Source organism: Populus nigra, chromosome 8 (genome assembly GCF_951802175.1).
Source record: "Populus nigra chromosome 8, ddPopNigr1.1, whole genome shotgun sequence".
In the NCBI taxonomy this organism is placed as follows: domain Eukaryota; kingdom Viridiplantae; phylum Streptophyta; class Magnoliopsida; order Malpighiales; family Salicaceae; genus Populus; species Populus nigra.
Window position 1 is genome coordinate 10,882,307 of NC_084859.1, and position 71,552 is coordinate 10,953,858.

At 32.4% G+C, this 71,552-nt stretch overlaps 6 protein-coding genes across 7 annotated transcripts; 1 reads left to right on the forward strand and 5 right to left on the reverse strand.

Moving 5' to 3' along the window:
• The first annotated feature begins 5,337 nt into the window (after positions 1-5,337).
• LOC133700799 (phosphatidylglycerophosphate phosphatase PTPMT1-like) lies at positions 5,338-8,868 on the forward strand. Its single transcript, XM_062124458.1, has 6 exons — positions 5,338-6,088; positions 7,017-7,139; positions 7,502-7,595; positions 7,698-7,780; positions 7,864-7,953; positions 8,288-8,868. Exons 1-6 carry the CDS (start codon positions 5,861-5,863, stop codon positions 8,675-8,677), a joined length of 1,008 nt encoding a protein of 335 aa, XP_061980442.1. The 5' UTR covers positions 5,338-5,860; the 3' UTR covers positions 8,678-8,868.
• A 4,929-nt stretch (positions 8,869-13,797) lies between these two features.
• On the reverse strand, positions 13,798-21,850 carry LOC133700798 (uncharacterized). Its single transcript, XM_062124457.1, has 12 exons — positions 21,436-21,850; positions 20,001-20,085; positions 19,596-19,647; positions 19,485-19,505; positions 19,337-19,390; positions 17,551-17,601; positions 17,284-17,346; positions 15,477-15,542; positions 15,287-15,325; positions 14,850-14,972; positions 14,631-14,723; positions 13,798-14,358 (listed from the first exon to the last, which is right to left on the reverse strand). The coding sequence occupies exons 1-12, from the start codon at positions 21,530-21,532 to the stop codon at positions 14,044-14,046; spliced, it is 1,059 nt and encodes a 352-aa protein (XP_061980441.1). The 5' UTR covers positions 21,533-21,850; the 3' UTR covers positions 13,798-14,043.
• A 5,024-nt stretch (positions 21,851-26,874) lies between these two features.
• On the reverse strand, positions 26,875-29,070 carry LOC133701187 (RING-H2 finger protein ATL22-like). The gene is made up of 2 exons (XM_062125017.1): positions 27,774-29,070; positions 26,875-27,341 (listed from the first exon to the last, which is right to left on the reverse strand). The coding sequence occupies exons 1-2, from the start codon at positions 28,426-28,428 to the stop codon at positions 27,187-27,189; spliced, it is 810 nt and encodes a 269-aa protein (XP_061981001.1). The 5' UTR covers positions 28,429-29,070; the 3' UTR covers positions 26,875-27,186.
• A 4,286-nt stretch (positions 29,071-33,356) lies between these two features.
• LOC133700462 (deSI-like protein At4g17486) lies at positions 33,357-40,271 on the reverse strand. The gene is made up of 5 exons (XM_062123998.1): positions 40,073-40,271; positions 39,469-39,725; positions 34,947-35,234; positions 34,512-34,592; positions 33,357-33,816 (listed from the first exon to the last, which is right to left on the reverse strand). Exons 2-5 carry the CDS (start codon positions 39,638-39,640, stop codon positions 33,662-33,664), a joined length of 696 nt encoding a protein of 231 aa, XP_061979982.1. The 5' UTR covers positions 39,641-39,725; positions 40,073-40,271; the 3' UTR covers positions 33,357-33,661.
• Positions 40,272-45,139: 4,868 nt separating this feature from the next.
• Positions 45,140-48,961, reverse strand: LOC133701132 (nudix hydrolase 8-like). Of its 2 annotated transcripts, none has more exons than XM_062124950.1 (9): positions 48,408-48,961; positions 47,762-48,003; positions 47,591-47,656; positions 47,278-47,415; positions 47,069-47,146; positions 46,903-46,953; positions 46,716-46,750; positions 46,323-46,431; positions 45,140-45,654 (listed from the first exon to the last, which is right to left on the reverse strand). In XM_062124950.1, the coding sequence occupies exons 1-9, from the start codon at positions 48,547-48,549 to the stop codon at positions 45,448-45,450; spliced, it is 1,068 nt and encodes a 355-aa protein (XP_061980934.1). In that variant the 5' UTR covers positions 48,550-48,961; the 3' UTR covers positions 45,140-45,447. The 2 variants fall into 2 exon arrangements, with proteins under 2 accessions (XP_061980934.1, XP_061980933.1); XM_062124949.1 differs by having other exon boundaries at positions 47,762-48,039; positions 48,408-48,959.
• A 4,980-nt stretch (positions 48,962-53,941) lies between these two features.
• Positions 53,942-59,281, reverse strand: LOC133701382 (ATPase 11, plasma membrane-type-like). Its single transcript, XM_062125283.1, has 18 exons — positions 59,198-59,281; positions 58,963-59,100; positions 58,714-58,848; positions 58,316-58,495; positions 57,896-58,102; positions 57,679-57,798; positions 57,338-57,457; positions 56,924-57,046; positions 56,735-56,839; positions 56,342-56,648; positions 56,027-56,265; positions 55,902-55,934; positions 55,699-55,780; positions 55,453-55,613; positions 55,065-55,274; positions 54,767-54,949; positions 54,503-54,681; positions 53,942-54,401 (listed from the first exon to the last, which is right to left on the reverse strand). Exons 1-18 carry the CDS (start codon positions 59,264-59,266, stop codon positions 54,308-54,310), a joined length of 2,685 nt encoding a protein of 894 aa, XP_061981267.1. The 5' UTR covers positions 59,267-59,281; the 3' UTR covers positions 53,942-54,307.
• Between the last annotated feature and the right edge of the window lie 12,271 nt (positions 59,282-71,552).

Genomic DNA, 71,552 nt, shown 5'->3' on the forward strand with positions numbered 1-71,552 from the left:
CTTTATCTACAATGCATTTATATAATAATAGAATTTCAACATGTTTAGAGTTTCCACGTTCACAGCACGTTCACAGCGTAGAGATAGACAGTCTAGGCTCAACAGCTTGTTTGTCAGTGTGGTTATGGGTGTTTTTTAAATAATTTTTTATGTTAAAATACATGTTAATAATATTTTTTTATTTTTTAAAAATTATTTTTAATATCAACACATCAAAACGATCCAAAACATACAAACCATATTAAATTTTAGTAAAACAAAAAAATTCAAATTTTTTAGAAACGCGGATTGAACTGCATTCCTAAACATTACCTAAACTTTAAAGTGCCAAAACAGTTTTTTCACACTTGGTTTAGAGTATAAGGTACTTTGTTACAAGACATTGATGTTATTGAGAATGTGATTGTATTTTTTTTTTTGTTTAGAAATATATTAAAATATTATTTTTTAAAAAAGAAATTATTTTTAACATCAACATATTAAAATAATCTTAAAATAATAAAAAATATTAATTTAAAATAAATAAAAACATAAATTTTTTGAATTATTTATAAAAACATTTTTAAAACATAAAATCAAACATATTCAATTAAGAGCCTTTGCCTAGCTTATACTTAAGCTCCACAAGAAGTTGCCATGGTGAAGAAACAGAGATTATTGTACTAAAGTCTCATAATATTTTCAAGCAAAGCTTGAAATAGATTGACATTTTTGTCCCTTTCTTGACATGATACCTGAGCCTCCTGCCTCATTCTCTTTTTCTCTGTTCTAGTTGCTTACCTTTGTTTTTTTTTTTTAAATCTCTACTCAAAATTTATAAATCATTGGTAGATAATGTAATCTTTGATTAATTTTTTTTTAAAAAATTATTATGATTAAGGGTGAAAATCACTAGTAAATTAATTTGAAAAATCATAAACAAAGTAAAATAATAAATCATATGCGAAAAGTATTGATGAATAGATATGAAAATACAAATGATCAGAGAATTAATCGGAATAATCTATGGATAACCAATAAAGGGAAAACTATAAATAAATAAAAAGTCCCTCCACCTCTTTTTTTAAATGAGGCTGACGCTTGGAGAGAAGAGGAAGACTTAGAAATTTTCTCAAATTTTCTTCTTCTCTTCACTAAGTTTGTTTCTCGTAAGGTTAATTAGTGATGTTAGCATAAGATTTAAACCCTAAATAGTGAGTTTAGTGAGAGATTTGGTGGAAAATTAGAGAAAAAAGGATTGCATAATTGATAGAGAAAACGATGAAACTTGGAAATGAACTCAAAGGACTTGAGAAATTAGGTTGATATTTATTGGTGAAGTGTTATTCTATGTTTTAATTGCACTCTTTTTTTTTAATTGTGTTAGGAAATGGGAAATTTCTAAATTTAAAAAAGTTAGGGTTTATGTGAATTTGAGAGTAAAAGCTAATTAATGTAATTGTGGTATTGTAAAACCCCCAACTCTTGAATTTGAATTTTAGGGACTTATGTTCATTGTATAGAAATGTAGAATTGGTTATCTTTTTGATGATTTTGGTTTATAAAAATAACAAGGAAAAGGTTTAATTGGATGATTAACATCTAGAATTCTAAAGGCCCAAATATTGATTTCTAGGTTTTATGGGAAAAAATCTAATGAAAATGCATAATTGTGTGAATTGATGATTAACTTGGGGATATAATGACTTGAATGGGTGATTAATTGAAGGAAAAATTTGATATGAACATGAAAAGTAATTAAATTAGTGTTGAACATGGGTATAATTTTAGAGGGTTTATTAAATTGTGTGATATTTGATGTTTGAATTATATTATAAATATTTGCAATTTATTTTGGATGTTTTAATATGATTCACTAAAAATATATTTAGGGGTGATTAAATATTGAATGATAAAAAGTTGGGAATTTGATTAAATTTATTATTTACATGTGTATGTGTTTGTTACGTATACATGGTTAGAATATTTGGATTATTAATTATGTGAGTAATTCTTGGCATACTTTTAGAGAAAAAAAAAAGAAATGTAAGGTGTTGTGTTGTATGTGAATTGATGATCAGAATTGAGGATGCACTAGTAAGTTGTTTAAGTCAATAGATATGTACGTATGTATGTATGTTGATGCATGAATGACCAAAGGTGATTGTATTAGTGATAAAGAAAATGAATAAATTATATGTATGTTGTATAGGTCAAGATGGGCTAAATTGGTTGTTAAACAAACAAATATGTGCAATTAGTTAAACAAGACATTATTTCATGCAGATCTCTTGATGACGTGGTCATTTTAACTTGATCAATGTCATCAAATGACTTTGTCTTGTGAAACTAGTTGGTGAATGCATCTACGACTGTAGAGAGTGACAGTGGTGTTGATGATTGTACACATACTGAATTGTGTTGAGGTTCCTAGCCATGTTTGTTTTTTTTTTTTCGGGCTGATTATTGTCGCGAACTAAACAAAGGTGACGGGTCGGTTGGAAGGATCTTCACCAAAGACATTTCTAAGTACTTAAGTAAGCTAGTGAGGCGAGTCACTAACTTTTAAAGAATCCAATTCTTCATAGTGACAACCTTACATGAAGATAGTATAGGGATTTATAAGGAATGACTTGATGCTCAATTATATATATATATATATATATATATATATATATATAAAATTATTTTGTTATTGAAAAATTGAAGTGAAAGAGACTAAAATTGAAAGTCAGGTAAAACTTGAGGGCTTTTCTTTATTGGCATTATTTTTTTCAGTGCCTTCTACTCAATTTTCCTTTAATTTTTTTGGCTAGGTTCTATTTAAGTCCTTTGGGTTTCACAATACTATAATTTGGTACAAAACTTTATCTTAATGTTTTAGTCCTTCAGTTTGCATACGAGGGAGAGTTGTTGGGAAAATGTGAAAGAGAGAGAGAGTTATTGAATGTGCACATTCCAACAACTAATAAACTGGTTCTTGGTGTCGGTGAGCTTCATTCTATTAGGAGAGTTCCACTAAGGTGTTGTTTATCTTCCATTTTGCTGAAAAAAATAAATTGAGTTTGAGGCTGAAGTTTGTTTTTCAATTAATTTTGTGTATTTGAACCGAATATGGTTTTTTTCGAGTGGATAGATAGGTTTTTGAAGAGTATAAGAATTTGTTTAGCATAAAATAGGTTGAAAATGAATCTTTAGGTTAAGAAAATCACAAATCGATTTTCAATTAATTTTTTAATTGTTTGCTCTCATTTTTATTTTTTTTATATATAAAACAAGGGCTAATGACATATTATTTGCCCTTGGATTAGTGAGAAAAAATTAAACAGGCCCGATGTGTGGGTATACCTTAGCAGTATGCATGCGTGACCTTTTCTTTTAATAAGCCAAATGTATATACATATTCATTTTTTAATATTAATTTTTTCCATCCAACTAGCAATGAGATGCAAGCCAACTAACTAATTATTTCTCTATAATTATAATTTATTATCTTTTACAATTAATAAACTCAAAATCACCATTATCAATACAACTAAAAGATATGAAATTATTCCTCAGGTACTTCTCTGTTTATATAAACAATAAATTATTTTTTAAAAAATATTTTTTTATTTTTTTATTTAAATATTTTGTGTTTAATTTTAAGAGATAAAGTTTTAAATTGTAGTGGAAATATAAAATTAAAATGAGAGGACTATAATGTAAACATAAAGAAAATAGATGGCCAGTCTTAAAGTTTTCAGAATCTTCATTTGAGTTCAAATTTCATTTCGTTTATTTTTTAGTTCCTGAGTTGAAAGAGAAGAGATAAAGTCTTTGGGAATTGTAGTGGAGAGAAAAGGATTTTTCAAATTTGGTTGTATTTTAGTAACAAAAAGGACCAATCTTGGTATTAAAGAGTTTTATTTGATAAAAGAAGTTCAATTATGGTGTTTTTTCTATATACATGCCTGAAAAAATAGATCAAGATCCATTTAAATTTATTGATTTAGTTGATTTTTTTTTTGTTTTGAGTATTTTTGGGGTGTTTTTAGGGTATATGTAGTTTGTAGAGGTTTTTATGATTTTTAAGGTGTTTTTAGGTGAAAATAGATGGAAAATAGATTTTTAGGCCAATCTTTAATTTTGCAGACACCATAGTGGTGGTTGAAATTTGAACAACAACCTAATATGTGATAGATCACTCGCCTCTCCAGGTGATATCTCAACCAATTTAAAAATAAAAAAATAAAAATAAAAACCTTAGGCATAAGTCTGATCTTCCAAGTATAGTCATACATGGGCTTTTTAATGCAGGGCAAACTCGCTTGCTTCACTTGTTTTTGTTTTTTTTTTTATTTTTAATTTAAGTTTTTTTTTAAAAATAATTAGTTTAAAATATTATAAATATGTTAATTCATTAATTTTTAAATTAATTAAGAATACATTTGAAATTTATTAAATACCATTCAATTTTTACTTTTTTTCAAGTTTTTTTTATAATACTAGAAAGTTTTTTTTTTTTACAAACCATCATTAGTTTTTCTTATTTTAAATATCTTGTTATTTCTTGTAAACTTTTACTATCATACAATTAAATAAAAATTAAATGATATTATTAAGATTAGTATGGTATATGACTTACGTCGCGAGTTAGCTTGGACTAACCAAATTAATTGAAGATGTCATCATTTTGATGTTTTTTTTTAAATTACACCTTGTATACATTAAATTCTAAATTTATAATCAAAATTTTACTTGCAAATAAAAAATACGCATATTTCTTTTCCATTTTAAAAAATTTCAGTCAATTCATCAAAAGCACAAGATAAATACCTAATATTTTGCGATAAAAAAAAATAGTAGTCTTGAAAGTGGCTACTAGTGGACCAACCTTAACATGCAAGGAATGTGGAGTAAGCTTTTCAAGGTATCTCACGGAGCTCCATCCTTAATCTTGGTTTAAGCTTAGATCCCATGTCAAAACAGATCACAAGAGAAATTAAGTGTTTGTTTAAACTTAGGATGGATATTGTTTTTAAAAATATTTTAAAATAATATATATTTTTTATTTTTAAAAATTTATTTTTTATATTAATATATTAAAATAATTTAAAAATATATAAAAATTAATTTAAAACTAAAATTTTTTAAATTCTTTAGATTAGACCTCAAGCAAATATAAAAAACTTATCTCAAAACATAAGAAAATAAAAAATATTATCCGTCAAAGGATTACCTATATAATACAGATAAATACACGACCGTCTTAAAAAGTGATGGCAATCTCCACGCCATGGGCCCAACATGACACGTACCCAATTGTTTTTTCAAAACCCATATCCACCTAACAACACGTGTCATCCATTTATCAGATTTCAGAAATCCATGCTTAACACCCGCTCGTCAATGTAACCTCCCTCCGTAACCCCAATCTCTAAAACTCCTATACTAGTACTTTCTCTCTCTGTAAGTGAAAGTTGGTTGAGAAAAAAGAGGAAGGAGTAGAATCCAGGCAATCTAGGGTTTTAGTTTCCAAAAATTCTCACAAAATCAAATTGGTCACCATCTCTCATCGATCACGATCTCACCATCTCGATTTCACCGCCCGATCAAAACCCCTTTTTCTTTTTTCTGACGATGGTGATTTCATCTAGAAATCCCAATTCAATTATTTCGAAGTCAATCGGTTCTCCTAAGATCAGTCTCCATCTCTGTAATCTCTGTAAAAGCTTAGGGTTTTTATTTTAACTGGTGTGAAGATTTCAGTTTGGTCAACTATTGTGTAAATACCCATAGATTCACTCAGGTATATAGTATATAGAGATATTCTTAATTAGGGTTTATTAGGGATTTGGACGTTATTGTGATTGATTTGGTGTCATAATTTGGGGGTATTATGATAATTGAGGAATTGAGAGCAGGCGAGGTGGAGAGAGGGGAGGAGGATAAGGAATTGCGTGCTGTGGGTGCTAATAAGAAGGAGAGTGAAGGCGTTATTGCGTGGAATGCAAAACGGGTTTTTATTGGAGCTGGAGCTCGGGCTTTGTTTTACCCAACTTTGCTTTATAATGTTGTTAGGAATAAGGTCCAGACTGAGTTTCGCTGGTGGGATAGAGTTCATGAGGTATAATTTTCGCTGTTTCATGCTTGGATCATTGTTTTTTCTTTTTTCGCTGCTTTTGGAGCTCTTTGATGTTTTTTTTTTGTATGTGTGTGTTTAATATGGCACGTGTTGATGACATGTATGAGGGTTTTTGCTTTATATGTGGAGATTGGTTTAGTTGGGGGTGTTTGACGTTTCAAATTTGATTCTGTTTTTCGGTTTTTTATAGTATAGGATTGTGGAGATTGGGTGTGTGGGTGGATTTTACATGCTTGCCATGTGTTTTAACGCTAAAAAGTTTTATTGTGTTTGTTCTTTTTATGGGGTTATTTCAGTTTTTGGTTGAGTTCTGATGTCTCTATGTGTAGATTAAGTGAAGGAAGTGTGTGTTTAGGATAGGAGATTGGGCAGTTATTAAAGAGTTGTCTCAAAGCAAGTGACAATATTGCTTGGGAGTTTAACTTCATTCCCTTATCTTTTGCCAACTTTATTTTTGTTCTCTTGTACCGTTTAGATTTCAAAACACATTTGTTTTCTCTGTGCTTGTAAACTTACCAGGACGCTGAACTTCTGATGATTGGAGTGAGGAGCCACTCCAATCTGGAACTTTTATCATTGGTTCTTTATGCTTGTAAAAATTTATACTTGGATTAAAGTTTATTAAGAATGCTTGTGTTTTTTTATTAAATGTTCTTGTTTGGTGAACCATGGTTGCAGTTTTTTCTCATGGATTATCTGTGAACGAGTTTTCAATTTTCCGTTTGTCTATTCCGGATTGTTTTTACATGATGTGTTTGCAAATGTTAATATCATTAGTAGGTGTATTACGCCATATTCTTTGAGCTCAAGATTCTTGGAGTTGTCTGAAAATTTACTTGTGCCTTTGTGTAATGAATTTCATATCAAGTAGCCTTCTCAATTTCATCTCTTCTAATATGTTTATTTGCAGTTTATATTGTTAGGTGCTGTTCCATTCCCTTCTGATGTTCCATGCCTGAAGGGACTCGGTGTTGGTGGCGTGATAACACTGAATGAACCATATGAGACGCTAGTGCCAACTTCTTTATACCATGTAAGTGCCTTTTTTCTATCCTCTCTATCCTTTGATAGGGGTGCATGTGCTAATAGTTCATATTTTTATTATCTGGTCACCGCGGTAGATAGCTGATACATGTTATGTGAAGAGCTATTAACACATGCTTCCTGCTCACTTGCTGTCTACTAAATGAGCCTTCACAGCCCGCCTGGACAGTTGTCTGCTTTCATGGTTTTCCACCTAGTATTTCAGCTGCGTTGTTTGTCCAGTGATTGCATTTTTAGTTTAATTGTCTGTTTCTATATTTTGTCAATTCTCATCGTTTGGCATTTATTTATATGAAATTCCACACATTTTTTAAAAAGTTTCTACATTTTGACTTACAAATATATTGGTAGGCTTATGGCATTGATCATCTGGTGATCCCCACAAGAGACTACTGCTTTGCTCCATCCTTAAATGATATATGCCAAGCTGTAGCCTTCATTCATGGTGAGATTCATTTGTGCTTTGTGACAACAAATATTTTTACATGCAGGTGAAGTTATTATTCTTGTGATTCTGATGTGCTTATGTTTTGTTTTACTTTTGAAGAAAATATATCATCAGGACGAACTACATATGTTCATTGCAAAGCAGGACGGGGACGCAGCACAACAATTGTTATATGCTACCTGGTCATCAACCCAATTCAAAACTCAAAAGTTTGTAGGTTTTCTTTTTCGTTGCAACTTTTCTAAAGTTGTGTTTTAAAGTGCAGGTGCACCACATGCAGATGACACCTATTGCTGCATATAATTATGTGAGGTCAATCCGACCAAGAGTGCTTCTAGCATCTGCGCAATGGCAGGTATGCTTGGGCAGGACCTTGTTTTTGCTATGATTTAGCTCAAGAAGTTAAGAATTTCATGTGTAAATTGTAGTTTTCATGCTTAGATTTTACTCAACTTCATGAAACTGAGTACACAAGAATTTGATAGTTAGAATTTCTGGTATTTTATGCGGCATTTTTGCTTTTCCTTCTGATTCCTATAACCAAGGAAATTGAAAGGAAAAAATGATGATAATTTTAACTGAATATTTTCACTGAAGTCCATAAAATGCATGTTAGAACTTCCTAGATCTTTTCTAACAAGGTTCATGTATATCCTTGATTAGTTACTAGCTCTTGTTAGTAAATGCAGGCTGTTCAGGAATATTATTATCTAAAGGTGGACACTGGCGATCACAACTTCAAATTGGCCGATTTAGTTTTGAGAACTCCAAGGCCAGCCCTTCTGCAGGGTATAGTGCCATTTGATGATGGCTCTGTAGTTGTTGTAACAGAAGCAGATCTTGATGGATATAATCCAAGTATTGAATCTGGGCCTGGGGGAAGTGAGATATGGGCTGACCTAAGTGTTGTCTGCCGTGTTCGAGTTGCTGGTCAGGCAGCTCTGGCAAGAATATCCTGCCTCTGGCTCCGCTGCCAGGCTCACCAAAAGATTGTCGGGAAGCAGTTAAACAGGAAGAACAGCTGCTCAATCAGGGCGGATCACTTGGGAGCTATCAGTGTCGACATTCATGTGTATTGAATAGCTCTGGTAAAATTGCATGTTAGTTTGACAAGTTTTTTTTTTTTTTTAATCTCTTGAAAGTAATAATGTTCAACTAGGCAGGAAAGAACTTCGGTTCCTGGCACCCCTTGTACATCGAGTTGTTCTGTCTCAAGTCAATGCAAGAAACATGAGCATTATGGTCAATATATGCATTTGGTATTATGATAGTGATTGCTTTTTGTTTTTTGTTTAAAAATATATTAAAATAATATTTTTTTAATATATTTTTTATATTAACATATTAAAACGATTTAAGATTATTAAAAATATATATATTTTTTAAACTGCGGTTAAAACAAATACACCCTTAATGATGGTGCTGTTTGCGGAAGAACGTGCTTTCATGCTTTGTGATGTGATTTGCTTCTTGTATTTTTATGTTAATCCTGAACCAGCAAATTTTGAGCTTACTAGGAAAGTATGAGTTGATGGACTATCACAGCCAGGGCTAAGAGATGATGAGCAAATGAGATATTTCTCTAATTAGTCATGTGTTTTTAGGCTGGTATGGAATGCTTTGGAAAATTCAATATCAAGTAATCCCTTTTAGAAATTTCAAGTTAAAATGTTGCCATTCTGAAGGTTATAATTTCCAAAATGCTGGTTAATGGATCAATAAATATTAATTGTTGATGAGAATGTCTGTAAGGTAATGAATGTCAAGTTACTATCCCATGTTACAGAACAGAAAAGAATGGGAAATTGGGAAATAAAGGAGACAAGATAGAAAAGATAGAGAATGGGAAAGTGGGAAATGAAGCAGACAAGATAGAAAAGAGACAAACAGGGAAATTAGAATGGGAAATTGGGAAATAAAGGAGACAGGATAGAAAAGATAGAACGAGAAATTAGGAAATGAAGGAGACAGGATACAAAAGAGACAAATAAAAATGTCTGGTAATAATGTAGAAAATAAATTGACTACTATTATAGTAGGTAAGATTAGAATGGAAATGGCATCCATGCAAAAGGTAGGGAGACAGTCAATGAGCATCAAGACCGGCCAGTCAAGCTAAGCATCAAGGTTCTGAAAATGTAGATAGAGTCATAAATGATAGCAAAAGTGCAAGCAAATCGATAGTTACCAGGGCAGTTGAAGGACAGCACTGTTGCCTGCGAATGAGATCAAAATTGCAGACTTAGCAGTTATCTTCTTGTTCTTCATCCACTTCACGAGTAGATAATGTGCTAGCCATCATCATGCGATGAAGAGGCGATGAGTTAAGTTGTGACAAATCAGAAAAGGATTCGTGAGGGCTGTGCAATGTGAACATGCGCATCAAAACATAGCATGACAGAATGATTTGATCGGAAAAAAGAGAAAATTCAGGACTGGAAATCATGGGATCAAACAAAGCCAGCCGCGTTAAGCCTGCAGCGTCCTCAAAAGATGTAGCGTGATGGTAAAAGGTTTGAGATCTGCACAATAGGTCTGGAGTTCGAATCAGGGCGTACATCTCTTGTAAGAGCCTGGAACAACCATGGTTTTACTTGCTTATTTAGACCCACAAAATGCGCTTTCCGGAAGATGAGATTTTCTCGAATCCAAAAAAAAATTAAGCCCGCAGCAGGTTTGTGGAATCTGGGTTGAAAGGCAAGATGAGGGAATAATGGGTTTACTTTTCTAAGGTTTTTAACTAAACTAAATAAAAAAATCAGATCAATTTTCTTCATTTTCACCATTAAAGGCCAATAAAACACAAACTTGAGCCTCTTATAAGAATTTTAAATTCCAGTATAATTTTCAAAACAAGAATCATGAGCTGTTTTCACTACTTTTATCTTCATGTCACCCTCATTTCCAACCACAATTCTTCCTTTATACCTGAGTATCCCATTAGCAAAACTACATTTAGAATAATTGTTATCTCCCACAAGCTTTCCAGTAATAACCTCTTGTAGTTAAGAATCATTTTTATAAGGTTCCATGATCTTTTTATACCATGTTGGCACTATCACTGTCATGGTACTACAGCTACCTTAGCCTTCCCTAACATCTGTATTGTCCAATCCATTATCCATCACCACTCTTCTTAATAAGGCATCAGTAGTCTTATTCTCTTCTCCTTTTCTGTAAAGAATCTAGTGCCGTAGTCCTACTAACTTTGTCAATCCTTTCCTTTGCATGGGAGAATAAATTTTCTGATGTAACAAATATTTTCAGAGAAACTGATCATGCTCCAAAAATGCCTTCATTTGTCTACTACCATTAAAATTGGTAGGTATTCCTTCTTATATAAGGATAGCCCTAAATGTTTAGAGCACAAAGTTTTAATTAGAAAAGCCAATGATTTAATTTCCTTCTTGAATGAGTAATGCCATTATTCTTGTAGCACAAGCATTAATCTCCAATGCAAAAGTCTTCTTAAAATCAGGTAATTTCAAAACTAGTGCCTTACACAAAGCTATTTTAAGTTTTCCAAAAGCTATTTGTGCATCTTTATTCCAGTTGAACCTATTAATTCTTCTTAAGCAACTCAGTCATTGTCTTCTTTAAGGTCTCTGAAACTTCTTCAGATGATAAAACATGCCTCAAATACTCCACTTGATATTTACAAAATGTACATTTAGATCATCTCGCAAATAGATGATATGTTATGTGATGTTCCCAGTACTGGCCTGAGGTGGTTAACATGTAAATCAAAAGTAGAACGGTAGATTAAGATATCATCAAAGAAAACCAATATGAATTTTCTTAAAAATTGCTCCAATACATTGTTCATCAATGCCTGAAATGCTGCGGGGGGGTTTGTAAGTCCAAAAGGCATCATTTTAAATTCATAGTATCCATGGCGTATTCTGAAGGTAGTTTTTTCTATGTTAGCAATATACAGCCTTACTTGGTAATAGCCTAACCTTAAGTTCAACTTTGAGAAACACTGAGATCCATGCAAATCATCTAAGAAGTCATCTATTAATGGAATTAGAAACTTGTTTTTTATTGTCAGTTCATTGAGCTGTTTATAATCCACACAAAACCTCTAACCGTTGTCCTTTTTAACTAACAAAACTAGAGAAGCAAATGGGCTACTGTCAAGTTAAATTATCCTATTAAGAAGCATTTTTTCACTAGTTTTTCAATTTCCTTCTTATGTATAAATGAACTTCTACAAGGTCGTAAATTCACTGGTTTAACATCTACAATTAGAGGAATTTTGTGATCAAATGCTCTTACTAGAGGTAATTGTTTTGGTTCTTCAAATTCTATCAGCAAGGTCTTAATCTTAGGATGCACTTTTTTTTTTCTTGTGATTCTTCTCTTGTTTAAATTGAGAAGAATTGCCCCTACAAAGCCATATAATGCCTCTTCCATACTCTTATGCACTTTTGATGTTTTGATTATCCTTAAACTAGCCTCTTCAAGTATTCCTCTAAGCTCAATCATCCTTCTTTCTTTCTTAAAAGACAATTTTACCTTGATGAAATCAAACAGAATTTGGTGAATAAATTCTCAACCAATCCACTCCCAAAACCACGTTATACCTCCATAACTTTAAAAATCTTAAATCTGTTGAAATTTATAACCTTGTATTAACCATCAAAATTTTAGACAGAACACATTACACCTCATAACACTTATATTGGCAACAGTTGCTGCTAACACAGTGGTCTCTTCTCCATAGTAGTTCTAATTTTCTTAACTGCATATTCATCTATAAAGCTATGAGCACTAACACTGTCAATAATAATTATAAGGTTTTTGTTTTGACAATTTTCTTTAATCCTTATTGTATTATGGGCATAATTCTCAGCCAAAGTATTTAGTGACAACCCATACTCATCTATTTGATCTTCCCCAGTTATCATCTCATTACTATCTCCTTCCTCTACTTCTAGAAATTCATCATTTTTTTCATCTACACCATTCATCATATTCAGGTTCTTTTTGATACGTTTATGGCACAGAACAAATTTATCCTTACTCTTTTAACATTGCCCTAACTTTCTCATCTGTTCATATAAGGAATCATGCATTCGTTTTCCTCCTTTTGTCACATCAGTTTTTATAGTATAAGGAGTATTGGAAAAAAGTTTACCTAATGGTATTTCATTATTGAATGAAGGAGATGTTCTATTCCTTCTAGACATAGCCTGATTAGACTCTTCTTGCCACCTGGCCTAATCGAATGTTTGTACTAAGATTGTTAGCTTTAAAATCTTCAGTGTTTGATTTAATGTCATCTTTAAGTCCACTAATAAAGCTAGAAATGTAATTTAATTATGAAAGTGAAGGATTCGAAGTGCTTATTAATAACTTAAGCTCCTCAAATCATTCAACATGCTCCTCTATTCTATACAAGCTTATTATACTCCTTTACTACATCATTTCGGCTGCCAAACCTTGTACAAATAGATCAAACAAACTCCTCCCACTTAGTAAGATCATGATTCCCTACCAAAAATCCTTCAAACCACACTTTTGTCTTACCTTCTAAGTAAAGTGAAGTTATATCCTTCAAATCACTAACAAATTTAACTACAATATTAAAGAGTTTCTCGTGACTTGAATATTATTTTTTTAGGTTATGTTTTTTTTTAATCCTATTCCCAGCGTAGCTTGTGAAATAACCTAGCATATACTATATGAGTCCACTGTAAACTCACTTACATGCCACAGTGATTTTACCGATGGATTTTAATTTCTTTTTAATTTAATACGCTGAGCCCACAGGTTCAGCAAATCTGAATAAAGAGTGCGCAAAAATACAGGCCAAGAAATTCACCCCAGGCCGCTATTTACTATTTGAGTGCACAATAAACTCACACACATGCCATACTGGTTGCACGTACCATTGTAGAGCCTCCAGGTTGCTGATGAGAAGGGCGTGCAAAGGAAAGAAAGGAGAACCAGAAACTAACATGCGTGGATTTGCACAGAACTATTGCGGGTTTCAATCGGCAACTGGGAGCAGGCTGGGAAAACAGGAAAGTAATCAATAAATTATTAATCGATTATGTTTCTTTATTCTTGAATGACGTATAAGAACCAATTTAGCTAGCAAATGTTATAGCTGCACTTGTGTACAGATATGTTTCCTGGACAACCTGGATTTCATGCACGCATGACTAGCCAGATGCAGGGAGACACAAAATAGTGGATCTAAGAACGCCATCGATACCAATAGTTACCGTGTAAAGTCGTAATTCATGTTTTCAACGCAACAATACAGGCCAAATCCTGGAGCTGTGTGGAATCGCAGGCATTAAGGGATTTGATCAGAATGTCTTTGGTATAGCAAGGCTAAAGCAAAAGAGGACAATAATTTTACTATACGTGTTGATGATCCCTGTCAAGGGTCAAGCACAAATAACCGTAGGCTTCGATATTCCATATTCATAAATCAATCTGAATCATTCTCCTCTTCAAGACCAACTAGTTCCCTGAAAATGTATTTTACTGAAGAAGGTGTTCCGTCATTAAAGCTGCCCGCAACTTGTTTCCTATGGTAGTTTTGTGTGATTGTGCCTGGAAGTCTATGCACCCTGGCGTTACTATACTTTTTTACTGAAGCTTCATCCACCAAGAAAGGCACAACATGCTTTTTCAAATCGCTCTTAGAAATTCCAAGATGACCTCCTGACACATTAACGAAATGAACTCTTCCAGCCTCGTCTAAGGTCCTAAGACCAATCCAGTCCTCGGTGTAAAGCTTTGTCTGCATGGAGAGGAAAAAGAAAAAAGGTTACGTACGATAGCTAAGCTCCTGCTCAAATATATATATATATTTTTCTTAACAGAGAAACTTATAGTTCATAAAGTTAAATAAATCTTAAAATGAGATCCATGCAATTTGTGCTATTCACTTGTTTGTTTCAGTTGAACAGAGATTATGCAGAAATCTCTGTATATCAAGCTCAATAACTTATGCAGAAGTCTCAGCCACGAAACATATTTAGATTTGAAAATTTGTTACAAAACAGATTATACCTCTTTTGCTGGGACAATTGGCTTGAAAGCCCCATCTGGATAATATCCGAACCAAGATGTCTCCTTGGGTATCAAAATACTGTCATTTTCGAACTGTTGAAATTCAAAAAAAAAAAAAAGAAGCAACAATTAGAATTCCACCAACTGTCAAAATCAAGAATAAAATTTCCAAAGGGATCAAGTAATGTTATATTAAGAAAAAAAGGAAATTCTTCTCACCATGATAAGCACCAAATTTTGCAAGCTAGAGAACCTTTCCTTGTAAGTTGTGTTCCTTCCCTCAGGAATTTCATTGTTAAGCTTCGGAAGAAACCTGCATTTCTCTAAGTAGCGTGGAATATCCTACCAATCAAGAAATATTTCTCATATCAAGATGTTGAACTATCACTACCCAATTAGTATAAAACAATTTAATTTAAGGAGACAACAAAACCTATCTATAATGGCCATCCTTTTATAAGATTGATTCCATGAGAACACACTTCGAAAAAAAGAAAAAAATCATAAACCAACAATAAATTGGCCCAAGCAGGCTATAGATTTCTGTGTTATTGCACAATCATACAGGCTTCCTAAAGAAATTGATTACAGAGAGATCATGCAATCAAAAGAAACTTCATTTTGGTATCTATACATCAAAAGAGCATGCTACTCACATTAGGAAATTTAAGATAGCCACTGGGAGCCAGGTGAGCCTGCAATTCCACATGTCAACTATAAATTGTCAAGCCTTCTCAGGGATATTTGAACGAGAAAGATATTTGACAGCAGTAATGAAAGAGGGAAAAAGAATTCCTTTTCTTCGCTCCTCCAAAAGTTAAAGAAACCCTAGAGATAGATGCATACCTGGACATAGTCGCTATAGATCTCGGACTTCATTAGGGCATCTGCAAGTATGCAAAAAATGCCGGACTGCAAAAGCATAGTCACTTTAAACATATTAATCAGAACCCTTGGAAAGAAACTAAAAAGGAGTTTTTTTATTATTATTATTATAGGTGCTTTCCCACATTCAGAAGAACTAATATATAATAAACCATAATAATGCCTTCATAAATGTATGCACAAGCAGTTCTTGGACCTGTGTCAATTCCACACCTTTGTAGTTGAAGTCCATATTACTGCATTTTGACTCTGTATCGTGCATAAAACCCCATGCCCTTCAGTGCCATTCATTTGTGTTTTACCCTATATGTTTAAACTTGATTCGTACCTTTGTATTTCAACCTCATGTCTTTCTCCTTCTGCTCTATAATTTTATTCTTCAACCTATATCTCTATCTTCAGTCCAACACCTTTATAAGGATGAGGATCATTTGGTTAGAACCAAATGGACACATTTTAATTCTTTGATTTGTCTTCAACTTATAACCTAAAGACCAGCCTTATGGTTCAATTTAAAATTTTCAAAAATGCATTAACCAATCTACATTTTGCTATGGAAAACTATAGAGAGTACTGTAACTTGGTCTGAGATCACAAAAATGATTTAGCTTAATGGCCTTACTGTAAGAGTACGATGATGAACTCATTCAAAAACAGGGTCACTACTTAAGATGAAACTCACATCATCATTTACAATGAGAACCACAACCTCTATAATTATTTTGATACCATCTTTAATAAAAGGCATTCCCTTCATGCTTAACTACTAATATAAGCGTCACAAAAAAGGATTTGTGTTTGGAAAGTACAGCAAGCCTCAAGCGTTAACTGATTTGATCAAAAGTTTTGGATCTCAATCAGTCCAGAAGGCAAAATAAACCCAAGACCAAACTTAAGTTTTTTGGTTTGGTTTGGTTTATATTGGTACTCACTCAGATGGCACTGCTCTAGGAAATCAATTTTTTTTTTTTTTTGTTCCCTTTAGAAATTCCCCCAAAATCAACCAAACCAACCAACCGAACAATCAGGACTCCTTTGTGCCTTAAATTTTATTTATTATGCATTAAGTACATCCCTTTGTACCTCAAATCCAACATTTGAATTTCAACTCCATGAATTTGTGCTTTGGTCCCATTAAATTCAGATGCTGTAATTTGCAAAAGATAGCTATGCCATTTGTGAATTAGTTTCAAAACAACAGCTAGAAAGTTGCGATTAATCTTCCGTTAGTATGAAACCTTTTATCTCCTATCTATGACAATGAATATCCACAAGTATTTAGGTCAGAAAGGCCCTTTCATTTTCAATAACACAAGTCCGATTACAGTGCAGTCTTCCTACCAATTACCAAATAGAAAGGAGACAACAAAACTTTTTAACATAGTAGCTTTGACATTGTCTCGTTGAGAAGCTTAACGATATTTTTAACCACATAGATCTTTTACAACTTGTAAATCAAGTTTATATACAGCTAAGGTGGTGGGTAATTGCAGCTTGAAACAAGGCCATGCGCAAAATATTTTTTCATCATAAGAGTTGATTGAAGATGTAACATGCAATTTGAAGCAAGGGTGTTTGCTGAACCTGCTTCCACTTTCTATCATTACAAATAGGTATAGATAATTTGAAGGGCTTTTCTGTATTTTCAGTGGTTTTAAAGCTGACTCTCAAAAGCATTTTTCCCATTAAACCCTGCTAAGGCATTTCTAAGAATATGAAGAGATATCTTGATGAAGTACAAATAAGGATAAACCAAGAAAGAGCTTACCCCACAAAGAGGAACAGAGGCAGTGCCAGCATGTGGTCCCCCTAAAGAAATGAAATTCTTAACCTGTTTGGAGACGGAGAAGTTATTTGTTATTTAAAAATGTATTTTTACAGAATACTATCAGAATGTTATGTAGAAGATTGATCTGTAATATTGATCAACCTAAAGCAGCACTGCTCAATGCAATAATAAAAAGGAACTGTGGAATACAGAAATACTATTTCCAAAAGGGAGAGCTAAAGAAGTTCATATAGAGGTTGTGCTTACAGGAGGTCCACCATCACAAAACTCTACCACACCTCGACCAATTAAGTTGCCCTGTTAAACCAAAGGTGAAAGGGAACAAAAAAGGAATGAGCAACTTAGACAGAAGTTGTCTAACCATCAAAATCAGGTGACAAAACCATATTTTTTTTATAACCTGTAACAAACTCTAAGTCATTAAACATAATAAATGCAGACCAGACAGGCATTCTTCTTGACTTTATTTACATATTTATTCATCCATTTTTTCCCCAGAAAATACCAGAACCATCTTTTATCCTCAAGAAAGTGTATAAGATTGGTACACCAATTAAAAAACCATTTCAACAACAAATTGCAATATCCTGAAAAGTTATGGACCTTATGGTAGATATGCTACATCAATGCAGTTCCACAAGATTTTCAAATAAGTAGGCCAGTAGCTGAAATTAATCATCCATTTTACTCATTACAAGAACAACTTTAAATGTAAACCATTCTGGACAAGTACAAAAACTTGTGATCTCTCACCATAAAGCTGAAACAAATTCTGGATGGACCGATGGCATGAAGCTAATGGTTAAAACTGATGCTGTTTATACTGAACAGGTGGCAAAAACATGTGAAGTTAGTTAATTAGAAGGTATTAGTTGGTTTTGCTGGGAGTTAGTTGATGTTATAACATAATTGGACTATTGCCTACAAAGATGAGCCGCACTTGAATAGAATATTCAGTTAAGTAAATATGACTCATTCTCTCTCTCTCTCTGGTTCTATCTTTGCCTTCTCTCTCTTGCCTGACTCTGTAACTTCTTCATTGCTTTCTTTTTTCATACCCTTTGCTCTTAAGAAAATTAGTATCACATCATAAACAGATGATGAAAGCAAGAATGACTAGCAGGATGAGATGAGAAATATGAAAGCATTGAGGAGAGTGATTCAAACTACATGTGCTAAAGTAATAAGAGGGTGGAAAGCTTCTTAGTACTTGGCTCCCTAGACCTCTGTCCTACCAAAAAAGATTGAAGTGCCATTATCATATTTTAAGTAGAGAATATCCTAGATTAACAGACTGGCAAGGAAAAATGTACGACAAATTCCATTCGTACGAACTCCTGTTGAAATGAATGATTGATGCTGCATTCAGCATTTACAAACAATGAGACCAGCTTGATTCTTCCATATAGTCAATAATCCAAAGGAAAGCCTTCTCTTAGCTGAACTCAATCTCTTTCTAGAGAAACACAGAATGACATGACCAGATCCCACAATGGGCTTTGCACAACCAACCATTTTTCTTAAGAGGTGAAAGGATGCAATAACAAACAATTGAACTAAAAATGATGAATAATTTCCAAGAGAGGATTCAGATCACATGTACTGATGTGAAATTACTTGAATGAAGGGATGGCATTGATTTCTTTCTCCCTTTTTTTTTAGGAAACCTTCATAGCAATAGTTGGATAATCAAGATGGGGAGACCTTATATATTTAATACACGTTTATGAACTCCTACAAACACATATGCACTCCACTTTCAATATCATGTTCTGACTTCTGATGAGGGGATAAAAATGCAGTTGATTTGCCTTTACAGCTTTGTAGGACTGTTCTTGATCAAATCTTATTACTGGTTTCCTACTGTATGAAACAGTAATCAGGTCATGTAGGTAAAAGGATTAATAAAAAGTAAGGATCTGATATAATAAAACAAGGCACCTTTGAACTGTGTAAAAAAACAAACATCAACGGAGAGAATGTTCCAAACAAATATGTGCAATGTGGAAATAATGCAATGGCCATAAATTACCTGGGAGAGACCAACTATGTTGTAGCCCTTGCTCAATTCTTTCATTTGCTTGATCTTCAGGTATAGAAACAAATATGTTCGTGGTCAAACAAACATAAAATGATAAAACAAAAAAAAGTAACCATAATTACCCACAGAGCTCTCCCACCTTGTCACAAACAATTTCTGTCTGCAAACACATTATATGTTTCAAATTGTTAGAGAGTGAGGAATGATATGTCAAAAATGATAGGCTTGGTAGTAATTCCACTAAATTTACCTGCTCCTCAAGAGGCATAAACCAGGAATCCCACGCTCCATCCCCAATTTCTCTGCACAAAGAAAAGCAATTGATGCAATGGAACCACATTTGGAAAATAATTTACCCATTAGTGCTCATGTTGTAACAATTATCAGGAGGGAAGGAGAAAAAAAGAGATTGAAATTCTCAAGTTTTGCGTTGAAAGACAATAAAAGTCAAGTTTTTTCACTTTAGTTTACTAGAGATTCAGTTTGGCTGATTGTAGCAAAAAAACTTTGCACAAAAATTTAACAGGTTCACATTCTCAGTGGCCACTTAATACAAACCAATGTTTAAATAGCGAGAAATGAATTAGATAAGTAGAAAAATAGATATATTAGGATGATTTAAATGACATGAAGATAGGAAAGTAGAAAAGCATACAAGCAATATCCTGGAGACCCAGAAATGCTTGTCAGTTCCTCAGTGAAATGTTTTACTCCTCGATTTTTGCATTGATCTCCAATGCCTGCCATAAAAGGAAGAATAAAAAAAAAACAATGAATCACAGAAGCGTAAAAATACAAATTCAAATAGAATGTCATTGAACTACAGTATCCACTATTATGATATATGGTTCGACAAAATTTACAAAGCTAGGCATGCATTGTCAATAAGAAAGGTTAACTAACATAAGTAATATAAAAAGCGAAAGCCCAATAGTTTGGAAATGCTGAAACTTAAATTAAACAATCACCCAAAAGAAACTAAAAAAAAAAACCCAGAATGAAACAAAAGCATTCATCTAATTTCAAATTCTGAATTAAAGACAAATAATTCACACACAACAGTATGAGTGTCTAAAATCTGCAGAACATCCAAATATTGCTAAGTAATATGTATTTCATATTCTAGACAAGCTTTGCACCATATTTACTCCATGCATGGGGATGAAAACCTATGCAATACTTTATCTGCCATAATAAGAAAGTCCTATCACAAGAACTCAGTACATTATGCACTCCAAGTAACTGTTGTTTTCTTGCCAACTCCAGTTTACATAATCAGCCAGTCTGAATACATCTGCAACATATGCCCTCTGTCCTTGATTTATGAATTCACTTCTATAATATAAGAACAGTTGCAGGAAAATCAAACACTTTCATTCTCTATAGTTTTTATTTTAGTGTTACATTGAACGGCATGATTTACCTGGTATGAAAACATACAAGTTACAATCTTTTTCCTAATACAATAATTTCTCTCGAATGTGGAATTAGATTTCATTTTATTCTCCTTCCGGTAAGCAGCATGTTCACATGTAAATCATGATTTTTAGTGTTATGCTTTATTTACTAAGTTCTCCTATAAAATAAAATAAAAGAGTCTGCGAGGGCAGATTAAGTTCTCCTATCATCTTCCTCCTAATCTGCAGCATATGTTAATACCCGCAAAAGTTCACTTTTTTTCTCTCTTCAAATTCTTAATAAAACATATTAAATCGAAATAGTGTTGGTGTCAAGGCATCTTATCTGGACAGAATTTTTTTAATGTCACTGCTCAATGCCAATTGCCAAATCCATTAATAACATTATAATATAATTATATTTCCATTCATTCATAAAAGATAAAAGGAAAAGGAAAACAGTATGATTCACTTTAGTAGTGAACTACACAGAAGCAGAACAATACTTTCTAATCTAATAATAGACACAATCAGACTCCAAAATATTCCATTATAAGTTTTTATCTGCCTAAATCAACACACCCAGAAAGAGAAAAGAGCAAGATACAAGAACGGGTCACTCAAAAACTCAATTAATAAACCAAAAAATGGCACAAAAAAAAAAGAAATTGCTTAGGAGCAGAAGACAATTACCATGAAGAACTATAAAGGGCAAGGAATGTGCAACAGGTTTGATTACAAAAATCAAAACAATGAAGAGAAAGACAATACAAGGACAGTGAAAAGGCATGATGGAAATGGTGGGATTTTTGTTTTGTTTTTTAGCTGCTCCAGGAACTTTTGAAACAAGTTGAAGTTCCGGGGAAGAAGAGTTTCAAGGGGAGGATAAGGATAGGTAGAAGAAAGCTAAAAACATGGAGGCAATAAAGATCTCATGATTCTAACAACTCCCCTTGGCAGTGGCATTTATCAATTTGGACAATCTATCTGATCATATACCAATAACTTGACTCTTGGCATCTTTGTTGTTGCTCTTGCTTCTTCAAGTCACCAACTGGAATTATAATTATTATTTTAAAGAAAATTAAGCCAGAGAAAAAAAAAATTATAGTAATTGCCTAAATGATAATATTAATTTCAATCGTGCTTCTTTTTTCTTTCTTTTTTTGTTGGCTGTCATAATCGTTTCGTCCAAAGCAATTGATAAAAGCAATAATTGCAGGTCTGTCTTCCATGCTGTGTTATGAATTGTGGAGCAATATGATATATCATATTACATAATTAATTATTTCAATTCTTTTATAAGAAATAACTAGTAATTTTTTTAAAAAAAATCTAACCCGTGATTAATTGAATAAAATAAAATATTAAATAATCTAAATATTTGTGACTTATTATCTTATAATTTTTTTAAAAATAAAATTAGAGACTTAGACAAGCATGTTTGGAAATATGGTTGCGATTGCTTTTCAAAATACTTTTTATTTGGAAATGTATCAAAATAATATTTTTTTATTTTTTAAAAATTATTTTTAACATTAGCGCATTAAAATATTTAAAAAAATCAAAAACATATTAATTTAAAGTAAAAAAATAAAAAAAATTTAAATTTTTTCAAAAATATTTTTGAAATATAAAAACAAAGGTAATCTTATTTAGGTTTGGGTTGCCTTGATTTTGCGTAATCTATATAATTTTATAACCTTATAGTCAAATCTTTATCCATTCGTCATTAATTAAATAAAAAAAAACATATATATTAAATGTGAGCATGCCTCTCACCCCAATATTATTTTAAAAATGAATTTAATGCTTGTCATCAACCACACATAACTCATATAACCTAGAATGATGACAGCTTTCTTAGTGACTTGTTATCACTATTAGGCTTTTATTATAGAGTAGTTCAAAATTATAGATAATAAATACAAATCCTGATAATTAGAATGTCCTCAAATAGGAATGTTCTAAAATTTAATGTTCTAAAATTGTTGCCCTACAACTAAACACACACAAGCAAAAAACTTTATAAGCCCTCGTTTCAAATCTAAATTAATTTAGATATTAGAATGTCCTCAAATAGGAATGGTAATGGGTTCTCGTGAATTGAATTTCTTGATATTTATATTTTATTTATTATTTATAAAGTAAAATATTTAAAATTCATAAATTATCCATCAAGTTTTAAATATTCAATGGATATCTATTATCTATTATTATTTATTAATTAATAAAAAAATAAAATAGTTAAAATATATATGTTTTATGTCAATATTTATATATGAATATATCATATTGTATTTGTATTCAAAAAATCTAAATATTCTATAAATATATTTATATAATATAAATATATATTTTGGGTTAGGTTTGGAAAAGTTTTGGGTCAATTTTGACTATATTCATATCTTACTCATTATCCACTAAGTTCAAAAAATACTCATCTATTCGGATCGGCATCTCTCAGGTTCAGATTAAATTGTCATCTCTATCCTCAAATTCATAAAGGGAGTTATTTTACAAGTTTTACAACTATATAAATCAATTTCTATTATCTCCTCGACCTCTTTAAAAGATCGTTCTCATCAAAGGTTTTCAATAACCTTATTAGTGGCACCATTCATGGAAAACACTCTTTGAACAAATACTGCCCTTCTTCTATTTTATAAGTTTAAGGTTTCTTTCTATAACTATGACTACTAATCAAGATACATCAAGGGTTGGAAGATTTATTGGCCTTTCAACTAACAATACTCCTTGATCTTCAAAGATTATATCAACAAGTGAAGCTTATAACTGAGGCTAGAAATAGCCAAAAACCCTACAAACTCCACTTGTTTCACCTCTTTCTCCTTCTAATATGTTCAAACAACTTCTTTTTTAAGGTAGAGGAAGAACAAAATGACAAGGTAAAAAAAAAAAGATTGTCATCACTCTTATAATCTTTATGGAAGTTGTTCTCGTAACTATGAGAAGCACTCTCCAAGTAGACAATAGAAAAGCGATATGGAAAAGGCTAAAAAAATATTAAACAAAAACCAAAACCGATCCATAACCACCACCATTATTCTTCAAACTCCTCTAGTAATCCTATAGAAAAAGTCATCGGTAAAAGTCAGTTCATAGTGGTTTAGACTATTGAGGTAGAATTATATTATCCTCATCAGTAAAGACCTTTTTATTAATAAGATATGTCTTGATACTTGTCTCCCTTAAAAATTTATTACTACCAAAATAAAATTTTAAAGTTATAATGGATTAACTACCTCTAGATAGCATGTGAAAAATATACATAGTAACCTACAGTTAATCATATAAGATACCAACATAATGTGCAAGATTTTGCCTACAACATTTAGAGGGCTCAAACATGGTGTCATAACTTAAATCCTGACTCTATATTTATCTTTGAGGATCTCTATATTAAGCTCATTTTCTGATTTAGCACTAGTATCCCAATAGAAATAATTTTTACAAATTTTTTTTGTTATCTCTTAAAAAGAAGACGAGAGCATAAAAGCTTACCTTACAAGGTTTAATAAAGATATGTTAAAAGTATAAAGCTTATTAGAGTTGAAAACCATAAAGGTTTTGATTAATGAGGTCCATGACCTAGCTTTATAAAATGAATTAAACCCCCTCTCGGATAAAAAACTTTGAAAAGCTATGCAAGCTATAACAAATTATATTTGGGTGTAGGAAACGAGTATGGAAAGATAATTTCATCTTCATAACCATATGTGATAGGATAAATGACTTAAGTAAAGTTAATCTCTATACAACTCTTGGGTAATAAGAAAAACTCAAAACGGTTAGTGTATTATTGTCTTCGCTTTTAAGGCTTCAAACCATACAATTGAAAGTCAACTAAATAAAAGTTTACATGATTATCCAAGAAAAAGACTATATGTTTCACCATCCCATCCACAAAACTAAAATCATAAAAAAGTATTGTTTATTTTATAAATATAAAAACCACAATACAATGAATGCTTTATCTAAAAAAAGATATAAAGGCTTATAAACAAGGGCTATCTCTAATAATTTGTAAAAAAGAGTACTTTGACCACACTAGAGAAGGGGTGGAAATAGGGATATCAAAAGGTATTTTTAAAGATAAACATAATCCTAAGTGAATTATACCATACGAGAGACTTTAACTAAGAAAACAAAGTATATGAGAAACAAGTATCGGTGATGTCTTTTTCCTGAACTTAAAGAATAAGTCAATTATGTTTACCTTAGAATTTGGATAAGATATAACTTTCCTTTATATGATACCATACTGATAACCAAAATCCTCACCAATCACCAAGTTCAATAGAGATCCAATGGAAAGTGGTAATACGATAAATATTCTTTTAAAAAATATGATGAACTATATCTTAATAAATAATTCTAAAATAAAGTTGGTTAAACACCATTGATTGAGATATAAAGAAAGGTATGTTAGTGGAAGGTTAAATATATCAATCATTATGGGTACCTATCATAAATACAAAACTCTCTAGCAAACCTTCGTAGTCATCAAAATATACTTAGTTTACAATGTCATAATTGGATGACCCTTCATTCATGAGATTAATTTTATGATTAGCATCATATATTTAGCCATGACATTCTCCATAAAAACAAATAGGCATAATAAGAAGAACTAATTGGCATCAAAGATGTTCATATCTATTTGTCTTAGAAAGCAAAATGATATGTTTATGAAGGATCAAAGGAGTTTAAACTCTAGTGCCAACCCTAGCTGACCATAAAAGTTCAAGCTTTGATGGACTTCATAGTTGAATGCTCATTCAAAGAGTATCTCAAGGGTAAAAGGATACCATAACCAAATCTATACCTTTTATCATTGTTTGGAAACTATTTATAGATGGGTCCTCCAATGTAAATGAGTATGGAGCTGGAATTGTGCTAATTAGCCTCGAAAAACATACCATTAAATATGGATTATGTTTTAAGTTTTATTTACCCAACAATATAGTGGAATATAAAACTCTCTAAGCCAACCTTAACCTAGAAAAATCTTTAACCGCCAATTCTTTACAAGTGCATAATGACTCATAATTGTCAGTAGGTCAATGTAGGGGTATTAATTAGTATTAGAAGATACTAGGGCTGCTAGTTGGTTAAAAAAAAAAAAGGAAAAACAATCTTTATTGTAAGAATTCCATGCTCTTCCAAGGGGAATGATTTTACAGATTTACAGCTTCAACAACATCATTTGTCAGCAAGATCTTCAGCCATCTTATCCATAACTTGGAAGCTTACTTATCTTTGAGGATTTCGAACCTTGTCAATGGGGATTCCATGATCCCTCGATTGTTTATCCCTATGATGAGAGAGACTTGTTTGTCAGATATGGTGGAAGTGCATAAAATTAGTGGAAATTGTTGGTGGCTTCAAAATTCAGTTCATGAAAGATCATTCAAAGCGAGTTTGGTCTTGAACAGTTTGCAGAGGAACAAGCTCAGGTAATTTTATATAACAAGAAGGATTTCTTAAGAGATCGAGTAACTATGAAAAGAAATAGAAGCAATCGAGCAACAACGTGAGCATTATATAACATACATCAATACTGAAACAACAGATATAATGAAGCAGTGCTTTAGTGATGCTTTGGTAATGAAATGGAAGCCTGCAGCTGACAGTCTGCTTTAGATTGGATGCAAAATATATAATCCTTCTAGCTCTCACTAGCCAAAATTCTCGTCTGATTTAAGACAATTTATTGTATACAGTTACAATCTTGGATTGTGAGCCGGTAAGGGAGGGATTCCAGTTCCATCAGGTTTTTCTATTTCCTGCTTTCATTCCTTCATTATGGAAAAATGGTTTCAGATCAAGGAGAAGAATATCTTTATTATTATCGTAAGTAAGCATGTTTTAAGAACCTGTTCACTGTGATCATAGAAGTGGAATTTCCATTTCAACTTCAACAGAGAAACCTGTAAAACAAAAATGATAATCTTGATGTGATATGTTATCTAGACAAAAAGGTAGACAATTGATAAGGGAAATAAGAGAGATTCTGGTGGCTATTTTGAAAGGACACTGTGATTTGGATTTCATAATATTTTATCTTTTCCAAATCATAAATCTTCAAAACGAAACAACTAATGCAAGTGAAAGAAAAAAAGTAGAATTCTTATGCATCATATTTTAAGAGAGAAAAAATATTATCCTAGTCTATTCCTTCTGGTTTCCACTACAATATTCCACTGTAGACTATTTCTAACAAGATTTCAGGACTTGATAGTACAGAATCTGCTTGCCTAGTGATGACTTGTGTTTTCATCAATCATATCATGGTAAGCCTGTTCTACTAGAAGACATAACAACAGAGCTCCACCACTGTTAATAATATCCTTCTGAAATCTCACTCTTTAGAAGTTGTCTCGAGTATGTAGGGGAGCAAATCATTCAGTTGGATACTTCCTACAGTAGATTCTCATTTTCTGTCTGTTCATCAACCTTCTTCGAGTTACAGATTTTTATGCTTATCATCATTGTTGTCACCACAAAAATACATAGCAGAATGTTCAAGATCATAGACACAGCTTCACCTGACAATACATGCACAATTGAAAAACCTGCAAAAGTAAGATCTGAATGTTAAACTGATCTCCATATCAAATTATGTATTTAAGTTGCTTCTGAATAGGGCAGCAGAGGACCTAAGTGAACAACAACAAAACCTAAGGATTTTAATTCTCAATAATGAAAATGAAATAAGTACACGCCTAATTGTGAAAAATGTGTGTGGATACTTGTTAGAAATTCGAAGTACGGGAAAGGTGGACCACTGCTATGATATTTTAGAAAATGAATGCTCTCTCTGGTACCCAGAAGGAAACTTCATGAAATACCCAGAAGACTTTTCCTAGTCTTGTTTACAATTCAAAGTCATTGTCAATTTGATCAACTTGTTCCAGGCATCAGATTAGTAACCTCTTAGCAGCACCATTCGGCAATGACTAGTAGCTAACAGTGATCCAAGGGCTATCAGAAGATTATGACTTTACCTTTATCCAGTGTTATGTTGGGACAGCCTGATTTTGGTCCTGCTTTGGACTGGAACACACATGAGCCTACTTGTTCTTCAAAATCTTTGCGCCCAGGCAAACTCCAAGTTAATCCAAGGCCAAAACTATTATCAGCAAGATAAGGACTGTATGAAAATGGAATGGGAATAGCTTTCAATGGTCTGCAAGAAACTGGAATGGGCAACGAAGATTCGACTGTGTAAACATGATGTCTGGAACCACTCAAGCATGAAACCTCATCGAAAGAAGGCGAAAGCCTGGTTGAGCAGTTGAGGTATATAAAGTTCTTCAAAAGATAGTAATACTGGAAAGGTGTACCGGAGAGGTTGAGATTAAGAAAGACTTCATGGACACAACTTTTGGGGTCAAGAAGACTGAGTTTTCTGATATCATAAGAGATGGATTTCACAACCAAGGGTCCATAAGTTGGGAAATGAATCATGGTGGTGTTATCTCTGCAAACAAGTTCGAAACCAGGATTACCACAGTGCTGGGGTTGTTGGCCTAATGCTCGGAATGGGAAACGGATATCAGGACCGCCGTGACTGCACTTAACCATTGGACATTTGGATTCAAAAGCATTTATGGTTAGAAACATGGAGGAGAAGAGTGTAAAGAACATAAAAGCATCCATTGTTTGTAATAACAAAGACACAACAGTTTGGCTGGTTCTGATTTCTCCCCTATACAAGTCACATAGAAAAGATCTTGCGCATCAACCTTGTCTGATTGAAATGCTAGACTATCAAGGAAATATGTACTCCTCACTACAAGTTAATTGCCTTCCAAGTAACTTGTTTCCTGGTAAATTCTCCCAATGGAAGATATACAAGATAGAAAGAAATATATTTTTTTCCCCAGTGGAATACAAACAAGATGGAAAGAAAGTACTATAAAGTTTGTTTCCAACTCGTAAATGTTGGGAAAACTATCTGGAAACAACTTACTTTTAATTTGCCCACGCACGCAGCACTTTTCTAGAGGACTTTCCTGCCTACCAAAGAACTCTTCTGAGGTTATGGAAAGGTTAAGAAGAAAATAAGAAAGTGTAGGACACACCCTAAATGAATGGAAGACATGCAGAATATTTTAATTTAGAGTGAGACTGCGCACTGCGAGGTCTTAGTCATGGAAGCCGTAGCCGGCCCTAAGTAACAAGATTAAATTGTTGGGTTTATTTACCTTCTACTTTTTTTGTTCCCCTGCTTTTGGTGCTGGAATATTTTCTTTACAAAAAGCAAGCAACGGGCTGCAAGGGGAGTTGAAGAGGTTGCTTGGGACCCAACTAAAAATCTGGGCATGGAAACAAGATGGTAGCTCCAGCGTTTGGTGATCTAAAATCTAGGCAGTGGCCTCTCTTTCACGTAGCCTTGATGGTGATGTATGCAGAATTTCAAAATCATTTACTGCAAATCACTTTCTGCTGCCTTCCACTTGTCTGTCTCTCTTGTATCCTCTGGAAGACTTCACTCGTGGGTCTTTCCGTAAGAAGATGACTTTTCATAGTATTTCGCCAACATTTACGTGATTTTGACCATTGGGCGCATGCTCTTCACAAAATTTTCTTTCTCCCAATTTGTAAGATTATAAACAGTGTATTTTGTTAACATTTACGTAGATTTCGACTTCTTCGTAAGATTCTGAACAGTATTAATTAATTGAAATTAAAAAAAAAAAACTAAAATATCTCATAGTTAAAACTATAACCTCACTTACAATGCACCGTGAATTGTAATATTGCATTGGAGTTTTTTTTTTGTTGTTATTTGGGTTTTTTTAATTATTATTTGATTATTTTTTAATTTCATTCTATCTATTTAAAGTTTAAAGTAGTGAGAATATATAGAATATTAATCGTCAGTTTGACAAAATCATATTTAATTTTATTGATTCAAAATAATCTAGACTTTTGGGATCAAATTGAAACATAAACAAATTTTCAACCACTTTTTTATTTACACCAAGCACTAAAAGGGAAAACTAGTTTGTCATGTGTAACACACGTGTAAACATGTGGGAAAGCAATTGTGCTGTGGTGGCACGTGTGCCTTCCTCTGAGATACGAATAGGGTATTTATCGGTATTATTTGAATTGTTTCAGTGGTGGCTTTTTCATGAGGCGGTGATGAGCTTCAGTAGGTCATTCTTTTTTCTTTTTTTCTCTTTTTTATCCTCTTATTGGTTTTCATACCTGACTCTCTCGAGTGGCTTTCAATTTCTCAATATCTAATTCGGTTTTTATTTTTTTATTATTATTTTTAATAAATTTTTATTTAATTTTACTTTTTACTATTAAACTGGTTAGAATTTAGTTTTATAATTTTTTTTTATTTTTATAGAATTATCTAGCTCTCATGATCCACGTCGTAAGTTTAGCAGGTTCACCCAGCCAGGTTTATTTGTAATTTTTTTAAAATTTTTCTTTTATAGTTTTATTTCAGTTTCACAAATCAGGTTGGAGATTTAACAACTAACTCAGGTTAACTTAGGTAATTTTTTAATCTTTTTTAATTGATTTTTTTTAATTTCGTTCTTCAATACTAAGTTGGCTTTGAATTAGTCTTCATAATTTTTTTATTTAATTCCTACTGGATATCTCATTCACATGACCCAAGTTGTATGTGTGACAGGTTAACCCGAGTTGACTCGATCGGGTCATTTTTTATAGGTTCTTTTTCTAAAATTGAATATATATTTTTTAGTTTCATCTTTTAATATTTTATTGATTAATATATATTTATATTCTTAGATTAATTAAAAATATATTTTTGATATTATTTAATTTTTATTTGCTATCGAGTAAGAAAATCTTTTTATTGGCAAAAATTATTTTTGTGCATGCTATCATGATCATTTTTTTTGTTTAATTCAGTTAATTTACTGTGGTTGTCTATTTTTATTATCATATAATTAAATGAAATGAACTTATTGAACCTAGTTGGGTCTATAACTCAAGTTATAGATTTTTTTTGCTTCTAGAAAATACACTAGTACTGTCTAAATTTTTTTAAAAAAAAAATCAAATTTTCTTTAGTCCGACTCATAACCTAGCACATGTTGCTAATCTAGTCTTTGATAAAATTTAAGCAATTTCATAGCAAAAGGTAAATGAGTTCGATTACTGAGACGTTGGTTTAATGGAAAAGGAGCATTAGTTATAGGTTAGAGGTTAAAAAAAAATTATTGCTCAAGTTATGTGTATTAGTTATAACTAGTTATATGCTTTGTTGTAGGATGATTTTCAAAATCTATTTTTATTTAATTTTATGATAATGAGAAATTATTTTTTAAATTATTTCAATTATCTAAATTATAGGAAAAAATATTTGAGAATTTATTTAATCATGTGATAATGAGAATTTATATAATTTTTTGTATAGATTAATTAATAATATCACCATAAAAAAAACTTAAATTTTATTTGAAAAATAATGCTTTTAATTATAAAAAAAATTATTAACACTGATTAACGAAGAAAATTTTTCCCAGTAAAAAACAAAAGATCTAAGCACATGCAAAAACTTTACCTCAGTTGTCCTTCTCGTTTGACTCGCTTTCTCTCATTTATCATGGAAGCTAATTTAAGCTAATTTATTACACTTGAAGGCCTAGCTGCTGTGGTTAATCGTGTGACTTGTTTCGTTCCCGTCTCGGGTTCGACCCTCTATATGCACGCTTGTCACCCCCGCGGTGCCTAACCTGCCCCTGGGCTTGCAGGATGTCCAGTGAACCGTGGGGAATAGTCGTGATGCGCGCAAGCTGGCCCGGACACCCCACGTAAATCAAAAAAAAAATTTAAGATGAATAGATTCTTTGATTTTTTTTGCGATAATTAAAATAAATGATCATAGAAACTCCAATGATCTAATTTTTTTAAATATATTTTTTTCTTGTTAATATTTCTTTTGATTATTAATGATTTTTATTTTCATGGATCTATGATTTTTATTGATAAGAACTTATATCAATTAAAATAAATATACGTCAAAACTCAAATAATTTAAATTAAGCAAGGGAAAAAATGCATTTCTTTAGGCAAAGCTTAATTTTATTTATCCATTAATTTTAAAGAGAATATTTTTTTTATGAAAAGCACATCTAATCTAATTAAAAGTAATTAGGATTCATAAAAAATTATAAAGCACAAAACGAAAAACATCGTCTCCACCATCAGTTTTACCTTCCTTCTCACTTAAATGGATATTCTCAACATCTATATTATAAGCCGGCAATTGCTGTCCCTTGCAAGGATAGGAGAGTTGACAATTGGACCGTAAAGGACTCGGGCATCCTCTTCCCAAGTAAAGACAGATCACTAGTCCAGATTCCCTGGTGGGTGTTGAGAAACTGAAATAAAACTTCCATTTATTAAATTACAGCAGGTATGGTTCGCTTGTTATTGTGTTTTGGAAATGTTTTTTTTTTAATTAATATTTTTAGATTATTTGATGTGTTGATGTTAAAAATAATTTTTAAAAAATAAAAAATAATTATTTTAATGTGTTTTAAAATAAAAAACATTTTAAAAAGCAATTATTATTATACTCCTAAATACACCAATATGATTTCAGTGCAGAACTATCTTCACTGACATGAAATTCATGTTATGCAGGTTATATTATATTATTTTTTATATAGTTCAAAAAAATATTCTACTATAAAAACACAATAATATTGTTTAAATATTTTTTATATTAAAAAATAATTAATTTGACCCACGTTATAATGTGGGCAATGATATAATATAAATTTAAATTGATTTAATCAATTAAATCACAGTAAAAAAAAAACTCTTCATCAGTTTAATTTTAAACTTGAATTAAACAAAAAATTCAAGTTGGAAAAAAATTTTCTTTCAATTTTATTATTTTCATTCTCAATCTCGTACTCATATTTTTCTTCCCAATAATCTAGGTTGGTTTTTAATAGGTTATATCAAAAAAAATCTTACATAGTTTAATTCTAAACCAATTTATGCAAAAAGTTTACCAAGAGATTTTCTCTTTTAATTTAATGTTTTTTTTTAATTTCATCCTCATACTATTTTTATTGATTAACGGAGTTACTTTTAGACCAACCAAGTTAATTAGATGATATCAAACAAATTTCCATACAATTTAATTTTAAACTCGGACTAGACCAAAATTAGATAAGAAGGTTTCAATGTTTATCCACTAAACAGGTTTAATAACAGCATTAAATAGTTTACATTAAATAATTTTTTATTGTCTAAATATTTTTTGTTATGTTTTTTTAAACTTGGACTAGCAATGTTGAGCAAGCCTGTGAAATAATATAAAGTGTATAAACTAAACAATTCTGATAATAATAATAATAATAATAATAATAATAATAATAATAATAATTAAAAAAAAAATCAATTTCGACCATACAAAGTAATAGAATGGTTCATCGAATCACTCGTTAGATTTACATTCTATTATATCAGCCGAACATGACATTTTCACTTGCATCATATTTCAAGTCAGTTCCAACTTAAAACTTGCCAGAGCAAAAGGAAAAAAAAAAAAAAAAAACCATTGGGTAATCCAGCAGTCACAATTTATGAACAACCAATGCGAGCTTCTTTGGAAACTGATATCATATATCAGCAGCCCATTGGGGGTTGTATACTATGATAGTGCATAAGTTGTTTTGGTACAAGATGCTGAGGAATAGCCATACCTTTAGAAAAATCACAGGCACTTTGAGAAGTCTGAAGCAAGATCGTCACATGCCAGGACACATAAACTAAAGTACTCAAATAATTCAGCCAAGACACATTCTCCGGTCTACCAATATGATACACTAAAGTACAAACAATAGAAAGATCCAAGATAGAAAGAATAGGAATTGCAGGACAAACCCTATAGGAGTTCCTTTGCTAGCCTCACTGGTTTCTCCATTAAAAATGCAACTTCACCATTTGGTGCAGTGAGCAGATGATGATTTGAACCCTCTTCTTCACTCCCTGCTGTCATAGATGACGCAACAGATTCCAACCCATCATCATCATCATCATCTGCATTGGCATTGGGACCAAGGTAAGAAAACATGTATCCATCAAAGTACCAAACAACCACATGCAGACATCCCCTCCGGAATCTGCATGCACACACCGACGTGGAAGAGCAATACCCCTTCTTAACATTCAGAGCATTCATTGATGGGAAATCTTAGAGCTCAATCAATTGAATGAAAATGGATTCCCAACCTGATACCTATATACACACTGTTCTATACATTAATGGCCACCTATTCAGGTAGAATAATTAAGAGAGCCATGCACGGTAAACTTCCTAATATCCATGATTCATCAGCTAAGAAAAAAGTCACGGCTAGTGAGATGGCTAGAGCAATCTGCAGCCTGCTGGCAGTTAAACCACATATTTTCTTTGTTCAAGCATGGTGCTCATTCATTCTTATTATGATCCATTATCAACAAAGAAATGCTCCTGGGGTCTTTCTAATTTATTTTACCAGGATGTTATTGGGGTGGCTCTACCTCTATGTCACATCTAACTGTTAGGTTTTTTCTTGGGTTTGATCCCAGTTCTACCAGAAAAAGAAGTGATCAAGAATACACAGTCAATTCGCTTTGTTGAGGAATACAACTTTAAATAATGCCTTCATCAACTTGAACACCCAGTAAGATAAATTCTCCTGCAGATCTTGAACTAACGAAGGGAAGAAACATGATTAATGGAAGAAAATTACCAGAATATGTTGGATGATCAGGAAGATGTCTAACTGCTGTGATCTGTATGCTTTCTGGCAGTAAACAATTACAGAAAGAACCTGAAACCTCAAATAAAAGCTCCTCGATCAGACAGGGAAATATTAGAACTGGACCACAAAATCCAAAAACACAGAGCTGAGAAACTTAGCAGCTAGGCTGCCGACATTTGAAACCACCATATAACTCATATATTATTTACAAAAATACAAAGCAATGCTGGTTATTCACAGTTATTGATAAGGCACAAACATTGGCCACAAATTCCAACAAAAAGTCGCATTTAAAATTGCACACTTTTTTTATCTTTTTTTTTTATGAAAATAATTGATCACTTTTGCGTGCAGAGTACTACACCTAGAAAATCTCCAGTGAACTAGAAAGTAGCTTCTCATATAACATGACATGCGACTAACCTAATCGAGCCATTCGATTTATCCATCCAGGAATAGGCTTTCCAGTTAATTGCTTACAGACTTCATCAGTAAAGTGGTTGCAATTCTTGGCAATCAAATGGTAGGTGTCTCCATGATATTCTGCAGAAAGATGTTCCATGAATGACCGAAATTCTGAACGAGACATGTTGGTGCTGCCCAATAACACAGACCGTCGAAAAATGAAGCCTGGACAACTTCTTGGTTCCACCTCAAACACCCCACTGGTTGGGTACTCATGGGCTCCGAAGCCATACTCCATACCATGCACTGATTAAAAGATCAGTTGCAACAGGTTAATGCACATAAATTTCCAAGATAGAGACGCTGAAGAAAATGACAGGTTGATTTATTATTCACACAGACCTGATTTTAGAGTAAAAACAATCATTGAAATTGGAACATGGTGATGGTTAGAGAATATGGATTTAGTGTCAACTAAAATTCAGGTCAATTTGAAGTGCTATTAAGGATTATCAATCACCACAGCTGTTATAGTTATTTTTAGCCAGATACAAATTAAAACAATTTGTTGTTGTTGTTGTTTTAGGGGTTTGAGAGCACAGCTGTTTATACCTAGACTTCCTAAAATATCTTTCTCCTCAATAACAAAAATGATAGTGATCTTTCCTGTCTGACGACTTGCATATAACTAGCTACAAATAGCCACAGTCGATAGTTCAGATTAGATATCTGCCTAATGCTGATAAGAAATGTAAGAACATTATCATGCACAAGACACCTATAAGGTTTAAAGGTGTCTTGCAGCTTGCATCGGGAAAAATAACCACGCTAATCAAAATTAATGAGATGTGATAAGCTGAGATCTGATGGCACTGCCTTAAAAGCAACCATAACAGCGCATTATAAGGACATTATCATGCTTGTAGATGAAGCAGCAAACTCAAACTTGATGGATCTTGCAATCATGAAAATTCTAAGTTATGGAATAGTATGCTACAGAACTTGAGTGGTTTTTACATAGCCCTGCCTGGTAATCACTTGGTTCCCTACGTAACTGATGTCAGCTATTAGGCAATCTGTCCCAATCCTGCACCAAGTTAGCAAGTTAGCAACTAAGCACAGCACAACACCAATGATGTTGACGATAGTAACCTTGAATTATCACATCCTAAATAAGTCATTCAAGGAAAAGGAGAGTTTCCATTGTCTTGCCAAAAGAAATTCATATCTTAGGATCTCACTAATGAACATCTAGAGGAAACTATCCTACTTCCAGGAGTAATTTCCTTTTAACTCCAGCTGGAAAAGCTTCAATCAGGAGTTACTTGTCATTGAATGGTTGAGACATCTTACAATGGGAGAATTCCAGCTATTTCTCCGGACAACTCAAAATATGATTCTAAATTTCATCTCTTTTTCAACTCCCATGTTAATGTGTCGTTTACATCTCAAGTTTACTATGTTAATACAAACAATGTTAATTCCAAACAAAAGAACCCTAGAGAAGAAATAGATCATTTGATATTCTAGATAGCCCATAGAAAATAAAGACCACAGCATAGCACAAAACCTTTTACAAGCATATTTTACTCAAGTGATATGATTACATCTCTAGGTTCTAACAATCTGATTACTCCTAATAACAATCCATTGATACCGCTGTACCATGAATCCTCCAAATTGGAACACCAAGTTCCCTTGACCTTCAAACCTAGTTTGTAATTTGTTCTAAGAATACAGCATGAATACAAAAGGGAATACAGAAAAAAGAAGGCTGTTGGGAACGAGTTTGACAAGAGGAGAATTGGTTCCATACATGCAGTGTACAGCTAAAGCTTAACTAATCTCACATATAGTTAGCTTCAATCCAATCCAACCAGCAATCCTCTATCATGTGAATTCGAAAAGATGTTAAAACTCACCCACAAAAAGGCAAACATATCAGATAAGAAATATGTTTCAATATTGCAAATGTTTTATCTTATATCCAGCAGTACTATATTAGATAAATCATCCTAATACATGGAGAAACTCAGACCATAAAACATAATTTCAAGCCACCTTTAAGTAGCTTCTGCTAAGCCTTCCTCAAGATGTCTCATGTATTACCATTTTCAAGGGTTTATTTCAGGTAAATAAAGTACCAAGTTCTCCTCAGGCACTTATACTTCTCCTAAAAAATCCTTAGACAATCAAATAAGTAAAAGAGCATCAAGTTACTGATTTTGCAATTCATAATCCAAGCAGCCCACATTTAACAGCTGCTGTGAGATAACACTAGATCTGAACATCCTAAGCTATAAACTTTGTTTCAAGTGTTTAATGTTCAGTTAAAGGTGGTGTAGAATGAATAGCGTTTTGGCTTTTTTCTAACCATATGTCTGCTTTTGTTACGTCAGCCTGCTGTCACAATAGAAATAAGAATTCCATTTCAGTAAAATGGTGACCTCCAATATTAACCAGAAATATTTGAAATTGATGCTAATTTTGAGGATATAAAATTTCATAGAATTGTTGCTCAAAGGTAAAATACCACTTTCTTTCTGAATTGGTTAGAGATAAATACTATTTACGAGGGAAGGCTATATAAAACCACCTATGCACCTTTGATTTTGGCAAGAAGTTTGCCCCATGAGTTTGCTCCTTTATTTTCATTTTTGCATGTAAATGAAACTCCCTGAAATAATACCTACACACTTAATGAACAGCCCATGATGGACTGAATTTCATGATTTTGGGTTCAATTATTTCTTTTGGCAGTAGTAGTTACCTTCTTCATGAAATCACATCACCAATGTTTCTAGCTTTTGTATTTAACAACCAATTAACTTTACGGGGAAAAAAAAGAGCAACGGAGTAAAATGAGTGGGCAAACATTTCTAGTTCAAAAATAAATAGTGGCAGGGGGATGCGTAAATACAGGGGAGTTGCTTGTGCATAATGAAATTATGAAGCACACATCACAAGTTGGTTTCCTTGCAACTTAATGCAACAACCATTTTCTTCAAAGCTGCAATAATCTCATCAGAGTTCATGAAAATATAAATGTTAAGAAAATTATTTGCTACAAGAGATTTGAGCATTTGGATAACATTTTTCTAAATTTTACAAGATCTAATATAGATGAATCAAACTTTCTTTTCTACGTTACATTTAAAAGTGGAAGGCAAATTATCTAAACAAGGGAAATCTTTCACAATCAGCATTTTCTTTCTCATGCACAATCCAAGATGCATTATGGTTTCACTGTCTCGCACAATATGGATTTTCCAAGGCAATTATTTAAGGTGCTTGTGTGTTTCTATGGTCATTCTGGGAGTGAAATCAATCTTCTGTGAGAAAGGAAGCTTTGTGTTTATTTTTCTGTTTGTGAGAACAACTCTTGGGCCTTGGAAAAGCTTCCGAGTGAGCCAGAAGTTTTCTTTCAGATATTATGCGCGTATCATAAAATTCTGCTTCTTATCATCTCCATCTTCCTTCCTTCTGGTGCATTTGCCTCCCCCCTCCCTCCTTACAGTTATCGTGGGAAAACTAGTTTTCAAATAAAAACTTAAGGATGTCTCATGAGTGGCACCATCATAATTCCCTTACAGTGGGAAATGTTGCTTAGCACGATCTTCTTAATAATCTTGTTTCTAAAAGTTAGCCTATTTCCACATATACATGGTATCAGCATCAAGTTCAGAAAGAGTAGTTCATCCTTCTTGCTCATAGTTTCTGCCAATTTGGAACTTCCACTCTAACAGTTTGTGAATGTGTGGACCGTGGAAGGAAATAAACTAGCATAAATTTGCTCCTTGCTCCTTCTAGATTTAATTTAGTGAAGAAATGAGTTGTGTCACATGTGCAGGGTGATTATAAGAAATTTTGGATACTGAATTTATCCTACCAATGAGACGGGAATTATTCAATCTGCATCTGTAAAGATAGATACTTTACATTATTTTTAAGCAATAACTCTTTTGAATTAAATAAACAAGAGATTCCGTTGATTACTTTGAGAAGTAGATGCCATCTTAGCCACTGTGTTACTGCATATTGCATCTCTATGATCCATATCCAATTCATATTGGTCAGGAAAAAAAAAAGGTTTGATGGTTATAAATGCGACAATGCATCATAGTGATGCATTTGTTCATGTCTCAAGATATCAATGACTCTTATGTGCAGGAATACTTTATTCTTCGGTGATCTGCCCTATTGCAAACGCAACCTTCTAGTCTTAATCCTTTAAAAATGCCAAACTCTTCTGACTCGTGATTCCCTCATCATGAACTCAGTCTACCTTAAAAAGTCTCCAGAAATAGAATTTTTACCCTAACATACCCTGTTACCAAAGGCAAAATAAAAAAAATCCACGCAGGTTGAACAATGATTATCATTTGGAGTTTCTATTAATGCACAACTATCAAGCCAAAAGTCCACAACCTAGAATACTCTCACCAAGCAAAATTCAACTAGAAATGCCAAAATCATGCAGATTAAGCAGCAAGAAAGAAAACAAAATAAGTCTATCATCTATTAACATTCAATTAATTACCTTCAATACCGGAATGGAAGATCCCGAGGCCAAACCAATAAAGGTAGTTATTTATAGGTGTAAGATCATAGATGTTAAGATACAACATCACGCGACTGCTCCCTCCATTACTCTGCTCCTTCTCCTTCTCCGAGCTTGAGCTTGAACTTGAACTCAAAGGAAACAACCGCATTGTTTGCAATCCACGATTCTTCAATTTACAGTCCAGATTTTCTCTATCACAAACTCACCATCCTCTAAAGCAATTCAATAGAGTCCTAAAAAAACAGAATAACACAAAAATTACAAGAAATTGAAGCGAGAGAAAAAAAGGTTGATCAAGCTGTTTGGTTGCTGTGAAAAGTTGGAGTGCTTAGTTTTTAACTCTTTCTTGCATTTTCTCGGCAACCAACCAAACAGAGGATATAAAGAGAGAGTTATGTGCAAGTAATAGAAGCGAACAAACCCTAGCAAAAATTGAAACTACAAAAAAACTATTAGAAAAGAATTCAATTGTAACAGAAGGAGGGGAAGAAAGAAAGAGACGGCAGTGTTCATATATATATATATATATATATATATATATATATATAAAAGCGCAGGCAGGGAGAAACAGAGAGCTTACGAGAGATGATTATTTAGGAAAATGAGTCTCTCGGATCGGAAAGTGGGAGGGAGGGGGTTGAATCACTTTCCGCTGTTCTTGTTTGTCCAGGGAGGAAAGAAAAGGAGTTGGCCTGAATGATTAGAGCTTCTATTTAATTAAAGTTAGTTAACTATCATTATTTAATTCATTAATTAACTATGATTAGCAGTGTCTCCTACCTTCATTTAAAAACAAGCCAAAAACATTCCTCGACTCTGTATATGATCACACAGGCCAAAAGGGATGTATGATCAGTTTCACAGCGACCCAAACGACAGACCCAAGGACAGGTAAAAAAAGTTAAAAATAGGTCTTATCTTTCTTTCTACCTTCCAAACTAACAGTTCAATACCGCCACTTAAATTGATCTCAAAATTCTTCTAGCTACATGCCAAACATGTTTGTCATTATTGACTTCACGGCATTAATTAATTCAATCATTAACAATTATTAACCCAAAAAAAGGGGTTTTTTTCCCTGTATATCTACATGAAACACTATTTATTAGTTTATTGGAATAGTTGTTTTTTTTTTTATCTTTTCATACTAAATTTAATTTTTTCTAGGTTATTTTACTTTTAAGATACGAGTCGCGAGTTAACCTGATTAATTTAAGTTTTTTTTAATTAATTATTTTTATTTTATTCTATAATATTAAATTAATTAAAAATTAGAATTTATAATTTATTTTGTTTGCTTTCTATTAAATTATGCTGACATCATGACCTAGAAAACGGTGTTTAAATGATTAGCCCGCATTGATCCAGATTGTTTTTTTGTATTTTTTTTTAATTGATATTTTTTTTAATTTCATCATTTAACATTGGATCAATTAGAAATTGAGCTTCATAATCTGTTTTAATTTAATTTCTATGGGGATATACTGGTCTCATGATCAGGTTCACGGGTTTTGGCATTTTAACTCTGGTTAAATTGAGTTGTTTTTTTTTGTTTTTTTCTAAGAGGTTATCTAGGTTTCATAACTCGGTCCTCGGGTCCTTCAACTCTGTATTTGCTTTTTATTGAGTTGTTCTTATCTCATGACCCGGATCACAGGTTTAGCAGGTTAACCCAGTCGACTTGATCTTTTTTTAATTGATTTCTTTTTTCAATTTCATCAATTAATATTGTGTTTGATTAAGAATTAGACTTCATGATTTATTTTGATTTGTTTTTTCTTAGGTTATTACAGTCTCATAACATGAGAATAATGCTTAACGGGTTAACCTGGGTTGAATTGGCTAATTTTTTGTGTCATTTTTATAATTTCAATTTTTACAAATTTCATCGTTCAACAATGGATCTGGTATGGTCAATTGGAATTGAACTTCGTAATTTGTTTTAATTTGTTCCTTATGGGTTATCTTAGTCATATAAATAGAGTGTTGAATCAGTTTGTTTTTGTTTATTAGTGTATCTCGATATCATAACCCGAGTCATGAATTTGACAAATTAAATCATGTTATTTCTTATGTGTTTTTTTAATTAATTTATTTTTCTAATCTCATCCTTTAACACCGCCGAAAGTGAACGGGCTGCATTTCCTTCCAAATGGAGTGACTGCCTCATTGGATTGGACGGCTTGGGGAAGAAATGCAGCAACTAGCTGGGCAATAAGCAATGCGTCAACCTCTGAGCCATTGAACGAAAGAAACAGCTCAAAAAGGAAGTAACCATGCCAGAAAATGGAATGATTAGAGAATGAAAACTGGGAGCCCTCATCTGGCTTTGGGGCCATGCCTTGTGTGGCACGAGCATATCATTGTCAGGCATCACTCATGGCATTGTCTAACTTTGCTCCTCGGAGTGGGGGAATGGTGGCTGGAATATGGATTCTAAGATTTTGTCCATTTGTCACCAAACCGACATTTAATTTCTACTGTTTAAGATTGAATGTTCATTGTAATGTTGCTTCTTTCTTTCTTTCTTTCTTCCTTTCTTCTTTGAGTGAAAAAAATGTAACTAAGTTTTGCATCATAATTATGATTAGTTTGTATTATAGTATCTAACTTAACCTGGTTTAGATAGTGTTTGAGATTACAGTCGTAGTTATTTTTCAAAATATTTTTTATTTGAAAATGTATTAAAATATTTTTTTACTTTTAAAAATTTATTTTTGACATCAACACATTAAAACGATTCTAAAATATATAAAAATTAATTTAAAACAAAAAAATTCAAAAAATTTCAAAAGTGTTTTTTTATTGCAAAAACAAACACGCACTTAACATTGTCATTAGTGAACTTCTTGAAAGGCAGAATATTATTACATAAACCTATAACACTTGTTCACTTGCCTTGATTTACCGTGGATTGATGATTTTGCTCTAACAAATAATCAATTGAACTGGCCTTGGGGGTAAAATATTCTTTTCAAGGGGTTCATTTGTCATTTTATGTTTGTTTAGGGCATCTCAATCTTTTCTCAATTTCTTTGCACAGTAAATTTACTTGAATACCCTTCAAACCAAAAAAAAAACCTTGCCTAGGAGTATTTTATATTTTTTACTTTCTTAAGCACAATGTAATAACTCAATTACTCCTGGAATCAAAATTCTCAAGGCATAGATTCAAGGGCATTTGTGTATTTTCATAAGGGTTATTTCGTAGTAATTATTTTTTCATAGGAAAAATCTAATAATTTGATTTTTTAAAAAACAAAAGTTGTTGACACATGCGTCGCATACGTTAGCTACTTTGCTGCCTTGGACGACACATGCAACTGACTCCGATGGTTAAAAGACTTTGTCCATCACATCATTGGATTTCTCATGATATCCTCTTCCTCAGACGATGATACGTGTTGGTTATTTCTCGGTGGATTGTCTTCGATAAAGTTTTTCTTTTTTTCTCTTTTATCTCTCCTCTCTTGAAATTCATGCTGGCAATTTAGAATTTTAGGGTAGTCCCCATAGTTGCGTGTATTTGAGTGTTGATTCGCATTCTTTTGATTTGTAATTTTTATCTTTGATCCTTTTGTAAATTTTTTATTCCTTTTCAATTTCATTCTTCAATCTAAATCTATTGTTTTTATTTCTTTAATTTTGGTCTTGATTCTTTTATTTCTTAATTTTTTTTCTTGCCCGTTTTATAAACTTTTAATTGTTTCCAATTTCATCTTTAGATAAAAAAAAAATATTTTGTTATTTTTTTTAACTTAGACCTCATTGTTTTGGTAATTTCTTCTTTTAATTATTTTGTGAATTTAATTTTTATTTTTATTCAATCTAAACTTATTCATCCTCTCATTTGTTTTTTTTTAATTTGATCCTTATTCTTTTAATTTTTGTTTTTTCTTTTAGATCTTTTTGTATTATTTGTTTTTCAATTTTATCCTTTAACATTTGATTTATTGAAAATTAAGCTTTGTGGTTTTTTTTTATTTGGTGCTTCTAATTAAATGGCTTATGTCATAGGTTTCATAAGCTAACATGGGTTAACATTTTTTCTTTTGCCTTATTTTCTTTTTCATTACTCAACATTGATTATTTTTTTTACAAAATAGGCTTCATGGTTTTCTTTATTTTTCTTTCTATCGGGTTATCTCAATCTCATGACCTAATCTGTGGGTTTGGCAGGTTAACCCGTGTGTATTCACATCTTTTTTTTTTTCTTTTAATTACTCTTTTTTCTTTTAGATTCTTTTGTATGGTTGATTTTTTTTTAATTTTATCCTTCAATATTTGATTTATTAAGAATTGAGCTTCATGATTTTTTCATATTTGGTGCTCCCGGCTAAATGGTCCGTGCCACGAGTGTTATAAGCTAACAATGGCTTTTTTAAAAATTAGGTTTCATGATTTTCTTTATTTTTCTTTCTATTGGGTTACTTGATCTCATAATCTAATATGTGGGTTTGGCATGTTGACCCGGGTGGGCTCGAGCCTTTTTATGCCTTATAATTGCTAAAAACAATTTTTCCTTTTGTATGATTGAGTTTTTTTTTTTCAATTTTATCTTTTAACATTTAATTAGTTGAAAATTAGGCTTCAAGGTTTTCAAATTTAATACTTCTGGTCAAATGACTTGGATCCCGAGTTTAATAGGTTAACACGAGTTGAAATTATTTTTTTTTTTATAGGAATTGAGCTTCTTGATCGAGTCCGGATATGAGATTTCACGATTTACAATTTTAAAAAATTAAATTAGGATTGTTTTTTATATTATTAAATTAACCGAACTTCTTGAACTTAGTAAACTCAACGACTCAAGTCTTGAATTTCTTTTACTTCATTATAAGTGCTAGCATTACCTTAACTTTGTTCTTCTTACTTCCAAAAAATTTTTGGCCTGACCCGCAACATTGCGCTAGCCATTGATATAAGTTTATTTAAGTCATTTTGTGTTTTTTTAATTTTTTTTTGTTTTGACCTTTGATATTTGGTTCATTATAATTGGACCTTTTCATTTGTTTCGATGTGCGTTTCATAATTTTATTATGATCTCATACCGTAGATTATAGGTTTCACATGTTAACCATTATTGACTCGAGTCAATCTAATATCTCTGTTTCAATTAATTTTTTTTAAAAAATTATACTATTTAATATGTCACTATTTAAGTATTTTAATTAAAAATATTTTAGCTATTATGCATCAAATTTTTAACATCTTAATGTTTTAGTATATTTTTTTAGGCTTGAAAAAAAAAAACCAATCTACTCCGCCGGCCAAAAAGCTAGTATTGTAGCTATGAAATGAGCTTACTGGGTTCTTGTGCAGGTGCCACCCATAGCCCCTAACTGCAATCCTGTGCTTTCTGCATGCATTATGGCCTTTGATATGCATTATGCAATCTCTTTTCTTAGAAAGAATCTTGTTAAATATAGCGAAGTATTTCTTTCATGTGCGAACTGCTTGCACCAAACACAGAAGCAATATGCAGCTTAACTATGATGCAACAGAACGGCTCCGCTCCATTTCTCGGATAACTTCAGTACTTCAAATTTACACAAAATGATGCTCCATTGGTTTAGCAGGGAAATCACAACGAATACAAACGCAGCTAGTAAATTTAATGCCATAACATGGCAGATTAGCTACTTGCTAAGAGAAATTATAAGTGAAATTCCATTAGTAACAGAAGAACTGGTGACTTCACACATTTACAATAACCACGTTCTACTAGAAGAACATATATTTACAATCAAAGATATTTGAAGCTATATGTTACAACCCATCAGGTATAATAAACGTAAGACTCCATGTTTAGTGCCTTAATCTTTAACTTGTCGAGCCTCGTATGCTTACACTGCAGTTGCTACCGTTGCGTGCTTCAAAGCGGAAATACCAGAGGCTTTCCAGGAAAAGACAGGCAAGGGATGTTAAGAACTGTGAAATAGTGTTTGGATGGCTTCAATTGCCGTTGCAGTTGACATTTCCAGTGTCAAGAACATTGTAGTATAGGCAGGATGGCCTGCCATCAAATTTGGAAACTACTTGACGAGGTAATAATCCACAGTAATGTTTCCCTAAACGAGCAAGGCAAATATCAATGATTTTCTTGAACAATCCGTCTTCTTGGATTAGTGGCTGCGCAACAAACTCAACAAGGGGCATCCACTGTAGGATGAAAACACCAGAAAGTTAAGGAGATTTAGAGACTATAGTCAGTGTTAATAAATTTGCAAGTAAAATCCATTATTGTAGATCCATTGAAAAACTCCTAGCTCAGCTTCAATTTCCAGTACTCTTCGTTGATCCCAAGATGTAATCTTATTGAAATATGGGAGTGAGATGACTACTATATATATATATATATATATATATATATATATATATATATATATATTATCAATACAATAAAATCTTACCAAAAACTTTTTAAAAATAATATCATAAATAAAGAGCCACAAAAACATAGAATAATAAACTTAAAATTAAAAAATATGATTTCTTAAAACAATAATAATAAATAAATAAATAAAAACACAAAACCCCCCACATAACAGGGGGACAGTGGCTAGCTATGAGAGTAATCTAATGATCATGCGTCGTTTGGCTGGCTAAAAGAACAAGCTAGCACTGTGTGATCATTGTGATTGTAATGAATCACCTTCAGGCCAGTCAGAATATTGGTGATGCATGAGACAAATAAGCCATAGCTTCTGTGGATTCAATTATATCTTTGATCAGACAGAGGAATTCATTTCCAAAATTTTCACAATTATTTATTCAAGAATGAATAATGTGAAGCTAACTTACACACATCAGTAAGGAGAGGTACTTACTTTTGCTGCTTGGATTTCAAGATTATCAACCTTAATCTGAGCTGACAAGGGTTTCAGCATACATACAAAGAATAGATCTGACTTGTCAAAATCCAAATTGTGAGCATGCCTGAAATCAGTGTTGAAGGCTACATTAGACAGAGCGTTGGGAAAGGCATACATGTGTGTGTGTGCTGTCCGATACTCGTGTATCTAGAAGATTTCATCAGGCATAGCATCTTTGTAGCTAGATATACATGATTATGAACCTATGATGCTTCCATTACAAATCATTCATTCATTTCTTTTCTTTGCACAGCAAAAAAAGGATCGATTGCACATTTCCAGAACTGTTCAGTGCATGAATATTGCTATGAGAGGAAACAAGTGAAGCCAAAGTCAAAAGTTCTTAACCTGAATGCTATGACTTCCACAAACTCAGTATCGACCTGCAAAATAAACAAAAACTCAGCTGACATTATTGGCACGACTTGATCGTTCAATGTTAATTTATTATGCTGATGTAAGTTGATAGCTATCAATGGTCCTGGAAAAGAAATTTTAGTTTAAATAAATTAAGTACGAGATTGAAGATTCTTACACCAGTTTCCTCCTTTACTTCCCTTACAGCTCCTGTGTAAATCTCTTCTGACTGAAACAATATATAGCAATTGAGATTTAAAAGCTGAAATGATATATTAAGGTTGGTCTTTCATTCGAAGTTTTCATAAATAGCTGATTCCTTGGTTCAAGATAAAATTACGTACCTCGAGAATAAAACCAGTCGGTATTTTCCAAAGATCGGCAAATGATGGAGCATAGAATTTCTCTTGTACTACAAGAACCTGCAATTGATTGCCAAAGATCTTTTAAAAAAAATTGAGGCATTGGAGTGCTGAAGGACTGAAGATCTAAATTTGTCAAAATTAGTTAATTGGGGCAGCTGAGAAACTTTTCTTTTCCTCAATAATCATACCTCATTTTTGTCATTGATCACAAATCCCCCAACACCAACTTGATGCGTAGCATTAGAAGGAAGCATACAAGGTCCTTCGGGAATCCAATAAGTCAGCATCACGTATCCTCGTTCTGCGTGGTGGTACTCAAAACCTTCCTGTTAATCAATTTACTCATCCACTCAGATTGCATGTCTCGTGAAAACATTGAAGGAGCCAAACATTCCTCATCATTTTCTTGAGTCATTTAATGAACTGGTATAAATTGCAGATGCTTCAAGCCAATGAAATGAAACAATTCAGTAGTAATGTTTAAGTTTGAGCACAAGTTACCTTCACAGCAACTGGAACAAGCTCTGATCGTTCCAGGGGCAGCTTGAGCCAAATTCCCTTCTTTCCCTGCAGTAAATTGACATGGTAGAAGTCAATTTGGTGACCAACATAGGGTATCCAAGAAACAATTTAAGCCACACAGGAGTTGATCATGCATCGGCAGAAATTTACCTGCATTTTCCAGTGTGAAAGGGAAAATTGGAGCATTGGAGCAAAGGCATCTGGATTAACCGGTAATCTATCCGGATCAACCACAACTCCCCCGTACTCATCATCGCAGGCATCAAGTACTCCGACATTTCTGGAAAACAGACTTGAACCAGCACCATTTGTGCTAATCTGATAAAAGTAATTCTCTGCTGCGGTTTTTTCTTTGTCAACTGAGCTAATAGCCCTCTTTGGCATAAATGTACCTTTTGAACTCAAAAAAGATGCCTTCGTAAATGCTCCTGAACATAAGAAGCCATGGAAGCAAAACACTCATTTGCTCAGAGCATGAAATCTAATGAGATGAGACATGGTTGTCCGTTTATAATCATTTACTAGCACTTGGTCTCTGTTTAAAGACTAATTAGAAAAAAGCAGAACAACCTCGGCAAAACACAGATAACTTCAGAAGGAAAAAAGAATGGCTCAGAGCATGAAGTGGGTCTCAAAATGTCCGATACAGAAACAAAAACAAACCCTTCAAATCAAATGTGTAAATGCCCTGCTTGAATGCCAAGAACATTGAGCAACACAGAGAAAAACAAGGAATATAACAAAACCGCATGGACTTGTAGTGCTAATACAATGATTCATCACCAGTCCCACTTACCTCTGCAAGAACTGAACTCTTGAGAAAATTTAACACCAACTGAATGTTCGAAACTGGAAAACGGACTTGATTTTGTCCTTGCCACGAGGGCTGCTTTCTCAGATAAAGATGATGATTTGGAATCAAGAAACTTCAACTCCATTGATGAAAATGTAACTCAAATCCCAACTAACCACAACCCTACAAATCGAAAGCAATCATATATATATATATATATATATAGAGAGAGAGAGAGAGAGAGAGGGAGGGAGGGGAGTTATAAAAAAAATTTATCATAACAAGAAAATGTTATTGGGCTCTTCGTCATTCGGATTCTTCAATAGTTTGCATGGCCAAGTTCGATTTGTGACAAAGAAATAGCATATTCAAACAAATCAAAATACTGCAGGGAAACTTCATGAAGTGACAAAAACCAAGATATGGTGCAAAAAGCCAAGATTAAAGTATAGTGGAAATCTTGCTCAACATGTGGTGTAAAATGAAGATATCAAGTAAGATTAAACCAGCTAGTCATGAGAGAGGAGGGACTAGGGAGTGTGTTTAAAAATGAGATTTTTGTCGAACGCGCCTTTCAGGAATGTGAAGGGTGACATGATGTTATTTTACATGAGGGAATGGATGTTAAAGCATATTCCTACAAGGAAGACATGTAGATACCGTTGGAGAGAGTTTGTTTGTGGTGATTTACCGACAAAGTGGCTGAAGATGGAGACATGCAACACCAATGATATTTAATTAGGAGCAACAATTCATGGATCTTCAGTTCTTTTTAAATAATGTCATTTAAATATTCTTATTTCAAAATCATGATATTTATTAAAACTTTATATTTACCATTTATTATCTCTAGAAAGAAATTAACTTTATATACACACACACACACACACATACATATATCAATAAATTATAAGATTAATATAAGTCAGTCCTAAGACAAAGTGAAAAAAAATCAAGAAAATAATGGCTTTGGATGGTTATTAAAGTTGTTTAAAAGTCAAAAGTATTCAAAATCATTTTAATTTTTTTTTATTTTGAATAGCTTTTCAATGGTGAGATCAAACAAATTGACATGAACGGTGAAAGAGAATAAGAGTGGAGATTGTAGGAATGTTAAACTACAAAGTGAGATGTTTCATATAATATTTATTTTTGCGTAGAAAAATGTTTTTGAATTTTTTTTTTCAAATTAATTTTTTTATATTTTAAATTGTTTTAATGCGCTAATATTAAAAATAAAATTTTAATACATTTATAAGCGAAAAACACTTTGAAAAGCAACTTATTCTATTGATTTCCGGTTTTTTTTCTTTGGCCTTTTTGTAAAAGTATTATTTGTTTTCAATTTCATCCTCCAATTCAAGTTTATGGTATATTATTTTTTCCAATTTGATCTTCGTTATTTTGATTTTCTTTCCTTTTTGTTTAAGTTATTTCCCATTTCAATTTACCCTCCAATAAAAAAAAAATTGATTACCTTCTAATTTATTTTTTTATTTTATTTTTACCCTTATTCTTTTTATTTTAATTTTAATTTTTTAATCTTAAATCCTTTTGTTATTTTTTTTTTAATTTCACGCTTCAATGTTTGATTTATTGGGGATTAGGCTTCATGTTTTCTTCCTATACGGTGCTTTCAGTCTAATAACCCGGGCTAATGGTTTAAAAAACTAATGCATGTCAACATTCTTTGTTTTTTACTTATTTTTTTTTTCTATTTCATTGTTTGATATTAGTTTTTTTTTATATAAAAAAACTAGTTTTGTGAATTTTTTTAATTTATTTTTTATTGAATTATCCTGATCTCATAACTTAAGTCATGAATTTTGCAGGTTGACTCATTCCTTATTACTCATATTACATGTCTATCACATTACCCTGGATTGACTGAAGCCTGGTTTTCATCTTTTTTTATTCAACTTCGTGCTTCCAAAGGTTTTTTTCCAAATTATTATGATGATTTTTTATATTTATTTATATAGGATTCTCGATTGATTTATTTAATTGGATGCTTATATAAAAATTTTAATCTATACTTAAAAAAAATTATGTTAAAAAACACGTAGAAAAAAAAAATATATATATATAAACTGATTCTTAAATGACGTTAAATCCAAGGAAGACTTTATCAATTTAGCTTAATGCTAAATAAGTTCATGTGTGATTTTATATTGCATTAAAATATCTAATATTGAACATCTCCTTCAAATTTTAAAAAGATTAAAAAGAAACGGAAAGGTGCTCCTCCACAAACCTTTTTTTCCCGTTTCATTTCCAATTTTTTTCTCATATTTTCTTTTTTTCCTCTTTTTTTCATAGGTAATTGCAGATAGTTAATTTTTTTTTAGTGCTAGTAACTTTGCAACTCAATATTACTGAATTATATATACACTCCCAAAGTCTAATCAATTATATAAACTGTTACGTTGGACCGACAGAGGTGAAAGAAATCATAAAAAGATCTTCTTTTTTTCTAATTTTTGGTGCGTGAAACATACTCCAGGCATGAACGCGTGATTGGGAAATACGTGGCCAGCAATGCACTACGTAATTTCTTCAGCAATATCTGGATTGAGGCTTTTGAGAGATGCTGTGTACCGATTACCACACCCGCATATAATTAAAACCATGTATGTACTCTCTTCCTAACAAGGCCCATGTGATTTCTTACCTTATCAAGAATTTGAACGTTATCAAGAATCATGCTACTCCTTACCAAATAATAATAATAATAATAATAATAATTCCAACCATATAGTAAATATTAATTCCAACCATCTAGTAAATCATTCAATGATAATAGTTTGAAATCAAAAAATTTATTTTTTTTTAATTTTAATTTCGAGCTCAATGATTGTTAATATAATAGTTAATCGAAACTTAACTTCAGGGTTCGTAGGATTAATCAAAGTACGTACAAACTGACCCGAACACTCATATCAATAAAAATAAAAATAATAATAATAATTTCATGATGCTAAATAATAATAATAATAATAATCCAAACATTTTTATTTTATTTTTTATTGAATTTTTTTATGCTGCTTCTTTTACTACTCCAAGTAACCGGGATTAGAATATATATATATATATATATATATATATATATATATATTATGATACTCAGGTTTAACTAATAGCATTTTATTAATTACACTATAATTTTATTTATTAATATATCATGTCATAATAGAAACATCACTTCCCGCCTTATCTCTCTCGTACCACTCTATGCCACCAAAATCACAGCACTACCCTCTTCACTCGCTGTCACGCGGCGCCTTAAACCTCAACAACCATCAGCCTCTTTCCTATTTGATATTATAATAATTTTTAGGATTGTGATAGGAGAAAAAAATATAAAAAAAATTATTTTTATTTGTGTTTAATTTGATTAAAATATATATTTAATTAAAATTATACTTGAATTCATGTTTAATATATTTAATTAAAATAATAGTTGAAATTAATACCGATAATAAAATAACTTAGAAAAACATGCATTATTTTTTTATTTTATTAATGTGCATTTCATCACTAATACATTATATAAATAGTCATGCAAAATATAATATTAATTTATTGTCATATTAAACTCGTTATAATATCATCACGAACATAATTAATATAAAAAAACTTTAGTTTTTATGAGTTTGTAAATATAAAACCACGTCAATTAAAAATCATTAAGAATAAAATTAAGATGAGATTTAAATTCTATAAATAACACATTTTACTACCACTTCACCATGAATACCACTAGAATCTGAACTTGAATTTTATAAGAAAACAGAAAGGCATATTCTACAAAATTAAGGAGATGGAAGAAGAAGGTCATCTTGGTCAGTGTAGGTTATCAACGGTAAAAAAAGCAAGAAGGAAACAGCACAGTCGCGTGAACCCCAGCAAAAAAAAAGCTTGTGAGAATTAAAACATTTGCATATTTTTATAATTTACAGATACAAAAGTGCATTAGAGATGAGGAATAAGCACTAACTAGAAATTTGATTTGCTACACGCATCGCCAAAGATCTATGCAGATAAAGTTTTCACTCAGTGCAACGTATAATGGATAGGCGAAGAAAGTTACGTGCATGTAAACCAAAAACATAAACCACTTTTGATTGATCATTTCCATTCAAAACCATAGAACTTAGTTGAAATGTCCTCCATTTGTTAAGTGATATAATTTCTATCCTGAGAATCCATGAAAATGGACAAGCTTTAGTTATCAAGAAATTTCCTTGCAACTTGATGAAATAAACTAGCGAATTGAAATATACAAATGGCTACTAACCATAATAGTGCTCTTCATGCGTCCTTTACAGTTTACATGGTTGGGTGGTTTTCTTTCATCTTTTGGATTTTGTTGGCTGCCTTCCTGTGGACTGGGATGGGCTGAGGCTGGCTGGGTTTTTTGTTACTGGCTTCTTTGTGGACTGGGTTTGCAGGCTGCTTTGCTCAGCTGGTTTTTCTCCAGACTTTAGATTGGCTAATTCAAACAGTTTGGGCGAGCTTCGTCAAAACAAATAGCCTTTGATTCCTGATTATCACATTACATTACAGTTACAGAAAAAAAACTAATTCATCCGGCGATATTACTGTGCTATGCACTGTGGATACAGACTGTGATTTCCTATGGATTTCAATAGTGTGGCATCTATGGCTATGAATGTGATCTTCGTGTGTGATCGACTAATCTTGGCTGATGGAGATTTTTCTGCCCAGGAGTATCTGGCTTGAGCTGTTTTCGGGGGGGCTACTTGGGTTAGGCACTAGCTTTTCTCATTTTTTTCCTGTCAATTTTGGCTGGCTTCTCGATTGGGTTCTTTGATTCTTTTGAAATCTGTTGTTTGCTTTCGATTTTGGCGGACTTCTCCACAATTTTGGCCAGGCTGCATAAGTTTTGTCAGCTATTTTTTTATTACGAGCTCTGTTTGTCCATGTTTCATAGGCACTCTCACTGATGTTGCTTGATTTTGGGTGTGCTACCATTTTTAGGTTCCTTTGAGAGGCACCCTCCTAACCATTCAGATCAGGTCCTGGTTTCATTTTTTTTTAGCTTTCTATATTGACTGGTTTTTTTTCTGGTAAGAAATCAAAACTGAGAAAAATCCAGGCTCAAGAACCCAAAGATTGCCATTTTACTTCTGCTTTTTCTCATCTTTTTTTTTACTCCATCCTTTTCAATTCTTTTTTTTTTTCGGGAATGCTTTTTCCTGGATTTTATTTCTTTCTTGCCTCTGTCATTCCCGAGGCTGCTCATCTCATTGATGTTTTGCTTTTGCAGTTTGTATGCTAACAGAAAAGGGTCTCCCCAGTTGTGGTCTCTCTGCAATCACTTCCCTGGTTAATTATACCTTTATCGAATTATCGTCATAAAATTTCTCAATCAAACCCTATATAATATTACTGAACTTGTTATACGTGAATGGGTTGACCAAGATTCTCTCTTACTTTTATAGTTTTGATGACTTCCACTATAGTTTAGACTAAGCATTTCTTTCTTTTATGATGATTGGATTACACAGTGGAATGCAATCTTTTTCGGCTTTCTTATTTATTTTGAGTGGTGAAAGGACTTCCCTTGAAAAACAAAAATTTAATTGTTCTACAAAGCTGTATTATGATGAGAATTCATGATTACATTCAAATATTGCAATAACATTGATGAAGGGGCAAAAAATGGCCATCTAATTTCGACCTTTTATTGATACTTTACTTGGAACATTTGAGCTTGGTGCACCTCATTCAAATGGTGGTGAACAAGCACAGCGTAGGGTAAATTGAAGGAGAAAAGGAAAGTTGAAGCAGAAGCACCATTGAGACCTTGTACTGCGGCCGTTCTCTACCGGTTAATCGGTTTCCAAGGAGGCACTTTATTTGCGTAATGAATTCATCGTTCAGACTGTGTAGTGGGGGTTGACATCAATATCCAAACCCCTTAACTTGGCAATGGACTCTACCTTGCCTTTCAGGGTGAGAAGCTCTCGTAATCTGCTTGGCATGAAAAGAGACATCAAATTTGTATGCAATACTGTAAGTGGAATCGTGATGAATAAGCATGAAATATGAAATTCGGAGGAAAGAGACCAAACCTTGCAATCTCTGCACGTCTTCTGGCTTCTTCTGCCATGATGTTAATGTCCCTGAAAGTGTGCTTTTCGGAGAACGATTTTGCTTCCATAGATTGGAGGCCATGAAGTGTTCGCTGCTCAGCCGCCCACGCAGCTTTTCGAGCTTCCTTGCCGAAGTCCTTTTGGGTGGTCATTGCTGTCTGAGAACAATAAATAATGGCCAAATCTCAGAAGGAAGTTCTCAAGAATTTAAATGAAAGACGATTAAGGTTTTCTTTCACTCACTCTTTGGTTATATACCAGACTCCAGGCTCTGCCACTCTGTGCATATCGAACAGCGAACTTGATAGGATCAAGCAGCTTGTATGTGACAATGTTGTATAGCCATATGACAGCAGTCCAGCGCCAGCCAATCTTACTGATTCCAGCAAAATCCCATGTTGCTGTGGCAGAGATCACAGTTGCAATCTGTACCAGTTAAACAGTTAGTTTAGAACTGTAGTCTCTTTGGACTAGAAAGTAAAAATAAATCTTTCAGGCAATGAAATATTGTTTAATAACTTGCAAGTTTCGAAGCATTTACCAATTGAGCAATGATGAAAGCAGAAAGAAGAAGAAGACCAGGCCTTTCCTTGTATGACCAACTCCTGGAACGAGTCACAAATATTAGAGCCTGGCTGATGGTGCTAACTTGAAGGTACACGGCTGATGCTAGCTGTCCATTCAGTTCCTTGGAGAGAACTTTATCCGAAAGATCTAAATGTTGGTTAAAGCTTTTTACATGGAAGTGCTTCTGCGACAACAAAACGGAAATGTAGATATTGTCAAAAGGCAGTGTATGATGCAAATGAGTTGAGCTGATAGCTCTTTGCATTTTTACTCAAAGAAAACACCAGGTTCCCTCTTTACCCTACAATGAAAAATTAAGAACACAATGCTTATAGAAACATCATAGCAATAGATGCATTTACCGGAAAGAAATCGGTTTTAAAAGCCATCCAGAAGAATACGACTGTCATTACAGCAAGGTAGCTGCCAATCACTATCCCTGTTGCAAAAATTTCACTTAGCTTCCAACAGTCTGGTATTGGGGATGGCTTAACTCTGTCTTTGGATATTGTCATAATTGTTCCTGGAAATAAGTTGAAAGAAAGGTATATGAGAATTTGCATGTCAAGATGATTGCTAATTGCATTTTATTTTGCCAAAATGCTCACCGTCATTGAGAACGGCAATGATGAGAACCATAAAGGGAGGGAAATCAAACTTCCAGAAGACAGCAAGCAACATGAACCCCATCTGTTACAACAATATCAAGTAGCCAATGAGTGGTGACCGATGAAAGCTACATCTTGCAAATATGGTGAGCTCCTCAGGAACTAGTATTCCAGGAACCAAGAAGAGAGAACGAGAAACTTACCACAATACGTATCGTGATTGATACTGCATATATCTGGAAGAAACAAAACGAATGTTAGGTAACGTGTACTAAGGATTTTAGTCTTGTATAATCCCCTAATTCAGCAGTTTCTTGTATCAACTTACGGTATAATTCTTCATTCTTTGAAAAATGGCACGGCTGGTTAAAACAGCACTAATGATTACACTAAGTCCAGGTTCTGTCAGAACAATATCTGAGGCACTACGAGCAGCATCTGTTGCATCTGCCACCGCGATTCCTATGTCTGCTATCTTTAATGCGGGTGCATCATTAACTCCATCGCCCGTCATTCCAACTATATGCTTTTTAGCTTGCAATCGCTTCACAATCTCATACTTGTGCTCTACAAAAGGCATAATATGTCAGATGGGAACGCTAGGTTGGTTCACCATGGCACAAACTGTAATGAACCTAATTACCTGGGAAAACACCAGCAAAACCATCAGCATTTTCTATGAGCTCGTCAATTGGTAGAGTTCCAACTCCATCCTTGTTTTCACCAAGCAAAGAGGATGATGGATACATGTTTGTTCCCATACCAAGCCGCCTTCCTGTCTCCTTTCCAATTGCTAGCTGGTCACCTGTGATCATTTTAACACTTACACCTAGATCCAGAGCTCTCCTAATAGTTTCAGCACTATCATGGCGTGGTGGATCAAAAAGAGGGAGAAGACCAACAAATTCCCAGGGCCCACCAGGACTGTCCTTGTTACCAGCAGGCACCTCCTGTAAGTAATAGCACAGACCATTTCTAAAAGTTCTATTGAGGAACGAACTCCTAGAACAGTAAATAAGAAAATCAAAGCTTATACCTGTCGAGCAACACCGAGAGATCGAAGTCCACGCTCAGCAAATTTATCGATTATGCAATGCACTCTTCTTTCGATATCTGATTTATTCCATGCCAGATTGAGAATCTACATTTCCGCATAAGAAGTGCATAAGTTTCGGATTTATGACAAGGATTGAAGAGATTAGAAACGAAGCTTCTAACTAAGAACCTGCTCTGGTGCTCCTTTGCTCACTCTGTGCATCTTTCCAGCACTGTCTAGGTATGTAAGTGCTGTCCTCTTGTCAGTTGGATTGAAGGGAAGAAAGTGAACTTCTGTGATTCCAGCTCGTGCCTTCAATTTGCACAAAAAAATTTAATTACTTTGACAGAGCACAGAATATGCAGAATACCAACCATAATTTAGGCACTGATTATCTAATTATTCATGAACAAATGAAAAGGCTATAATCTTTGAAAGATATAGCAGGCCAAATACAGTTTTCCTGGAAGAATCATAGCAATTCTTGCATATGATGAAGTAAACATCCACTTCTTGCAATTTGACAACACCTTAACAATATTATTAAAAACAATATATCCGCATGAATGTGAGAACATTTATTTAATTGGCAAGATGCACTACCTCTTTAGGATCAGCCAGCATGGAAACAATGGCTGCATCAATAGCATCTTGATTCTCCAACCGTGAAGCTCTTGCAGCCATCAAGACAACCATGTCCTTGTCAACCTCCTTGGAAAAAACCTGCAAAAAAATGGATGGGGTCAAACGTCTCCCAAGGTAAGTTAAATATATAATCTGTTCTGATAGATATTTAAAGACAATTTTTATTCTACTTGCAAAAATACATATATCATAAAGCTGTACTCTTCTGCTCAAGTAAGTTCCTAGTTAATAGGAATTTGTACATATATACTGCCTAGAAATATTGAGGAGACTTGATAAAATAGCATCAAAAGTAGCACCTCTATCATAGATTTGTCGACTGTAAGTTTGTTAAGAGTTAAAGTTCCTGTTTTATCACTGCAGAGCACATCCATCCCAGCCATTTCTTCAATAGCAGTCATTCTCTTTGTTATGGCCCCCTGCATGAAAATTTGATTATCGTTAATGATTCCTACAAGAACTGGTTTATCCCCTTACTGCAGTTTTCCATGATTATGACACAGCAGCTTCACAGACCTGTTGAGACAAACGATGAGAACCTATAGCCATGGTTACGGAAAGAACTGTAGGCATAGCAATGGGGATACCACCAATGAGCAAAACAAGAAGGTTATCTATGCCAACACGATACGCCCTTCCTTGAATCCCATACATTACAATGATTTCAATCAACATCCCAATGGCAATTGAGCAGATGCAGAAGTTTCCGATTGCAGTCAAGACCTGGAACAATTAGCAAGATTATCTCTCATTATATGTGCGTTAGTAATAGTTTAGCAGAAGTCACATGCAAAGACTATTCCTATGAATGGGGTATATGTATATAACTTCCGTTCTTTGAATGTGAGAGAGCAATATGCGTGCCTGGTTGACACTATGCACAACCACATCAAGTTTTAATCAGTATTCGAAAAGTTAAGTAATTCTGAGATTAACCTTCTGAAAGTGCCCAACATGTGTAGTGTTTTCCACAAGATGAGCTGCTTTTCCAAAGAAGGTATGAACTCCAGTAGCAATAACAACCGCTTCAATTTCACCTTGCTTACAAGTGGAACCGGAGTAAACTCCATCACCAGGATTCTTAGTTACTGGAAGCGACTCTCCTGTAAGGGCAGACTAAAAAGGAAAGAAAAGTAACATAAAAAACAGCTTAGAATAGAAACATTTCTTAGATAAATACTCTTGCTAGTCTCTAACTTCCATAGTTCTAGTTCATGTTATGTTTCCCGGGCCTTGGGTTTCCAACAGTCTATCTCATTGTTAAATGATGCTACAAATTCAAAGAACGGTGTACAAGCAACAACTTCCAAAACATGCTTTATATGGTAAGGCACCTGATCAATTTTCAAAGGATCTCCTTCAAGCAATCGAGCATCGGCAGGAATGATGTCACCTAATTTGATACTAACAATGTCTCCTGGGACCAATTCTGCGGCCTCTTCTTCTCTCCATTTTCCATCACGTAAAACCTATTACATGAAAAGGTAAGGGAAAGGAAAAGTTGATGAAATAGTTAGAGAATAGGTAAGAAACAAAAAAGAAAAAAGAAATCGAAAAGAAAAAGAAATAAATGCACCCCGAACCTTTGCTTTCGGTGCAAGCCGAGCCATAAGAGCTGCCGCTGCATTTCCAGCATTATTTTCCTCTATAAAGCTGATGGTTGAATTGATAATAAGCAGCGTCAAAATGCCGATAAAATCATGGTAATCTGTACCTTTACCCTGCACAATGATTGTCTCACAATAATCAATCACTAGCTCTTGTTTTGCTTGCAGTGCAATCATGTCAAAGATGGGGATTTCAACATAAGATACTTACTCCTCCGTGTGCAAGTGCAATGGCCATAATTGCTGCTGCTTCCATAACCCATGACAATGGATTCCACATAAAGCCCAAAAACTTGAGTATTTTACTTTCCTGTAAAGCAAATAATGCGATTGAATTTTGACGTAGGAAGCTGGAAAACATGAAGTTGCGGAGGAAACTAGCAACAAGATCAACTACAATCGAAGGAAAAGAAACTGGAGCCGAAACAGTTCTCTAGACCTTTTTCTCTTCGAGTTTGTTGTATCCAAACACCCCCAACCGCTTTTGAACGTCATCGTCACTGAGACCCTCTTTGGTACACTTCAACTTCTCGAAAACTTCTTCGATAGGGACATTCTCCTGCCAGAACAGTCACAGATTATCAGAACGCTATCCTTAAAAGACCTTTCAACTAATCTAGACTTGTTTATATACAGTGAGTATGAGATGAATTATTTGTATCCGTGCTATTGTTATTTTATTCCATGACAAAGTTTATGGTCTCTGTGACAGAATCCATACGAGAAAATTACATTTTCTCCTCTGGTGTTTACCTTCTCAGGTTCTGGCTCATCACACGGCAATAAAAACAAATCAAATGATGCATCTAGAAGAATATTGATGTTCACGGAGATGTTGTAGCTGGTGGAAGGGAAAACATTGCCCTCATCCCATGAAGGATATGGATCCAATTTTGTATCCCTTACTAATTATAGGAGACCACAATTGAAAATAAGAACACTATTATGCGCTTATTTCCAGAGTGCACATTTGAAATAGATTTTATGACTCTCTATTTAGAATGTGATACTCAGAGCACATTATCAGTAGATTATTCATAAATATGTACCAGGTCAACATTTTCCTTGCTAATAGCTTCAAGTGCATTTGCTGTGTTGTCCATTGCAGTATTCCTCCTTCAGCTCCTCCAGTCCCACCTTCATTTCAAGGGCATTTGCAATATTAATGTTAGGAAACATCCATTTTCCATCAACTTTTAAAGCACAATATATCTCTTTTGAATGAGTTACTGAAAAAAAATACATAAAGCTCGGGCAATCGTTGTCCAATCTTTATACACTACCATCCCTCTAGGGAGAATTGAGGGACAGGGTCCAATTGAGTCGGCTCACAATCTAGTGATGCGACATCGAAATCATTCGGCGCCTTGACTATTGAGACCACACAAGAGAAAGTAAAGAAACTAAATTTTCAAATCCTACTTCTGCAATTAGCTTCATTCCATAAAATGACTTTTCACCTTGAGATATATAGCTAAACAGCTGCAGAATTGATATATTAATTGCAGATCGTTTCATTCCCAAATTATCAATCATGAAATGCGGGGAAAATATAGAGTTAAGATGAATGGGCAAATCCCATGAACCGTACGTACAAATCCATATATATATATAAGGAAAATCATTTAAGCAAATAATGTACCTAAATAGAATTCAAGAAAAGGTCACTAATTCTTTATCATGCAGCAGGCAGGACTCCTTGGAGCCAAAAGCCAAAGTACCTGCTCTTGCAATTTCGTACTATAGGAGAGAGGGTGTTTAGAGAAGAAGAAATCAATGAATATTTATAACGAAACTGATACAAGGAACTGCCAAGGCACAAGGCAGCTAGAACCAGGAGAGAATATTAAAGAGACTGACATTTAGCATAAGACGCACGAACAACTCAATGCCAGAGGAGAGACAAGAAAAGGAAGAAGGAGAAAGAGAGAAATATCGTAAAGATCATTGATTACAAGATGCAAAGAAAAGACAGAAAGTTGGCTTCTGAAACTCCGTCATCAGAACTTATGCAACAAAGTGAGCAGAAAAATATTGTTGTTTCCAAACTGCTTCCAAAGATGATCGACTTCTGGATTTCTTTTTGGAAATAAATTTTAAAAAAAAGAGAGAGAGCATTTTGCACATCTTATTATTTTTGTCTGTACAAAATGGAAGAAGCCAAGTGGCATTGCCATTCATGATATAACTTGCTTCTTTCTTTCTTTTTCGAAGAATTGTCATTTATTTGCTTGAAGGGTTCTCTTTTTTGACTTCTGTCCTTAATTATATGGAGTCATGAGGCCCAAAAACTTCGCAGTGCATTCCTTTATCCATACAGAGTACTCTTGTCTGCAGTAGGGTTCTCCTTGTACGATGCCTGGGGATAAAAACCACATATGAAGATCATGACTCACGACTGTGCCCTAGGACAAGACAGTGATCCTGTGGATATTTTTTTTCTGCATGACTACAAGAGTATGCTGTTAAATACGTCGTTTCGGACATTTCATTTGCTTACCTTCAGCAACAGTTGTATCTTTTCCTTTTTACTATGAAAGTGATCAAATTGTATTTAGGATAATGTTAATTTTATATGCTTTGGAGCCATCTACCCAGCTCGAAAGCTTCAGGAGACACCAATAATAGCTGTGCCTGTTAAAATGAATGAAATTTGTCATATCACTCACTTGTGAAAAATGATTTCTTATCTTAAATGTTGATTCAATTCTTTTTCATAAATAATTTAATAAAATAAGTTAAAATAACTTTAAGTTATTAGTATATATGTTTAGTAAAAAACATTCAAAATTATTTTTTGAAGAATAAATGTATTACAAGTTAGAATATATAAGTTAAAAGTTAAAAATCTTAACTTTTGATAAAACCAGAATTTTAATTCCATTCTGATTCTCTATTTAAATAAAAATATATATTTTTAATTAAATACATTTATAAATTTTTACGAGATAAAAGTTAAAAAAACAATTTAAATTAATTTAAAAAAATTCATACTAAATGTAACCGAAAACTTATTCAATTAATGATCAAATCTTAAACAATAAAGCAAATGTAGTTAAGAATATATAATAATTAGAGTGATGGTATTTCTTAAGAAAGATTTAAAAGAATAAATTTCAAAACAACACCATCACCGCCGTGGATCCCACCATCAATTTTTTATATTAAGTATTTATATGAGTGACTATTTATTGAAAAAATATTTTTAATATTAACTAATACATTAAAATAATTAAAATTTCAAACAGTATACAGCGTGGCGTCGTACTTGTCGAATTCTTGAAATCATTGTCCCTAGATTGTACACCTACGTGTAATTCCAAGTACAACTTTTCCAACCTTGTGAATGCTCTAAGACAACAAAATCAATGCCGCCTGCTTAGATCTGCCTGCCATTTGCAGATGCTTTCGCACTTGTTTGTACAATTTAGATTCTGCTGATGGGATTTTCTGCTTGATGAGCTCAGAGACACGATCATACCCTGGCCCTTGTCTTGTACGAGAACGATGGCTACTTCAATACATGAAAACAAATTATTAATTATGAGAAAATTGATGCGAAGATGTTCATACTACTTGTGCTGACCTCGCCTTTTTGGGATTCATTCCGACTTGTGTATGCATTTGGGCACTGCTCAGTGCTAATCATGGTGTCGGTTATATTTTGTAAACTGGTGGGTTGATTTAGCTATATGTGTTTGTACATATATGAGGCATGAGAATTATTTAAGAACAAAGGTTTGAAGAATTCTGAGAAAGAGAGGCCAGCCACAGAGGCTTTTGTTTTTTAGATATTTGTTTTTTTTAGAATTGAGTCCAAAAACCCTTTGAATTGAGCAGTTTCCAGCCCGTCTCCATCTTTAAAGCTTTAGAGAGCAGCCATCACCGGCACCATGCTCTTATAAAAAGCAGCCTGCATCTTTATCATCTTCTAGGAATGACCAATTGCCTACGGATTCTCCTTCATCTTCTATTGCAGTAGAGCCATCTCTATCTCTGTGCTTGAGCCTTGAGATGCCACGAATCCTCTTCTCCTCTGGGATGCTTGGAATGGTTATTTTTTATTTTCATGTTTTTATAATTAATTATTCATGATTGGCCAGCTTGGTGATGGAAATAATATTCAAACACTGTATAATTTTTGTGAAATAGAAAAGGTAATTGGAAAGATTAAAAATATATGTGTGTGGGATTATAGAACTTTTTTCTGTGGAGACCTCACTCTGGAGAACATGAAGATGCTAGAAGAAGGTTACGTAGGGGGCGGCTCTTTAAAATGACCTCTCGATATCAACTTAAATTTCCTAGAGCGGGCTCTTAAACACACACACATAACTAGTTAATCGATTTATAAAATATAATTGATATCATGGTTATAAACTGTGATATTAATTAAAATTTTATTGTAAATCTTAATTGTAATATCAATTTAAATATTATGGTTTTTAACAGTGACATGTAAAAGCATGCTATTTCATCAAAAAAAACTTTCTCCTGTGTTAATTTATAGTTAATTTTAATTTTGTGATAGAAAATTCAATGGAAACAAATTTAGCTCGGTTTTTAAAAAAATATTTTTTTTTATTTTAGATAGAAAATATTTGTTAGAAGTTATGAAAAACTCAAAAATATCTTGTTATTTGTTGATTATATCAAATTTGATTTTAAAATTTTTTTTATTGTTATATATTTTGTTTTGAATTTGTTTTTCAATTTCATCCCTTAAAATTTGATTTAATTTGATTTTTATATCAACTTTGATTCTTATTCTTTTTATTGTTATTTGTTTTTCTCTTATCCCTTTCTTTCACATTTGATCCATATTTTTTTATTACTATTTATTTTATTTAAAATAATTTATAAAATATTTTTTTTAATTTTATCATCCTTCAACTTTCTTATCTGTCAAAATTGATCCATATTCTTTTAATAAACTCGAAAAAAATAATAAACATAAATAAGTTAATTTTCATAACATGGTCAAATACCGGAAGTATTTTTCAACTTATATTTCATGGCACTATCAAATATAAAAAATTATTTTACTTTTCAGATTTTCATGAAAATTACTTTTTTTAAAAAAAATATTTTTCAATAAACCACATCACTTTATTCAATACAAAATACCAAGAAACAACTGTACTTCACCATTCTTTCCCCCCCTGGGTACTTGAAATGGATTTATATATAACTTTAGATGTTCTGGCGTCCGGTAAATTGTCTACAAATCAGAGAAATTAGACAAAATCAACTTAAAAAAAAACAAAACAAAACAAAACAGGCCAAATACAGTTTTGTCAGCCCATTTGAACTGGATTTATAGCAAAGCCTAGAAGTCGATACGGTCTCAGAGGTTGGGTTTTGCCAATATAAATTAGAAACCATCACCTAGACTTGCCCAATACTCTCGATTCAGCTTGAGCCCAGTTCTAGGTAGTTGTTGGGTTTTTTTTTTTTTTTTTTCCTGCCTGAAGTATCAATCGTCTGCATGTGAAATTAAAATATTCTCATTCTCTCATCAACAAAAAAAAGTAAAAAATAAAAAAATAAAATTAATTAATGTCATTTAAAATTAATTAATGTCATTTAAAATTAGTTGAATAAAATAGTTATTACTGAAATTTAAATTTTAGATTTTCAGTCTAACCACCATCAACTAAACATGTAGATCAACTATTAGGGTTGATGTAACATTTAACCATAAGAGGTTATAATAATTAAGCATCTTAGTAACATCTATAAACCAAACCTCTTAATTAAACATTTATCTTATTCATTAAGTTAGCAAATAATTAATATTTATTTATTATGCTTAGTAAAAAATAGGTTATGATAAGGATCATGGAGACCTTTTAAGAACATTGGAATGATATGTTTTTATAATATTAGCGAGCATTCATGATATGATCCAAGTAAGATCAAATTCAGATTTTAAAGTAAAATTTTCTACCGTCTAGTTTTACGTTATTAAGCATAACTCCAAATTAAATTATTGAATTGAGTTGAAACTTTACCATAAGATTTCAAAGGTATTTTTCTATATTGAAGTTAAAATTCAGGTGAATCAAAGTTCAGAAGGACTTGTGATATAGGTTAGAACAAGCTTTACGAATTTTGTTATTTACTTTCTTTTAACTTGTAAACTTCTTATTTGGTAAGGATCATTTACCTACAAGGATGTGACACCTTAATTTTTAAGTGTGGCAATAATTTATTAATGTTTCCAAATCATTTTCTTACGAGAATTTCTTATCCATACTAGCTATACAAAGAAAGAATGGCTGTTATATTTAATGACATATCGGTTTCTAGGATCATTGGACAACATTGTAGGTTATAAATAAGTCTTATATCAGACTTGTATTGTTTGATTTTTCTTCTCCTCTTCTCATAACAGCATATGGAATTAGCACGAGTTTTATTTTTATTATTTCAGTTATAGGTCAAGACTTATTCAGGTTTAATTAATACTTTGTTTTTAACTAAAATCAAAGGCTTGTTTGGATTAGGGTCTAGGCTTGCTGATATAGGTTTTGAGTCAATTGTACAAGTGAGTCAATTCATCCCCTAAAAGCAAATCTATTGTGGTTAATTTTTTAGAAGTACTTAAACTGTTATAAATCTAAGTTTTGACAACCTTTAATGAATAATATTTTTAAACTTTTCAATTTAATATGTGAGAAAGATTTTTTTATTTTTTTTGGTATTATTCGACTTCATTCCAATAATACTAATATTTTAAAACAAGTTTTTATTATGCCATATTTTTATTAAATTTATTTCGACTTTTTAGAATCATATATCAATTTTGATTGTATAATAACGTGACCATCATGAGTGACCATGAGGTTCACATCCATTCATCTTTTGCAGTTAACCATTATTAATTTTTTTGTTTTGTTCAGGTTATTTATTGTTTTTATTTTTTTAGTTATATTATTATATTAATCAAGTTTGTTATATACGGCTGAGTCATCAGTTTGAACATCAATTTTCTCTCTGTTTTTCTGAAAACGCTAACGACACCTGTATATCTTTTTCCAATATAAAATAATTGTAGTCCACCCGGCGGCAAATTAGCGGCCACAAATCTAAAACCAGCTAATTGAAGCTGCTCACCAGTTCAAATGTTGAGAGCTTATTTATAAAACGAATGGTAACAAGACGCGGTCTTATACGTCCACTGATTAGATGTTCCTACAGTCCAGACTTTAAATTCTCAGGCAATTATCAAAAACTTGGTCATCGCTGAACGGTAAACACGTGATCAATTTTAACTCACCGGAGACCACCGGCTGACGTGAGTTTGACCACAAACTCATTTCAAAGTACAATCTTTGTCGGCCTCAAACTGGGTTCCATGGAAATTGGAAAAGTAAATCCAAAACGTATGGTTTAAACCCATTCAATGTCCCCATCGCGGTGCATATCAGCTGGTGCAGGTACTTGCTACTTGTGCAAGTAGTGTGACTTTGACCATGTGCGAATAAAACAAAGTCATCCTTCAAATAGATAAATTCAATTTTATCTTTTTTGTCAACTTACAGGATTGGATTGCAATGATTTATTGAACATCTAATTAAGAGGAGATTTCTTATTTATTAAAAAGTCATAAATAAGAATTGGAAGATTAAGGGTCTGATTCTCTGGAAGGATGGATTAGAAGAAAGAAGACTTGAGAAAAGTCAATTCAAAAATTATATATAAAAAATTGGATAGACAAAAGTCAATCCATCCAAATTGAAAGGTAAGACCAACTCCGACGGGGTGTAATAAATGAAAAGTAAAAAAATATTATTATTTTAATTCTTCAACCCTTATTTTACATGCTTTAAAAAACGTGTTGAAAAAAATGTCAAAATGTATTTTTTTTTAAAATATCATTTTTATATATCTTTTAAAAAAACTAAAATCAACAAAGTAAAACTAATAAAAGAAATAAATCATTTAAATGTAGTCATGTGGAGAAAAAAATGATATAAACTCTTTGAAGAAAAATTAAAACATTTATTTCTTTCATTTTATTACAATTAGTTTTTTAAATGATTTTTTTTCATTGGAGTATACATAGCAAAAATATATATATTTATATTATTTAAAATATTATTTTATTAGTTTAGCTTTTCAAGATGATTCGAGAAAAGAGGAAGAGAAGAAATGAGAAAAGATGAATAGTTTATTATCATCCCTCTAGTTGTATGACTAATAAAAGTAAATTAAAAAATTATATAAAAAAATGGATAGACAAAAGTCAATCCATCCAAATTGAAAAGTATGTGAATTATAAGACCAACTCCGATGGGTGTATTGAATGAAAAGTAAAAAGATAATATTATTTTAATTCTTCAACCCTTATTTTACATGTTTTAAAAAAAGTGTTAAATAAAATATCAAAATGTATTTTTTTAAAAATATTATTTATATATACCTTTAAAAAACACTAAAACCAATAAAATAGTGCTGAAAAAAGAAATAAATCATTTAAATACAGCCTAGTGAAAAGAAAATGACATCAAACTCTTTGAAAACAAAATAAAGCATTTATTTCTTCCACTCCATTACAATTGGCTTTTCAAATGATTTTTTTTTATTGAAATATACATAGTAAAAAAAGCTATATTTATACTATTCAAAATATTATTTTATTAATTTAGCTCTTCAAACAATTTTTTTGAACTTTGAGCTTCCCTTCTTTTTTTTTCAAATTTATACCAAATTTATTGATTTTTTTCTTTTTTACAATATATTTATACCCCTCTATCTAATATTTACCAAACTGATCCATATGAAGGTGTTAAAAAGTTCAAATTCCTTAATTATCTCAAATTGGTCACAATTATTTTAAAATTATAAAATAATGTTCGATTGCAAATCAGCCACAAATAAACTAAGTTAATTGATGGGAATTAATTACATAATTATTATAGAATTTCCATTAAAAAACATAGATGTTGACTCGAAATTCATATATAATTGAAAACTAAATAATTCGAACCCAAACAATTCAACGTGATCTACCTTCTTAACCCTATCCGATCGCTCGGTCTAGTTTGATTTTACAAAGCTAGCTAGTACGAAAGTCTCAACGTTGAATGTCTAGTTAATGATAGCAACCTAAACTCGCAAAGCAATAGATGATGCAAGAGTTGCTAGTTGCTGGATACTTATGACTTTGACTGAGTGCCGGTGTTGAATTTTCGAAAGGTTTGGTACTGAACAATTTACAATCAATGTCCACTGACTCAGTGGCGGAGGCAGGGGGAGGGGAGGCTGGCAGAGCCCGGTTAGAAAATTTTTCCTAGCTTTTTTATTCTATAAAATAATTAAAATTTTAATTATTTTAAAATATATTTTTTAATTTGCCCCACATACTTTTTTCTTCTGGCTCCGCCTCTGCACTGGCTAGATTGAAAACGCCACCCCGGTTTTTTTTTCTTCTTTTTTTTCCCTCCTCTTTCTGGGTGATCTACGGTTTGTTTTGTTGTACGGTTCACGACCATCTCTTGCAAAAATAACTACATGTTTACAAGAAATAGAGAGAGAAATATTTCGTGTTATTATGCATGGAGAAGATGTTGAAATATCGCTGCGTAAAAGTGAGAAGCACACCTGTCTTGGTCGGAGAGTGGGTGCTCATTATGGCCATCCACCATGATCACGACCGTACCTGTCGTCGTCAGTCAGTACAAGGCTTTGATTTCTTCGGAGAATATATGGCCAGTAGTTTCGATGGCTGATATTCTCAGTTCTCCACAGTTGATTTTAGATAGATACCCCAGAGATACACACATCATCTTCTTTCTCACCCCTTTCACTTATTTCTTTTCCAGCTCGCTTTCTTCTACTTAGAAACTCAGAATGTTCCGACTTTCAAGCACTGACAAAGCTGATTTACGTTGCTATGAGTCTTACATATTGCCATTCGCTTGTTTTTCTAATTAATTACTCGAATGATCATCCCGTGAGGAGGTAAATGCATTTACCGCGTTAGTATTGAGCCATTCCATATATTAATTAGTTTTCTAGAACATCCAAGTCAAGTAATTGGTTCGGGCAAAAGTTTGATCTCAGAATTAAGAAAGCATGATTCTTTGTTGGTTACAAAGATTAATCAAAACTTCAAGCTAGAGATTTAAGATTTTCTGAAATTCTTAGTTCATATATATTTAGATTATATATAAATTATCTAAATCATAGAGATTCCATCTGTTACACAAGGTCTATATCCTCATATGCTCGCCAAGTATGAATGGGCCTTTCAATTTACTTTAAATATCGGTATTGTCTGTGTTTATCGATTTTTCTATTTGGGTAGGTGTGGTTTTATATTTCCTTCTCGGATTTCCGTGTTTCTAAAGATTGTTCACTTAAGTGTTTCTCTATGAATTCATTAATTAAATATTAGTGATATTTTATTAAATGTTCATGTAACATAGTTTCGGAGGCCATATTCAATCAAGAAAAAGAAGAAAATTAAAACACCAAATTAACTAAGTAGCAAATATGAAACTTATTCAAATAAAAAAAAAACTTGTCTAAAAATAAATAAGATTCATTCAATTTCCTTCACTTTCACGTAAACCAAACCCTTAATAATTTAATAACCTAAAAGCTTTAGTTATTTTTATAAATTAGAAATTTTAAATACAAAATCCTGCAAAGGTGCAGCAAGAAATAATCACTACCATTTAATTTTTTTTTAAGTTTGTCCGAAATCAAGACCAATTTCTTATACAAGAACGCAAAATCATATATAATCATAAGAATTAATTGAGCGATTGGGTTGGTTTAATTTATTATAACACGTCCTATATATATATATATTCGATTTTATAAATTTTTTTATCAAGTTCAACTAAGGTGAATTTATTAATTTAATATGAATAAAAAACCTTATATTTTTATTTTTTTTCCTAAGGAATTATTATGACATGCATACAGGAAGACAACTGGACACTTAAGGGAACATCAATGATTGAATATTAACTCCAACTAACTAAAGTATTAGATTGAAAAATTTTAAATTTCAAAAACTCAAATTACTAAAATAAAAGATTCAAAATCTCCATTGGGAAAAATAGAAATGCAAAGGCTCAATTAAAAATAAATTGAATTTTTTTTTCTTAAATTGAAAAACCCTTATACATTTAGCGAAGATATGACTATTTCAAAGGTAATTTAGCAAACACATTAACATATAATAAATAAAATATATCAAAATACTTGAGAAAGAAATTGAAAGTCTTTGACGCAAGATGGAAAAAAGAAACGAAAATTGACATACTAAATAAGCAATCAATTTTAACAAGATACAATCAAATTAGATCTATTATGATGAATTCAATAAATAAATTATAATTTATGTCGGGTTTTTTTTTAATTATTTTAAAAATAACTTAATTAAATCTAAATAATTTAATAAATCAATCCATAATCCAGTTGACTTGGCAAAGCATGCTCAAAGTTATTTTTTTAGTTTTTGTTTATTTTTTAAAAAATTTTATTTTATTGAAAACATTTCGTCTCAAGATACAAACATGATGGATATAATAAATATATATCCAATTAATGGTAGCATTGTAGTTTTATCCTTTCAATACCGGGAGCCAACAACTTGACTCCATGATCGATGCATGCCCATATTTGAGTTCGACAGCACTGAGGCCTGGGGCTTTAGGGGAGGAGTGGTGATTATTCAAACGTGACTCCTTGTCATGAGATGGAAGCGTGCTTCCTAGGGAAGCCATTTTGCTAAATCGCTTTCTCTGACCAATAAGCAAGTCGCGCCAATTAAGAATTAATTGAGCGATTGGGTTGGTTTAATTTATTATAACACGTCCTATATATATATATTCGATTTTATAAATTTTTTTATCAAGTTCAACTAAGGTGAATTTATTAATTTAATATGAATAAAAAACCTTATATTTTTATTTTTTTTCCTAAGGAATTATCATGACATGCATACAGGAAGACAACTGGACACTTAAGGGAACATCAATGATTGAATATTAACTCCAACTAACTAAAGTATTAGATTGAAAAATTTTAAATTTCAAAAACTCAAATTACTAAAATAAAAGATTCAAAATCTCCATTGGGAAAAATAGAAATGCAAAGGCTCAATTAAAAATAAATTGAATTTTTTTTTCTTAAATTGAAAAACCCTTATACATTTAGCGAAGATATGACTATTTCAAAGGTAATTTAGCAAACCCATTAACATATAATAAATAAAATATATCAAAATACTTGAGAAAGAAATTGAAAGTCTTTGACGCAAGATGGAAAAAAGAAAAGAAAATTGACATACTAAATAAGTAATCAATTTTAACAAGATACAATCAAATTATCTATTATGATGAATTCAATAAATAAATTATAATTTATGTCGGGTTTATTTTTAATTATTTAAAAAAATAACTTAATTAAATCTAAATAATTTAATAAATCAATCCATAATCCATAATCCAGTTGACTTGGCAAAGCATGCTCAAAGTTATTTTTTTAGTTTTTGTTTATTTTTTAAAAAATTTTATTTTATTGAAAACATTTCGTCTCAAGAT

Coding starts and splice junctions, on each gene's coding strand:
- LOC133700799 (XM_062124458.1), top strand. CDS start 5,861: ATGATAATTGAGGAATTGAGAGCAGGCGAGGTGGAGAGAGGGGAGGAG. Junction 7,596..7,697: donor AGCTGTAGCCTTCATTCATG/GTGAGATTCATT, acceptor TTACTTTTGAAG/AAAATATATCATCAGGACGA. Junction 7,781..7,863: donor CAATTGTTATATGCTACCTG/GTCATCAACCCA, acceptor TTTAAAGTGCAG/GTGCACCACATGCAGATGAC.
- LOC133700798 (XM_062124457.1), bottom strand. CDS start 21,532: ATGCCTTTTCACTGTCCTTGTATTGTCTTTCTCTTCATTGTTTTGATT. Junction 14,973..15,286: donor GCTATCTTAAATTTCCTAAT/GTGAGTAGCATG, acceptor CTTGATTGGTAG/GATATTCCACGCTACTTAGA. Junction 14,724..14,849: donor AAAATTTGGTGCTTATCATG/GTGAGAAGAATT, acceptor GAATTTCAACAG/TTCGAAAATGACAGTATTTT.
- LOC133701187 (XM_062125017.1), bottom strand. CDS start 28,428: ATGGATGCTTTTATGTTCTTTACACTCTTCTCCTCCATGTTTCTAACC. Junction 27,342..27,773: donor CAACATAACACTGGATAAAG/GTAAAGTCATAA, acceptor TTACTTTTGCAG/GTTTTTCAATTGTGCATGTA.
- LOC133700462 (XM_062123998.1), bottom strand. CDS start 39,640: ATGCGGTTGTTTCCTTTGAGTTCAAGTTCAAGCTCAAGCTCGGAGAAG. Junction 35,235..39,468: donor CTTCCATTCCGGTATTGAAG/GTAATTAATTGA, acceptor TCTTTTAATCAG/TGCATGGTATGGAGTATGGC. Junction 34,593..34,946: donor AAATCGAATGGCTCGATTAG/GTTAGTCGCATG, acceptor TTGAGGTTTCAG/GTTCTTTCTGTAATTGTTTA.
- LOC133701132 (XM_062124949.1), bottom strand. CDS start 48,549: ATGGAGTTGAAGTTTCTTGATTCCAAATCATCATCTTTATCTGAGAAA. Junction 47,147..47,277: donor TGATCAATGACAAAAATGAG/GTATGATTATTG, acceptor AATCAATTGCAG/GTTCTTGTAGTACAAGAGAA. Junction 46,432..46,715: donor GTGGAAGTCATAGCATTCAG/GTTAAGAACTTT, acceptor CACTGATTTCAG/GCATGCTCACAATTTGGATT.
- LOC133701382 (XM_062125283.1), bottom strand. CDS start 59,266: ATGTGGAATCCATTGTCATGGGTTATGGAAGCAGCAGCAATTATGGCC. Junction 59,101..59,197: donor TTGCACTTGCACACGGAGGA/GTAAGTATCTTA, acceptor ATCATTGTGCAG/GGTAAAGGTACAGATTACCA. Junction 54,682..54,766: donor GTCTGGTATATAACCAAAGA/GTGAGTGAAAGA, acceptor TATTGTTCTCAG/ACAGCAATGACCACCCAAAA.